This window comes from Thamnophis elegans, chromosome 4, assembly GCF_009769535.1.
Source record: "Thamnophis elegans isolate rThaEle1 chromosome 4, rThaEle1.pri, whole genome shotgun sequence".
NCBI lineage: Eukaryota > Metazoa > Chordata > Lepidosauria > Squamata > Colubridae > Thamnophis > Thamnophis elegans.
The window spans coordinates 63,192,364-63,264,452 of NC_045544.1; positions in this window are offsets into that span (position 1 = coordinate 63,192,364).

A 72,089-nucleotide genomic window follows, 5' to 3' on the forward strand; every position below is an offset into this window, starting at 1 on the left:
GCTACCCAGAATCAGTAAATCTTTTATTATGATTATAGACAAGACTTAAAAATTAAAGCGTTAAAATAAACTAAAACAAAACAGGACATAATGTTATATTAGAACAAATGGCGATATCTTCAATGGGCTGCCACATTCTGTCTGATTTTACAGACAGAATAGCTGAATTTAAGGAAACATACAAGGAAACTGTATCACATTGCTCTGATACTAAAAGTTGTACATAAAAGAGGCCAGAATTTCCCAGATATTTTACAAAGTAAGGAGTTATAAAATGAGTCCATAAACAGAAGGATGACTCAGAGTCACTTTATGTTGAGATGGGTGGGTATATAAATGCTAAACAAATAATAAATAATTAAATACAGGTTGTCCTCAATTTACAACCATTCATTTAGTGACCATTCAAAGTTACAACAGCACTGGGAAAACATAATTTGTGACTGGTTCTCACATCAGTGCAGCATCCCCATGGTCATATGATCATATCTTGGTGCGTGGCAACTGGCATGCATTTATGAAGGTTGCACTGTCCAGGATCACATGATTTGCCATCTTCCCAACAACCTTCTGACAAGCAAAGTCAGTGGGAGAAGCCAGACTTGCTTAACAGCTGAATGATTCACTTAAGAACCGCAGTGATTTGCTGTGGTAATAAAGTTCGTAAAAATGCGACATGACTCATTGAAGAGCTGCTTTGCTTACTAACAGAAATGTTTGGCTCAGTTGTAACTGGAAGTCGAGGACCACCTGTAAAACAGAGCAGTGTACCAATGCAAAAAATTGTATCTGACTCCGTGATATCAGGAGATGAATGATGGCTTCTTCTTTTTTTTTAATGTTTTATTGATTTTATTTATATTCAATCCAATTTTCATTTGGTCTGGGTACAGCAATGTTTCATCAGGCATAGTATTCATTCTTGCTATACCATTCATCACCATAATAGTAATAGTGCAATAACATAGTCACAATGACACTTAACATCCTCTGCTTTAACAATTCTTCTCTTTAAGATTTGCTCTTTTAATATCTCTTCCTTTCTAACTTCTGTCGGAAGGTGAATGATGGCTTCTGAAGGAAAAACCATCTGCTCCCTACTTCCCCCCCTCATGCTTTTTGTATGAACTGCAGGCTTAGTATCTCAGGTAACATTGAAAAGTATGAACATTTTCTTTTGGGCCTGCACATTCATGCTTCTGCACCACACCACAGAAAAGGAAACTGAAAGCTCAATTCAGATGCTATGTTTATTTTTTAAAAAAATATAAAGGCACTGAATAACATCAGATGTTGCATTTAGAGTGGAATTCAACCCGGACAGAATCCTTCTGTAAAAAGGCTCCCAGTTCCATTCGTCCAGAGCCGATCATATCTATTTTATTCACAGAAGGATCATTTCTTGTTCTTTTGACCCCTTGTGACATTTCCCCAAAAGATCTAACTCAGAAGCATTTGGGAGCCATCCAAATCAAGCCCTGCAGGTGGCATTGTTTTTGATCTAAGGCAGAGGCCCATGTGATAAGAAAGGGGATCATTTCCAAGTTTCTCAACCACCTCGAGAAAAGACTGGCATTCCAGGACAACTCATGTCCCTGGAGCTCATGTGGAAAAAGGAGAAATTGAAATTGGGATCAAAACCATCTTCTCACCTTGGATAGCTAATATCTCTCTCTCTCTCTCTCTCTCTCTCTCTCTCTCTCTCTCTCTCTCTCTCTCTCTCTCTCTCTCTCTCTCTCTCTCCCTCCCTCCCTCCCTCCCTCCCTCCCTCCCTCCCTCCCTCTCTCTCCCTCTCTCCCTCTCTCCACTTTCATCCTATCAAACAACTAACTATAAACCAACATTTAATATGGAACATTTTATCCAGAGCTGGGCCAAAATGATTCATGCCAGCTCTATTTAGATAATTGCAATCATGGCAAAGGAAAAGGATGTGAGGACTTTTCCACAAGAGAAAGTGGGAAGGCTGCATTTCAGACGATTCCAGAGGTCAGAAAGAGATCAAAACATTGACTCATGCAACTCGTCCTTTACATGTCTTATTCACACAACTTTCAACAGACTTGTCACCATACATGTGTAGCATTTGCACCATGCAAAAAGAGAGAACAATGGTATCGTTCAATAGCTAGTGTCAGATTATAGTCTGGGAGACCGACAGCCAACTTTATTTTCCATTTTTGCAGATTCAGTCAGCTCAGTTCTCTGGTTGTCAAACTGAAACTGAAAGTTGCCACCTACCCAATCATATCTTGATTCATCTGGCCCATGAATAGCTCATCTGTTCAAAAGAAAGCATCTTTCTCAATCCCTGCTAGATATGATTGATTGAATGTAGGAGGCACCTTCCTGGAAAAGCAGGTCTTGTATTACTGTAGTAATCTATGGTATTAATATATTACTATTTTAATAATTAATTAATTAATCTCATTAATCTCCCATTAATAATCTCTCATATGGTCGACTCAGTGGTGGGTTCCAGATCCTGTTCCAACCGGTACATGGATGCATGCAGTGCGCGCATGCGTTTTACTGTCCAGCTACGCCTCTGTGAGCCTCTGTGAGCCTCTGCGACACTTCAACTGCTCAGTGGAGGGTCGCGCAGGTGCTGTATGCGCTGTGCACATGTGCAGAAGTGCCAAAGACTTTAAAGACTGGTAAGGAGCACAGGCAGGCAGGCAGGTGGGCCCTCTGGAGCACCATACCGGAACTGTACCTGGTGCTCCAGGCAGGCTCCGGTACGCCCATACCAGGGTGTACCGCCTGCAACCCATCACTGGGTTGACTGGTAGCACCCTTTTTATACTGTATGTACTTGTGGATAAGCTGAGATACTTCCTAAATTGAGTTTGGTTTATCTGGTTTATCTGCCAATCTATGAATATGTATAGTAGATTTTCCACTCAGCTTTTAAAAAGTACCTGTATACCTTGAATATACTTGTGAATAAGCTCATCCACAGATAAACTGATCTTGAGTTTATTTCCAAAATACCAAGGGAAATGTGCCACCTGTGGATATACCAATTGTGAAAATGTAAACATATGAAATTACAAAGGTCAGCTTATTTGTAAGTGGCCCATTTATTCATGGTATTTTGGATATAAATTTGAGAGTCAGCTTATTCACCAATGGGCTTACATGTGAATGTATATTGTACAACAATGCAACCAAAAAAAAGCTGAATGCTATAATTATTTTCTTTAAATAGTCACAATTATCTTATATCTGCATCAAAAAGTAATTGAAATTATTCCACTCTTAACATTTTTCTTGATTATTATTGAAGTGGTATATATACCACCTTCGTCTATGGTTTTTAATGTACATTATGAGCTAATATCTTTCATATTTACCAAGTTTTCAAAAGTGTGTTTGAGTAGGTGTCTAATAAATAGACACCCACAAGTGTTTGGCCAGGGCCTCTGGACTCCCAAAATTTTGTTATCTCAGACTCCTTGATAAGACCTTCATGATAGCTGTGAAACTGACCAGAAGCAGCCTTAAAATGTCAACCTATGCAAACAGTTCTGGAGATAAGAGTTAAAAGAAACCTGATCCAGAAAATCAGCTATCTGGTCATGTTCTTATAGTACCTTGAAAAATACTTCCTTGTCATTCTCCAGTTTAGTTTCATCATCTCCAAAAAATACTGTCTCTGCACAGATAATTCTCCATGTGAGAAGTTGATTCTCCAGCAGTCTTTCTGAAACATTTTAGTTTGATGGTACCTAATCAGGTTGAGGGCAGGATCCACTGAAGTACAGATATATCAAATTGTATTAATAGATAGCTAGGTAGACTCTGTGTGTGTGTGTGTGTGTGTGTGTGTGTGTGTGTGTGTGTTTCTGTGTGTGTTTGTGTGTGTGTGAGTGTGTGTGTGTCTGTGTGTGAGAGAGAGAGAGAGAGGAGAGAAGAATATGCAGTTTATATCTTTGAACATATATATGTGTGATCTACTTTTCTCTCTCTTTCTCTTTCTCGTTCCTTTTAAATGGAAATATTATTCATAAGGCAATGATACATCACATGTTTATATGTAAGGATGCCAGCATGTGATATAACACTAGCCATTATTGCCAATTGAAAGCACTTTTCTCTCCCTTTCTGCCCTCTTTCATTTTTGCTCCATAAATAATAACAATAGCTTCTTACACCGAATAGTATTCTTCCTAGTCAGATTAAAGATGGTCAGAAGGTGACAGGTTCTAATTGCAGAATAATATACAAATAGTGCTAAAGAAATATATTTTGCATAATAATAATAATAATAATAATAATAATAATAATAATAATAATAATAATAGTAGTAATAATAATACTCCGCCATTGCCGGTCCCAAGCCCGGATGAGAAAGGAGGAGGGTTGGGGTCAGGTTGGCAACTGGCCCCATAAAAAAACCCCGCCAACCCATACAATATGGTGAAAGAAACGAATAAAAATTTTATACCGCATTGGTCATCGCGCGGGTTAACAAGGGACGCAGCGGATGTTGGGGTCCCTGGACATCCATTGACAAGTGGGCTACAAGTGGACCAGCCAACAAAATGACAAAAATATAGTGCAGATGAAAACCGTGCCATAATGGCCTGTTACTACAACTCAGAGCCAGAAAAAAGAGGTTATTTAAAGCGAATGTATGAATTATGGAAAGAACAATATCCAGATTCAAATGTTAGTGAACAATGACTAGCAGATCAAAGGTGATTTATTATACGGAATAAAGTGTTTAGTGAAGTTGAACTTGAGGAAATTCAGGCAAATTGCAAAACCAAAAAAACAATATCACAAGCAGAAATAACTGATATTCAAGACACAACTAAAGACATTATAATAGAACTCCCAGAAGAAGCTCTCGGGGAGGAAATAACACTACCACCACTAGAACCAGTTATCACTGAACCAACGGATGAACTAACTCAAAAACAAAAAGAATTGAAAGATAAGATCATGGAGCATTTTCTGCTTAATGAGGAAAGGCAACGTTTACCATCACTAAAAACTGTGCCTAAGAAAATTTTGGCCCCTATCATGAAAATGGTTAATGCAGTGTTTTCAACAATTGAATCGGGATCCATCTTGGAAACGAACCAGTTAATGTACAGCGCAGCTGTAATAGTCACTAATGAACTAGGCATTAAAATCAAAGTACCTAGTCACACAACAGAAAAAGCATCAAAGCCAAAGTGGAATATCCGATTAGAACAAAAAGTCAAAAAATTAAGGGCAGATGCTAGTAACTTAAAGAACATGCATGAGCAATGGCTTCAAAACAACAAAACCATAGATTGGCTAATCAGAAGATATAGATTGAATACAAGAAACATCAATGAAGCTGTAGAGATTGTAAAACAGTGGATAACAGCAACAGCTAGAAAAATTGAAAGATATGAGGCACGAATCATCCAATATAAACAAAATCAGCAATTTCGATCAGACTAACGGCGTTTTTATCAAAGTCTTAATGTGAATGGTGATACCAAAAGTGAAAAACCAGAAAAGCAGGCCACAGTTGAATTCTGGAAAGAATTGTGGGAAAATGCAAAGGACTACAATAAGGAAGCAAAGTGGATACATGACTTTGAGAAAAGCATTGGCAACAAACAAATGCAAGTATTAGAAATAACAACTGAGATGGTCAAAAATTGAGTAAAAAAGGTAAAGAATTGGATATCACCTGGAAAGGACCAATTACATGGTTTCTGGCTCAAATATCTGACCAGTTTACATGCAATATTGGCCAGGCAACTGAATGAAATTTTACAAAAGGGCCAAATTGATGAATGGTTGACAACTGGAAAAACATTCTTGATTCAGAAAGATGCAACTAAAGGAACAACACCTGAAAACTACAGACCAATAACATGCTTGCCAACAACCTTCAAATTACTCACAGGCATTATTGCAGATAACATGATGGATTATTTGGAAACAAACAACATCTTGCCAGTAGAGCAAAAAGGCAACAAAAGAAGGAGCAGGGGCACAAAAGATCGGCTCCTAATTGATAAAATGACATTAGAAAATTGTAAGAACAGAAAAACGAACTTGATTGTGGTCTGGATTGATTACAAAAAGGCATTTGACTCACTGCCACATAGTTGGATCATAAAATGCTTAGAAACAACTGGCATTAGCAAAAATATTACATCCTTTACTGAAAAGGCGATGAAACAATGGAGAACTGAGTTGGCAGTAGGGAATGAGATCTACGGAATGGTTAATATCAAGCGAGGAATTTTCCAGGGTGATTCACTTTCACCTCTTCTCTTCATCATCGCAATGATACCACTATCAGTAATCTTTTTAAAAAAATGAAATTAGGCTACCAAGCAGCCAAAGAAGCTGAAAAAATTTCGCATTTACTATATATGGATGATTTGAAACTCTATGGAAAGTCAGAAATAGAAATCCAATCATTGACAAACACAGTCCGAGTATTCAGCACCGATATTTCAATGCAGTTTGGCATGGAAAAATGCGCCACTGTATCCATAAAAAGGGGAAAAATCACTGCATCTGAGGGAATTGAAATGCCCAGTGGCCAATTAATTAAATGCAAAGAAAATGAAGCCTACAAATACTTAGGCATTCTGCAGTTGGATAACATCAAGCATGGAGAAGTAAAAACTATTGTCAGGCGAGAGTACACCAACAGAGTTAGGAAAATTTTGAAATCTAAATTGAATGGTGGAAATACAATCAAGGCCATAAATACCTGGGCAATACCAGTTATAAGATACACAGCTGGTATAGTTAACTGGACACAAGCTGATTTGGACCTTTTGGACCGAAAACCCAGGAAACTAATGACAATGCACTACAGTTTACATCCACGTGGTGATACCGATAGACTATATCTGCCCCGAAAATCAGGTGGCAGAGGATTATTACAAGTGAAGCAAACAGTTGAAGAAGAAAAACATGCACTGGCTGATTATTTAAAAGAAAGTCAAGAACATCTATTAATCGAAGTAAAGAACAAAAATCTACTGAAGGCCCAACAGACGAAACAAGAATACAGAAAAGATGTGATAAAATCAAGAATGGAGAGTTGGCAGAACAAAGCACTGCATTTGCTTTGCATGGCCAATTTCTGGAAAAAATAAAAGATAAAGTGGACAGTGAACAAACTTGGTTATGGTTAACAACAGGTACATTAAAGAAAGAAACAGAGTCACTAATCCTGGCTGCGCAAGAACAAGCTATCCGCACCAATGCCATTAAGGCTAAAATCGAAAAATCCTCTGATGATGCCAAATGCAGACTTTGCAAAGAAGCTGATGAAACTGTTGATCACATACTCAGCTGCTGTAAAAAATCGCGCAGACTGATTATAAATTGCGGCACAATTCAGTAGCACAAATGATCCATTGGAATTTGTGCAAAAATTATAATATTAAAACAGCAACAAACTGGTGGGAACATCAGCCTGAAAAAGTCACCGAAAATCAGATGGTCAAGATCTTGTGGGATTTCCGTATACAAACCAACAAAATACTGGCACATAATACACCAGACATCACACTGGTTGAGAAAAATAAGGTCACAATCATAGACATCGCAATACCAGGTGATAGCAGGGTCGCCGAGAAGGAACATGAAAAAAATCACAAGATACCAGGACTTAAAAATCGAAATTCAACGACTATGGCACAAACCAGCAGGGATAATTCCAGTGGTAATTGGCACACTGGGTGCTATTCCAAAAGCACTGGAATTACATTTAAAACAGTTAAAAATTGACAAAATCACCATCAGTCAAATGCAAAAAGCCGCACTGCTTGGATCTGCACGCATATTACGAAAATACGTTATGACGTCCTAGGCCCCTGGGTGGGGCCCGACTAGTAACCAATGCCAAATCCGGCGAAACAACTGGCCGCTGTGATACAATTGTATAATAATAATAATACAATTGTATAATAATAATAATAATAATAATAATAATAATAATAATAACAACAACAACAACTCCGCCGTTGCCGGTCCCAAGCCCGGATGAGAAAGGAGGAAGGTTGGGATCAGGTTGGCATCTGGTCCCGAAAAAAACCCCCCGCCAACCCATACAATATGGTGAAAAAAAACGAATAAGAATTCCATACCGCATCGGTCGTCGCGCGGGTTAACAAGGGCCGCGGCGGATGTTGGGGTCCCTGGACATCCGTCGACAAGTGGGCTACAAGTGGACCAGCCAACAAAACGACAAAAATATAGTGCAGATGAAAACCGTGCCATAATGGCCTGTTACTACAACTCAGAGCCAGAAAAAAGAGGATATTTAAAGCGAATGTATGAATTATGGAAAGAACAATATCCAGATTCAAATGTTAGTGAACAACGACTAGCAGATCAAAGGCGATTTATTATACGGAATAAAGTGTTTAGTGAAGTTGAACATGAGGAGATTCAGGCAAATTGCAAAACCCAAAAAACAATATCACAAGCGGAAATAACTGATATTCAAGACACAACTAAAGACACTATAGTAGAACTCCCAGAAGAAGCTCTCGGGGAGGAAATAACATCACCACCACTAGAACCAGTTATCACTGAACCAACTGATGAACTAACTCAAAAACAAAAAGAATTGAAGGATAAGATCATGGAGCATTTTCTACTTAATGAGGAAAGGCAACGTTTACCATCACTAAAAACTGTGCCTAAGAAAATTTTGGCCCCTATCATGAAAATGGTTAATGCAGTGTTTTCAACAATTGAACCGGGATCCATCTTGGAAACAAACCAGTTAATGTACAGTGCAGCTGTAATAGTCACTAATGAACTAGGCATTAAAATTAAAGTACCTAGTCACACAACAGAAAAAGCATCAAAGCCAAAGTGGAAAATCCGTTTAGAACAAAAAATCAAAAAATTAAGGGCAGATGCTAGTAACTTAAAGAACATGCATGAGCAACGGCTTAAAAACAACAAAATCATAGATCGGCTAATCAGAAGATATAGATTGGATACAAGAAACATCAATGAAGCTGTAGAGATTGTAAAACAGCAGATAACAGCAACAGCTAGAAAAATTGAAAGATATGAGGCACGAATCATCCAATATAAACAAAATCAGCAATTTCGATCAGACCAACGGTGTTTTTATCAAAGTCTTAATGTGAATGGTGACACCAAAAGTGAAAAACCAGAAAAGCAGGCCACAGTTGAATTCTGGAAAGAATTGTGGGAAAATGCAAAGGACTACAACAAGGAAGCAAAGTGGATACATGACTTTGAGAAAAGCATTGGCAACAAACAAATGCAAGTATTAGAAATAACAACTGAGATGGTCAAAAATTGAGTAAAAAAGGTAAAGAATTGGATATCACCTGGAAAGGACCAATTACATGGTTTCTGGCTCAAATATCTGACCAGTTTACATGCAATATTGGCCAGGCAACTGAATGAAATTTTACAAAAGGGCCAAATTGATGAATGGTTGACAACTGGAAAAACATTCTTGATTCAGAAAGATGCAACTAAAGGAACAACACCTGAAAACTACAGACCAATAACATGCTTGCCAACAACCTTCAAATTACTCACAGGCATTATTGCAGATAACATGATGGATTATTTGGAAACAAACAACATCTTGCCAGTAGAGCAAAAAGGCAACAAAAGAAGGAGCAGGGGCACAAAAGATCGGCTCCTAATTGATAAAATGACATTAGAAAATTGTAAGAACAGAAAAACGAACTTGATTGTGGTCTGGATTGATTACAAAAAGGCATTTGACTCACTGCCACATAGTTGGATCATAAAATGCTTAGAAACAACTGGCATTAGCAAAAATATTACATCCTTTACTGAAAAGGCGATGAAACAATGGAGAACTGAGTTGGCAGTAGGGAATGAGATCTACGGAATGGTTAATATCAAGCGAGGAATTTTCCAGGGTGATTCACTTTCACCTCTTCTCTTCATCATCGCAATGATACCACTATCAGTAATCTTTTTAAAAAAATGAAATTAGGCTACCAAGCAGCCAAAGAAGCTGAAAAAATTTCGCATTTACTATATATGGATGATTTGAAACTCTATGGAAAGTCAGAAATAGAAATCCAATCATTGACAAACACAGTCCGAGTATTCAGCACCGATATTTCAATGCAGTTTGGCATGGAAAAATGCGCCACTGTATCCATAAAAAGGGGAAAAATCACTGCATCTGAGGGAATTGAAATGCCCAGTGGCCAATTAATTAAATGCAAAGAAAATGAAGCCTACAAATACTTAGGCATTCTGCAGTTGGATAACATCAAGCATGGAGAAGTAAAAACTATTGTCAGGCGAGAGTACACCAACAGAGTTAGGAAAATTTTGAAATCTAAATTGAATGGTGGAAATACAATCAAGGCCATAAATACCTGGGCAATACCAGTTATAAGATACACAGCTGGTATAGTTAACTGGACACAAGCTGATTTGGACCTTTTGGACCGAAAACCCAGGAAACTAATGACAATGCACTACAGTTTACATCCACGTGGTGATACCGATAGACTATATCTGCCCCGAAAATCAGGTGGCAGAGGATTATTACAAGTGAAGCAAACAGTTGAAGAAGAAAAACATGCACTGGCTGATTATTTAAAAGAAAGTCAAGAACATCTATTAATCGAAGTAAAGAACAAAAATCTACTGAAGGCCCAACAGACGAAACAAGAATACAGAAAAGATGTGATAAAATCAAGAATGGAGAGTTGGCAGAACAAAGCACTGCATTTGCTTTGCATGGCCAATTTCTGGAAAAAATAAAAGATAAAGTGGACAGTGAACAAACTTGGTTATGGTTAACAACAGGTACATTAAAGAAAGAAACAGAGTCACTAATCCTGGCTGCGCAAGAACAAGCTATCCGCACCAATGCCATTAAGGCTAAAATCGAAAAAATCCTCTGATGATGCCAAATGCAGACTTTGCAAAGAAGCTGATGAAACTGTTGATCACATACTCAGCTGCTGTAAAAAATCGCGCAGACTGATTATAAATTGCGGCACAATTCAGTAGCACAAATGATCCATTGGAATTTGTGCAAAAATTATAATATTAAAACAGCAACAAACTGGTGGGAACATCAGCCTGAAAAAGTCACCGAAAATCAGATGGTCAAGATCTTGTGGGATTTCCGTATACAAACCAACAAAATACTGGCACATAATACACCAGACATCACACTGGTTGAGAAAAATAAGGTCACAATCATAGACATCGCAATACCAGGTGATAGCAGGGTCGCCGAGAAGGAACATGAAAAAAATCACAAGATACCAGGACTTAAAAATCGAAATTCAACGACTATGGCACAAACCAGCAGGGATAATTCCAGTGGTAATTGGCACACTGGGTGCTATTCCAAAAGCACTGGAATTACATTTAAAACAGTTAAAAATTGACAAAATCACCATCAGTCAAATGCAAAAAGCCGCACTGCTTGGATCTGCACGCATATTACGAAAATACGTTACGACGTCCTAGGCCCCTGGGTGGGGCCCGACTAGTAACCAATGCCAAATCCGGCGAAACAACTGGCCGCTGTGATACAATTGTATAATAATAATACAATTGTATAATAATAATAATAATAATAATAATAATAATAATAATAATAATAATAACAACTCCGCCGTTGCCGGTCCCAAGCCCGGATGAGAAAGGAGGAAGGTTGGGATCAGGTTGGCATCTGGTCCCGAAAAAACCCCCCCGCCAATCCATACAATATGGTGAAAAAAACGAATAAGAATTCCATACTGCATCGGTCGTCGCGTGGGTTAACAAGGGCCGCGGCGGATGTTGGGGTCCCTGGACATCCGTCGACAAGTGGGCTACAAGTGGACCAGCCAACAAAACGACAAAAATATAGTGCAGATGAAAACCGTGCCATAATGGCCTGTTACTACAACTCAGAGCCAGAAAAAAGAGGATATTTAAAGCGAATGTATGAATTATGGAAAGAACAATATCCAGATTCAAATGTTAGTGAACAACGACTAGCAGATCAAAGGCGATTTATTATACGGAATAAAGTGTTTAGTGAAGTTGAACATGAGGAGATTCAGGCAAATTGCAAAACCCAAAAAACAATATCACAAGCGGAAATAACTGATATTCAAGACACAACTAAAGACACTATAGTAGAACTCCCAGAAGAAGCTCTCGGGGAGGAAATAACATCACCACCACTAGAACCAGTTATCACTGAACCAACTGATGAACTAACTCAAAAACAAAAAGAATTGAAGGATAAGATCATGGAGCATTTTCTACTTAATGAGGAAAGGCAACGTTTACCATCACTAAAAACTGTGCCTAAGAAAATTTTGGCCCCTATCATGAAAATGGTTAATGCAGTGTTTTCAACAATTGAACCGGGATCCATCTTGGAAACAAACCAGTTAATGTACAGTGCAGCTGTAATAGTCACTAATGAACTAGGCATTAAAATTAAAGTACCTAGTCACACAACAGAAAAAGCATCAAAGCCAAAGTGGAAAATCCGTTTAGAACAAAAAATCAAAAAATTAAGGGCAGATGCTAGTAACTTAAAGAACATGCATGAGCAACGGCTTAAAAACAACAAAATCATAGATCGGCTAATCAGAAGATATAGATTGGATACAAGAAACATCAATGAAGCTGTAGAGATTGTAAAACAGCAGATAACAGCAACAGCTAGAAAAATTGAAAGATATGAGGCACGAATCATCCAATATAAACAAAATCAGCAATTTCGATCAGACCAACGGTGTTTTTATCAAAGTCTTAATGTGAATGGTGACACCAAAAGTGAAAAACCAGAAAAGCAGGCCACAGTTGAATTCTGGAAAGAATTGTGGGAAAATGCAAAGGACTACAACAAGGAAGCAAAGTGGATACATGACTTTGAGAAAAGCATTGGCAACAAACAAATGCAAGTATTAGAAATAACAACTGAGATGATCAAAAATCGAGTTAAAAAGGTAAAGAATTGGACATCACCTGGAAAGGACCAATTACATGGTTTCTGGCTCAAATATCTGACCAGTTTACATGCAATATTGGCCAGGCAACTGAATGAAATTTTACAAAAGGGCCAAATTGATGAATGGTTGACAACTGGAAAAACATACTTGATTCAGAAAGATCCAACTAAAGGAACAACACCTGAAAACTATAGACCAATAACATGCTTGCCAACAACCTTCAAATTACTCACAGGCATTATTGCAGATAACATGATGGATTATTTGGAAACAAACAACATCTTGCCAGTAGAGCAAAAAGGCAACAAAAGAAGGAGCAGGGGCACAAAAGATCAGCTTCTAATTGATAAAATGATATTAGAAAATTGTAAGAACAGAAAAACGAACTTGAATATGGTCTGGATTGATTACAAAAAGGCATTTGACTCACTGCCACATAGTTGGATCATAAAATGCTTAGAAACAACTGGCATTAGCAAAAATATTACATCCTTTACTGAAAAGGCAATGAAACAACGGAGAACTGAGTTGGCAGTAGGGAATGAGAGCTATGGAATGGTTAATATCAAGCGAGGAATTTTCCAGGGTGATTCACTTTCACCTCTTCTCTTCATCATCGCAATGATCCCACTATCAGTAATCTTAAAAAAAATGAAATTAGGCTACCAAACAGCCAAAAAAGCTGAAAAAATTTCGCATTTACTATATATGGATGATTTGAAACTCTATGGAAAGTCAGAAATAGAAATCCAATCATTGACAAATACAGTCCGAGTATTCAGCACCGATATTTCAATGCAGTTTGGCATGGAAAAATGCGCCACTGTATCCATAAAAAGGGGCAAAATCACTGCATCTGAGGGAATTGAAATGCCCAATGGCCAACTAATTAAATGCAAAGAAAATGAAGCCTACAAATACTTAGGCATTCTGCAGTTGGATAACATCAAGCATGGAGAAGTAAAAACTATTGTCAGGCGAGAGTACACCAACAGAGTTAGGAAAATTTTGAAATCTAAATTGAATGGTGGAAATACAATCAAGGCCATAAATACCTGGGCAATACCAGTTATAAGATACACAGCTGGCATAGTTAACTGGACACAAGCTGATTTGGACCTTTTGGACCGAAAACCCAGGAAACTAATGACAATGCACTACAGTTTACATCCACGTGGTGATACTGATAGACTATATCTGCCCCGAAAATCAGGTGGCAGAGGATTATTACAAGTGAAGCAAACAGTTGAAGAGGAAAAACATGCACTGGCTGATTATTTAAAAGAAAGTCAAGAACATCTATTAATCGAAGTAAAGAACAAAAATCTACTGAAGGCCCAACAGACGAAACAAGAATACAGAAAAGATGTGATAAAATCAAGAATGGAGAGTTGGCAGAACAAAGCACTGCATGGTCAATTTCTGGAAAAAATAAAAGATAAAGTGGACAGCGAACAAACTTGGTTATGGTTAAAAACAGGTACATTAAAGAAAGAAACAGAGTCACTAATCCTGGCTGCACAAGAACAAGCTATCCGCACAAATGCCATTAAGGCCAAAATCGAAAAATCCTCTGATGTTGCCAAATGCAGACTTTGCAAAGAAGCTGATGAAACTGTTGATCACATACTCAGCTGCTGTAAAAAAATCGCGCAGACTGATTATAAATTGCGGCACAATTCAGTAGCACAAATGATCCATTGGAATTTGTGCAAAAATTATAATATTAAAACAGCAACAAACTGGTGGGAACATCAGCCTGAAAAAGTCACCGAAAATCAGATGGTCAAGAGCTTGTGGGATTTCCGTATACAAACCGACAAAATACTGGCGCATAATACACCAGACATCACACTGGTTGAGAAAAATAAGGTCACAATCATAGACATTGCAATACCAGGTGATAGCAGGGCCGACGAGAAGGAACATGAAAAAATCGCAAGATACCAGGACTTAAAAATCGAAATTCAACGACTATGGCACAAACCAGCAGTGGTAATTCCAGTGGTAATTGGCACACTGGGTGCTATTCCTAAAGCACTGGAATTACATTTAAAACAGTTAAAAATTGACAAAATCACCATCAGTCAAATGCAAAAAGCCGCACTGCTTGGATCTGCACGCATATTACGAAAATACGTTATGACGTCCTAGGCCCCTGGGTGGGGCCCGACTAGTAACCAATGCCAAATCCGGCGAAACAACTGGCTGCTGTGATACAATTGTATAATAATAATAATAATAATAGATAATTTATTAGTCACCAATGATTAATATATGTGCACTGCTAAATATTTTGGTTAGGAGTGGTGAGGGGAAGTTTTAAGTGCTTCTTGATGAGTTTTCTTTTATTTTAATAGCAATAGCATTTAGACTTATATGCTGCTTCACACTGCTGTACAGCCATCTCTAAGCAGTTTACAGAGTCAGCATATTGCCTCCAAAAATCTGGGTCTTCAGTTTATCAATCTGGTAGGATGGAGGGCTGAGTCAACCTTGATCCCATCAGGATTGAACTGCTGGCAGTTGGCAGAGTTAGCCATCAATTTTGCATTCTAACCACTGCAACACCATTTTAAAGCTCTCCTACTGTACCTGTGGATTTTAATAGGAGGCTTTTTCTGTATTGGTTATTTTCAAGAGAATCAATTAAGGAGAAAACATTGGAGCAAGTGCAAGATGATTTTGATGGCAATAATAGATGCCCATAGGCATTCCTAGAGCACTGACCAATCACATTAAAGGGAAGTCACTGGAGACATAAGCTGCTAAAACTATTTCTATTGCTGAATCCTCCTGCACTTGCTCCTCAGCAACACCTTGTTCCTCTTCTAACTTATTCAGTCAGGTTACCTTTAAAATCATGTCTCCATCCCACCCACTGCAGGACTGATGGCAATTGTCCAAGAGTGGTGTTGGATATCTGAACTGCTATTTCAAGGCAACTTCTTCTGAGGCTGGCAGTCCTATGCTATTTAAGTCTGTCTCCTTATTCTATTTGAACACCAGTTTCCCAACCGAAACAGAGAACTTTCATTACGTGTATTCTCTCTTGACTGGACACACTGTGCTCACTCTTTCTCAAACACGCCTTTAAGCAAGAATAAAAAGTGTGTTGCAATGCCACCTCCCTTTTTCACCATCCTCATATTAATTTCATACAATGATTTATGAATCCAAGCATACAGAAGTGACCGCCCAAATTACTTGGTTCCAGGAAGAAGGGAATACATCAGCAACAGTGACGTGCGGTGAGGTTCATGGCTGGTGAGGCAAGCAGGAAAAAGGCGCCCTATGTCTGCCAGCACCGGGGCTTTGGCAGGGCTTACGGAAAGCCACACCAAAGCCCCAGTGCGGCTTTCCAAAAGCCCCACCAAAGCCCTGCTGCTGCGCCAGCCATAGAGCGGGACGCGTCTTGCTCTATGGCCGGTGCAGCGGCATGGCTTTAAAGTCCCGGCGCGGCGGCATGGCTTTAAGTCCCAGTGCTGCACCTGCCATAGAGCCGGACATGTCCCGTTCTATGGCCGGCATGGCGGCACGGCTTTAAAAATAAAAAATAAAGTGCCAGCCCATGCGCCAGCAGAGGCGGGTAAAACACACACACACACACACACACACACACACACACACAAATTTCCTATAATAATACAAATTACAATTACTTACAAATTACAATAATTTTGAATTCCTCTCCCCTCCCTCTGACCCACATACCTTTTCCAGCTGTTTCACAGAGGATTTCAACTCTCCTCTTGTCTGCCATGAGGAAAATGTAAAAAATGTAAAAAGAAAAAGGCAAGAGCTGCTGAAGTAAGGCTGGATTAGCTGCTGCCAGAGCCGCCAATGGATGACTCTGCTTAACTGTTTAAAAAAATGCCTCTAAAAAAAGTGCCCTCTAAAGGAGGAAAGAGAGAACCATGTGCCTCATCTACGTAAGGAATTTTTCACCTTTTAACCCTTGCTTAACTCTGCTCAAGTGATCATAAAGATAGACTAAATGAGGCACATGGTTCTCTTGCCTCTTCCTGCAGAGGGCACTTTTTTAAGAGGCTTTTTTAAACAGTTAAGCACTAAGCAGTGTCATCCACTGTGACTCTGGCAGTAACTACCTCAGCCTTTTTCCTTTTAATTTTTTTTTCTTTTCATGATGACAGTGGTGAGGCCCTGCCTCCCCTGACTGCACATCACTGATCAGCAATGTTACTTGCTTCTCCTCCCCAACTGACTCAGCAGGTTTGAGTGGAAAAATGGCCCTGCAAGCCATACTGTGTCAATTACTCCACAAATGGCTGTAAAGGTTTTGCCATCCCTTCCCCAAACCATACATCCTTGCTATGAATTGGAGTTATTTTATTTTTGCGAGTCTTACAACTTTGGTTTCTTAACCATTATTTAGGGCATGGCAATGTGTGCAAGCAAAGCCACATGGGTAAATGAATGCCACATTCACATGGCATTCCTAAAAATCATATGATTGATTTTGGTCTAGTGTGTTGAGTGAACCCAGCCACAAGGCATATAAAAGATTTATTGTTTAACATACTATAGGAGATCTTCAATTGCAGTGCATGGGTAGACCTAACCGAGTGATTTACCCAGGAAGCTAGGATTAAACCAAGCCATGACTTACCACAATGTATGAATACTTTCAGTGAAACAGGAGCCCTCTTCTTCTTTTTTTTTATTGAAGAGTTTTAATAAATTTTACAAATATTTCCCCTTCCCCTTCCCTCCCCCCACCCCACCCTCCCCCCTCCAACCCTCCTTCCTCCCAACTTCCCAGAGCAAAATACAGGGTATAAACATTTAACAATCATACACTAACTTAAACTAACTAACTATAGCATCCTACCTCCCTCTTGTACTTTAACTCCCCTTTTATTAGACTAAATTTAGATAAATTATAACATTCCTTGTTCATTCATAAGTTAATTAAAATTTCTTAGTCCGATATTTATTTTGAATGTAATCAATCCATCTTCTCCATTCCAACTTATATTTCTCATTTCAATGGTCCTTCAAATATGCTGAGATTTTGGCCATCTTTGCTAAATTTACTACTTTTAATGTCTACTCTTGAATAGTAGGCTATTCTTCCTTCTTCCAGTACTGCACCACCAACAATCTTGCTGCCGTTATTAAGTTCAGAATCAAATTAGTCTCTATAACTGTACAGTCTGTAATTATACCTAGTAAGAACAACTGAGGAGTAAACTTTATCCTCTTTTTAAGAATATTTTGAATAATCCACCATATTTTTATCCAAAATGCTTTAACTTTTTTACATCACCATACATGATAATACCTATCATCAACACAATCACATCTCCAACATTTGGATTGTAAATTCGGATACATACAAGCTAGCTTTTTGGGATCTAGATGCCATCTATAAAACATCTTCTTGTATACATATTCTTGTATATATAGAAAAGGAATCTACCATAGAGTGCTAGTCTTACTTCATTTGACATTTAACAGGGTTTAACAGATTAACAGAGTTGGAAGGGACCTTATAGATCATCTAGTCCAACCCCCAACTCAAGCAGGAGACCCATCACCATTTCTGACAAATGGCAATCCAATCTCTTCTTGAAAGTCTCAAGTGATGAAGCCCCCACAATTTCTGAAGGCAAGCTGTTCCATTGGTTAATTGTTCTCATTCATTCATTAAGAGGAGGGAAGCCACTCCAGTTTTATCCAAGGCCCCAATTTTAAGCCTGTGCATATTTGCATAATTTTCTTCAGTGTATACAGCTAGCAGAAGAGGACCAGAAACTGAGAGGCTAAGTTGTGCCTAGATAAGAAAGTTAGGAAGGCAGAGCTCAAGGGCTGCCCTATCCAGGAAGAAGGAGCAGCATCTTTTCTCAAATTTTCACTAGGTTCACAATACTGTTCATTTGAACAAGATGCTGAGCATAGCATTGCTAAATGGTTTCTTACCTTATAAAGAGGTACTGTATATATATTGCCTAGCTTGACCTAGGTAATAAATATGTTAATAATAATTGATTTTCCTAAACAGTTCTCTCCTCCCCCATCCAATTTACTTGAAAAAAGCAACACAGAAATTGTACTTTAAAGGTGCAGTTAGCAATAGCAATAGCAATAGCAGTTAGACTTATATACCGCTTCATAGGGCTTTCAGCCCTCTCTAAGTGGTTTACAGAGTCAGCATATTGCCCCCAACAACAATCCGGGTCGTCATTTTACCCACCTCGGAAGGATGGAAGGCTGAGTCAACCTTGAGCTGGTGAGATTTGAACAGCCGAACTGTAGAACTGCAGTCAGCTGAAGTAGCCTGCAGTGCTGCATTTAACCACTGCACCACCTTGGCTCTTATAATTAATTAATTATAAGTTAATTATGCCATATCTTAAAATGGCTGCCATTGGGAGCAACCTTTTTTAAAATAAAAATAAATGCAGCGTTTTCTTAAGCAGAATGCATGGACACATTAATGCCTACAAGCATTAAACCCAGAAGGGCATTAATGATTCCTTAAAAAAAACTTGTGCTGAAGTGTATGTGGACAATAAAGAATACACATTTAACACAAAGCAGTTCAGATCAAAAAGTCCCTCAATAGTCCACCCAAGGAAGGTTAAATTACAAGAGAAGAACTCTGGAGAATGAAAAGCAGTGGTTCCATTCTCCCACATTTCTATGGATACCCAGAAATACACAAGTCCAACATACCTCTTTGTCCAATTGTACCATTCTGAGAGACCCTAATTTACAATATAATCAAAGAATTCACACAAAAAAAGCTTTGACACATCATCAAGGAGAGTAAATATTACATCAACACTCCACCACAGTGATTCCAGAAAATCAAAGCCCTAAAAATAGAGGAAGATGAAATTATAGTTTCAGTTGATATCACAGCACTCTTCATGTCTATAGTTTGATAATTAGCAAAATAATCCATTGCATCCATACTAGAAAACATGACTTAGACAAATATGCTAAAATTGAAATACCCAGGATAATAAACCACATCAGCCTCTGCCTCACATCCAGTTTGATGGTCAAATATACCAATAAATCAGAGGCACACCCATTGGAGCACTACTCTCAGGATTCATAGGAGACATCCTAATGCAGTGTTTAGAAACTATAGTACTCCTACACACGAAACCAAACATATGGATCTGGTATGTAAATTACACTTCTGTCTTAATAATAAAGGATCAACACAAGACAATCAACAATATCTTCAAAGGAATAAGATTGACAAGGTAGGAAGAAAACAGCAACTACTCTTTCTGGATATCCTCATCAGTAGAGGAAACAATGGCAAATAAGAATCACAAGTATATTGGAAAAAAAAAACCATGCTAACCGGTGCTCAGTAGCAATCCAACCTCCCACAAGAGGAACTATGTGGAAACATTATTCAGAAAAGCACAAATGCACTGCAGCAACCTGGAATACCAGAAAAATGAACGAGATCACTTACACAACATCTTCCAACAAAATAGATACTCATGCAACTTTATTAAAAATTGCCTGACCATTTAATTGACTATAGCACAACCAACACAAGCAATGAAAAGGATAATACTGCCATAATCCAAAACATCTCAGGAAAAACCCAGAGATTGTATGCTATAGTATCACGTAGCACACAAACCAATTTAAGCCTTCCAAAACATCTCAGCAAACCAACAGACCCAGTAGCCCAAGAAGAAAAAGCAGGAGTCATCTGCCATATAACATACAATTTAAGGACTGTAACAGCTACTAGGTAGGACAAGCAGAGGGCAAGCAAAGCACATCCATGAAAGCCAGTCAGAAGACTAAATGAAATAATCTCACATGATGAAATAATCTTATATTCTCTTCATTAGTCAACACCCTGATAAACAATGATTAACGTCAAACAAACAATTCAACACAAAATATTACCAAAATAAGGAACCATGAAGGAGAAAGCCACACCTCCACTGAAACTGGCAGGACAAGCTACTGGGTATAAACTCCGAATGGCTTTAAAGCATAAAGTTTGTGGTTCCTGGGGTAGCAGGCAGCCACGAATATTTGCAACCATTGAATTTGCAGCCATTAAATGAAGTGTGGTGGATTGCAACAGGGATATGTTGGGTGTACAAGAATGCTACACATGGCAGAAGACAGCCTATTCTGAAACCTCTTTATGCAACCATTGGGTCCATAACTATTAGTATATCATACCACAATTGTACTAAACAACCTCCTGTTGTTTAGTCCTTTGCAAATTGTTAGAATAAGCATGCCACATTTTGAACAGTAACAACATTGCAGTAATGGGTGGCAGAGTGGTTAGAATGCAGTATTGCGGATTAATTTTGCCAACTGCCAGCAGTTTGATCCTGACGGGATCAGGTTGACTCAGCCTTGCATCCTTCTGAGGTCAGTAAAATGAGGACCCAGATTGTTGGGAGCAATATGCTTACTCTGAAAACTGCTTACAGAGGGCTGTAAAGCACTGTGAAGCAGTATCTAAGTGCTATTGCCATTTCCAAACACAACTAATCAGAACAATTTCCTCAGATTTTAACATGATTTATGTCTCAGTAATAATTCTTAGAATCTTTTCCACCTATTCTCTAAGCCAAGCACCTGTGAGCTTTTGTACAAGTTCAGGCAAAGGACAACCTGTACTGGATGTATAAATGAGTTTGTTTTGCTGCTCCCTTATTTTGGAAAACAACTTGACATATTCCTTTTCCAATAAATTTCCATTTTTCATTGTGCAATATCTGTCATAGTACTGCTAAATATGATATAGACAGAATTAAATATGATCAATGTAGGTTCATTGTGAAAAATATCCATGGTAGCAAGATACCCCATCAGCAATCTAATCAAATAAAGCCTATCCAGTAGCAATCCTGATGTTAGAAATAGAATTTAGTCCCAGAAATTCTGAAACAATAGTTCATCCAAGCAAAAGTAATGGCTTTAAAGATATGGGATTTAATACTCAGTCTCTGTTGCTTAGTTTGAACAAAAATCTAATGGCAAATGAAGAGCTGATGAATAGGGCAAGGATATGACTTGAGATCACCCACAAGTGCTCCAGATAGCTGCTCCTTATTAGAGTTCGGGCTGGAAGGGAATTGGTTTAGAGCTCTGGGAGATATCTGTCAAGAGCTGTCTTGCTCAAACTGTGTTTGGTGCCTTTGAAAGGACATTAAGTTCATATATTTCCATTTGTGTGTCTATAGTAAACATCCAAAGCATTTGATTTTAGAAAAATACAAATGGACTAAGGGTCCAGATAAAGATTTCGGAATTAATTATGAAGAATCCTTCCTGTGGGAAATGCTTTTGTTTTGAAACATAAGATAAGATTTTAAAACTTAGGCACTAGAGGAAATTAAAGGGAGACTGTAAAGATTACAGTTCAAGGAGAAGGACATTTAAACTCAATTTATAATTACAGAATATAACAAAATATTTTACTGTAGGATATACTGAACGATGGACTGAAAAGTTAATTTTAAGAGTGTCTGTTCTATAGATAGACTGCATCTAAAAGATGCTATGGAAGAGGAGCACAGTCTACCTAACAAGGGTGAGACTGATTTGAAAGTGATTTTCTATGGCATGCAAAAACATGTTACAGTGGACATATAAAAGAAATATATATTATGTTTTATATAATAAAATATATTTTAACAATTATATTTCAACAATTAAAAGGGAGATACAAACAATACACTGAAAGAGTGACCTGGATAGCCTTCCTATATTGGATTCAACAAATGAGTTTTGTTAATTTTGAAAAAATGTATGAAAAGCGAAAAGAAAAATAAATAAATCAAGTTCCATGACAGTATTTGACAGAGCTAAAGAACAAGATGTTAGAAGTAAAAATAAGGAATATAAAGCTATTTTATTTGATCAAGGTTAAAAGAGATATGTTGCTATTTATGATACCCACTATAGACTTTTGCAGATATCAGGCCAAAATGAGAATAATTTATGAGAGAGTTGGTATATAGGAAGATCATTTTTGATATTTAAAGAGAAGTTACTAAAATTGCTTATACTCGTGATGAAGTTGAGAAACCACTTCTTTACAATATGTCTTCTTTTTTTACTATATTTTTTATTTTTTCCTTTTTTTCTATTTTACTTTATATTCTCCCCCTTTTTCTTTCTTTTCTGCACTTTTTACTTTCTTTTAATTATCCTTTTTTGAAATTTGTATTAGTTTTTACTGTTGCAATTATAATAATTAATACATTTACTGTTTTTAAAAAGGAAATTCTATAAGGCTAGCCACCAGGTGTCATTGAAGCATAAGTTTACAAAGCAGTGGTCAGCTGGGCCACCCTTCTGCTCTTTGTCAATTAGGACAGCTTTTTTTTTAAAAAAAAAACAAAAACAAATTACACAAATGGAGACAAACAAGAGGTCTGCCTTTTCAACAGCACAACAAACTGTGCAGCTGTGTTTTCAGGCTGCTGGCCAAGTGTATGTTCTTTTTTGCTGTTTTTCCCTCCAGCTGCTACAAAGGGCTGACCCATGACAAGCCAAAAGGGAATATGTGTATGTGTGTTTGTGGTGGGGGTGAGACGTCCATACACAGCCAGCTAACAGCACATAAGGGTAAAACCACAAAAATGCAAATGCTTGAAAGTGTGATGCAGAGATACCATTGCTTGCCTTGAACTATTGCAATCCTGACTCCTCTGGGCTGGTTTCCCTACACTAAAGCTAAGCGAGATCTGGCTGCTACTGAGGAGGAGAGGAAGATATTCAGCTTAATCTGCTTCAGAGCTTGCTCAGCTCTTTCAAGTGTTTCTGCCAGAGTCATGGGGGATACTTTCTGACACTTTTGAAATCTTTGTGTGTGGGAGAGAAGATGTTGTTCTGATTGTCCCATGTCTTTCTTTCCAGCTTCCTGTGCTGAACAGGTATAGCCTTCAGCTGCTATTTTTCCTCAGCCAAAGAGCAGATCTGTAATAGGGATGAACATTGTCTAGAGCATTGTTTCTCAAGCTCTGTGGACTTCAACATCTTGCGTGGGAAATTCTGGGAGTTGAAGTCCACACAACTTAATGTTGCTGAGGTTGGGAAACTTTGCTCTAGAATTTGCCTTATAGTCCAGCATTCCCCAGTGAGAATGACCTTGGTGTCAGCTCCAGAAGATAAAGGTAGTGGTGAGATTCAAAAATTTTACTACTGGTTCTGTGAGTGTGGCTTGGTGGGCGTGGTATGGCTTGATGGGTGTGATTTGGTGAGCGTGGCAGGGGAAGAATACTGTAAAATCTCCATTCCCTCCTCACTCCAGGGGAAGGTTATTGCAAAATCCCAATTTCCCCCCAATCAGCTGGGACTTGGGAGGCAGGGAAGAGATGGGGGCGGGGCCAGTCAGAGGTGGTATTTACCATTCTCTGAACTATTCAAAATTTCTGCTACTGGTTCTCCAGAACTGTTCAAAACCTGCTGAATGCCACCTCTGAGGGAGAGGTTAGTTAAAATGTATCTTGAGCAGAGAAAGGGTTAGAATAGATTAAAAATTTACCTTCTGTTATCTGGGTGTTTTAATGCAAAGATGATTCTAGTTCCCTGAAGCTAAGAATAAGGACATGCAGTACATGGTCAGTCACTATATTTACTCTTTCACCCTCTCTTTATTGATCTTATTTTGTCACAAGATGGGTAGCAAATAAATTCAATAAGTAAGTAAGTAAGTAAGTAAGTAAGTAAGTAAGTAAGTAAGTAAGTAAATAAATAAATAAATAAATAAATAGATGTTAGTTTATAGTTTAATTATTCGTGGTATCTTAGCATTGCCCTAAAATATTTTTTTCTTTCCAAGTTTTATGAACTTTCAGAGGAAGTTAATATAAGATCTGCATGCTTTAAAACAGTGTTTTTCAACCACTGTGCCGCGGCACACTAGTGTGCCGTGACATAGTGTAAGGCGTGCCATGGGAAAAACACTTTATATATAGTCAATATAGGCACAGAGTTAAATTTTTTAAACATTTTCTAATGGTGGTGTGCCTCGTGATTTTTTTCATGAAAAAAGTGTGCCTTTGCACAAAAAAGGTTGAAAAACACTGCTTTAAAAAATACATCAAAGATAAATAGCACTATCAGCAGTAGATTGTTTCTTTATAAACATATGTAACTATAAACATCAGATAGGAGTGCCAGCACCTTTCTAACATCTAAGGCCAAATGAAAAATGGCCCACTGAGTCTATGATCAGGATTTCTTCCATTTAAAAGAGAAAAACCAAACCTTTCTTTTCTCCTATTTGCATAATTTGAGTTGAGTAGAGTCTCCCTTGAGGATCCTTCCCATTGCTGACTTAAAGTGTTATCTACCCTTCTTTGAATTCATCCAAAATGGTGCCAGCATGAGATCTGCTGCTCCCATTCCAATCCCTACTTTGCTTCTATTATGCGTCTTCCAAATCACTCCCAAATAATACTGTCCTGCTTACTCATGTCCAATGTGTGATAAGCATAATGAATTGTTCTTTTGTTCTTCCTCACCAACCAGTGGGAAAACTCGCCAATCCTGGCACTGGAATAGGAATGACTGGCTGTGATTAAAGAATTCTTATCCATCATTCAGAGGTTGCTTTCTGCACTTCATTTTTTACACTCTTATCTTCATGAGTTGCAAAAATGCTTTTTTCTAGAGAATTGTTTCCCGTGCAGAATACATATCAATGTTTTAGGAGGAATTTTAATCGGGAAAACCACTTCAAAATTAAAGAGAGAATTTAGAAAATGTTTATCTTATTTCATAGTCTGACATAAATCTGGGCTTTCTTGAAGCTGCTACTCACTTTGACAAAATCCTTCTGACCTTGGCTGTTTCTGTTATCTAAAAAGAGGAATGCTTTGAGGGAGAAACATCTTGGCAGATACAAATGAATTCCCCCCCACTAATGTTTGCATTCCATAAAACAAATCTTATAACATTAGCCCTCACCCAAGAAGGTATCAGATAACCTAACTTCCTTTGCTTTGCAAAATGATAGTAGCCAATAAGTTATTTGAGACATCAATAATTGTGGAATTGTAAGAAATGAAGGAATATTTATGCTTTGGTGAGTGCTACTGCTACTTCCTATGTTTCTGAATAAAGGCATGATGCTTTTTGCCTCAAAATTGTCTTCTCCCATTACAATTTTGGGCCAGGGCATCCAAGAACCTGCACAGCAGCTGAGCTAAGAATGTATTCATAATTATCAGAAGAAGGGAAGCAGTACTAATGGGAATAGGTCTAGCACTTTTCTAGAGAAGCACTAAACCTGTGCCCCAAAAAGCACCAAACCTGAGAATAAAAAATTAACTTGGTTAACAGGCTGAACATTTTTGGATGTAAGCCAGAGGTGGTATTCAGTGAGTTCTGACCGGTTCTGGTGAAACAGGTAGCGGGAATTTTGAATAGTTTGGAGAACTGGCAAATACTACCTCTGGCTGGCTCCACTCCTATCTATTCGCTGCCTGCCAAGTGTCAGCTGATTGGCTGGATCTACTTCTGTTGCCCTGCATAGGAGAACGGAGCAGGAAAGCAGGTTAGTGGGGTGGGAATGGAGATTTTACAGTATCCTTCCCCTGCCATGCCCACCAAGCCACCCCTCGCCTACAAAACCAGTAGTAAAAAATTTAAATCCTACCACTGATGTCAGCTGAAGCCTGAAAACTCACCGGGAACTGAAAACCAAATAACTCCGCTGGACAGTACTCAGGGTCATACAATCAATGAGAAGCTAACCAAAATTTAAAAGTACAATAGGTTACAAGTGCACGTTTTATGGTTTGATGGTGATGTCTAAATTAACAATGGGGTCGTATTCAGACTCATTATTATATATGTACATCTATCATAGACAACACAAAACATGCTCATCAAGGCAAGGAAAAAGAAACAGCCACAACTACATTTGCTTTATTGTTTTTACAGATCACTAGGAATCAGGTTTGGCTTGGTGGCACTAATTAACTAACTAACTGACAGATTGATTGACTGACTTCCCTTGAATGTATTGGGAAGCCATATTACATTTGGATAGTTATAGTTTCAGCCTTCTGTTTTATTGTGACTCTTGTTCAGAATTAGACAACTGACAGTATTATAAATGTTCCAGATTAATTGAAGTCATTCCACCCATCTAAGAAGTCTATATGTCTATGTTGCTTCCTAAGGCAGATCTCACACGTAGGCTATGATAAGAAACTGGAGCCTACACTGTTTTGTTTACACTGAAAGATCTAAAAGTCAGTGACAGACAGCTTTGAACAGAATGTATAACTCATTGGATTAAAGTTTTAGTCAGGAAGATAAGTGATAGCCAGTCCAGAATTTGTTTTGGCTCATTGTAAATACCAATTTACATACTTTACATTAATTGCACAGTAAATATTAATTGATTAGTATTAATTTGCTTACTGTTTAGTGAAAATTATATATATCCATGTGCATTTTTAGTAAATAAGTATTTTTATTTTTCACTCTCCTAAAGTCAAATCCACAGACAACTGTTTACAATCTGTGCAGAATAAATACAACGTAATGTAATAGTACAAGATATGCAAGCATATTTATTTTACCCAGTAAGAACAATACTGTCCATTTCCAAATATGGGTATAGAGTGAAATTTATGTTTATTTTGTTTGTTTATCAAATTCAGATACTGCCAATCTCACTGTCAGAGTGACTCAAGGTAATAACTTGCCAATGTTTTCTCTGATATTATTGCTGCAAACTTACCATTGTGCCTGATCCTATTCTCCCTGTTCTAGTCTCAAGGTGAGGAATGGTGTTTGCAGGCAGTGAAGACTGCTACAAAGGGAGGAGAGTTGTGGGTTGCACTGGGCACTCTGGGCAGCTACTGGTGGGATACCAGACTACTATCATCTCCCAGCTCTTGGCTGCTTGGCATGGTGGCTAGTTATGAAGGACTGGATCATGAGCCAAATAATAGCAATATAAGCGGTTAGGTGCTTATCATCTTTCTAGGCACGTAGTTTGTTAAAACAGATTTTCTACAGAGGAGGAAATGGAGAGGCTTGGCACAAACCCAAGGGGATGAGAATAAGGTCCCCATGCCGACTGGCCAGCTCATCTCTTGGTATAGAGGAACAAGTTCTGATTGGCTATCACTTCTGTGACTGCCCTACATTCTAATGAACAAGTAAACATATCTATTTCTGTAGCATTCTAGTATTCTAGTATTCTAAAAGTGTTGGAATTCCCTATTTAAGCTTTACTTTTTTGTCACTGTCAATCAATTAAATCTTCACTGCAGTCATAGACCAGCATAAAGCAAATAAAATACAATTAGCTATTTTTAAAAGCTGATAAAGTATATATTCACATACATACATACATAAACATCTTTTAAAAACCTACACAAGGGACTAAAATATTAATTAAATAGAAAAAATATAGATTAGTATATGGCAAACTAATGTATCAAACATTCTCAATTTAAAAAACATTAATTAAGGCTGATCTGAGGCAGGGTCATCATCTGACAGATTTTAATCACTGCTGACATTGGCAATATTGCTTGTTATATTTGGATTAGTCTCTGCAAACAACAGGGAGGTATAAAATTGTCCTGTGCACCCTGGTACTTAGGCAGATGAATGTTTCTGTAGCAGGGGTGGGTTTCAACCGGTTTGCGGCGGTCCCTGCGAACCGGTTGGTCGGCGAACCCGGAAGTAAGTAACTTCCGGGAACGGCGAAGGGACCACCCGCCTGCCCGCGCTCCTTACCCGGTTTTGACGAGTTCTGTGCTTCCACACATGCGCAGGACACATACAGCGCCTGCACGATCCTCCAGGAGCAGCTGGAGCATCGCACAGATGCTAGTACGCATGCGCGCACCGCACGCGTGCACGAGGACGCCGCCGGCCCCATTCAAACCGAACCGGTTGGAACGGGGCGAGAAACCCACCCCTGTTCTGTAGGCACTGGAGGAGCATATGCTCTGTTATTCCTGTATGCCCAGAGTCACCAGGATATTGCCTCTCTGAGTAAGGAATCATCTTTGCACATGTGAAATTACAAAAAAAAGGCAGTGGAGAATGCTATGCACAAGTGAACCTTACAGAAACTCTATGGAGATAAATTAGCCCATCTTTTACTCTTCTCTGTCCATGTTTGTAGGAGAAGAAAAGGCAGAGCCAGGAGGTGGAGTTAAACATGTCATTAGCTTGGAATTGTTACATTGCCACAACAGTCTATGTTCAACCCTTCTTGAATGTCATTTACCTTTATCTGGTGCCAATTTGGTATTGAACTTTGGTTGACTAGAAGTTTGTGTCTAGGCATTAGCAATAAATCCTTTATGAATTGCAACTTAGTCTTGATTCTTTGTGCCCGACAATGTTACCCACATATCTTCTGAATCATCTCCAGGTTGTTTCCCACTTCTCAGAACAGGAAACAGCTCCTGGTCTAAAGGAGCATCTTTTCTTTTGCCCTGATGAGTATGCCTGGAAAGAAGACTGATCAGTGAATCAACATAAGACAACTAATTTTCATCCCCTCCCTGCTGGAGCTCACATGTAATTCAGTTTCATGCTTACAAACTTGATTTTATCTTCCTTGCAATTCTAGAGCTTTGTTCTGCCAGCTTATGGAGAGAGCAGAGATCAAAGGTCTTCTGGCTGGGAAAACGGTCAGGGAAAAAATTGGATGGGGAAAGAACAAAGCTATTTTAATCAAAATTTAATGTTGGGTAAAATGAATCAAATACATTTATTACTTTTATGATTACACCATTTGTACAGATTAATTTTTCTCTCCACCCATGGAAAATGCAATTCTGTCATCACTTCTGAAAGGTCTCTGGGGAGGGTTTCAGGGGGAAAGTATAGGTTGTCCCTGATTTAATAAATGGATGCAATGATTCTGAAGAAAATAGAGCACTGTTTATAATACTTCAATTCCAAGCAGACTAAGAAGTTAAATAAAAATGTATAACTCCCCTGATTAAAAATCAGTTCCTTAATAAATCCATCTGATAAATTAATAAGAAAAATTAAAACAAAATATAATTTTCAGCCTCTTTTGCTGGTGGTGGCAGCAGCGATGATGATGATGTTTTATTTCATTTCTCGTGTAGTGAACAGATGCGGAAATTCTTCACTTCATTAAACTGGGAGAAAATCACGAATAACATGACTGAGATGTGGCGGAATTAAATCACACAAATGTTTTCATTACCGAGACTCAGGTGTAAATACTGCAAATATTTAGCTTGGTTCTAATTTTCTAATTAATATGAGATTCTGGGCCACTGTTTAGTTCAAAATAGTACCAGAATGAACAGGCATCACTAATTGATTACACACTAAAAGAGCTAACTAACATCGTTGCAAAAAGAAAATTTAGGCTGAACAATGGCCCTTTGTTTTTGCAGCAAAAATGTTGATCTAATAAATATGAAAAGGAATGTCTGGGACTTCCAGAGAAGTTGGGCAAAGAGGAAATCTCTGTGGGAAGATTTAGCTTCCCTGAATAGTTGTGGGAGAATCATGAATATAGATGCTCTGCATACATTCACAGCACATACCAGAAAGTTATTTATTGACAATTATACCTTCATCCACAGACTTCATTTCAAACTAGATTTCATCAGCCAAGACTCCTGAACTCTACTTCTATCAATATGAATTTTTTAAAAAAAAAAACAATTGCATTTTTCTCACTTGAAACCCTTGAGGAATTCTTATTTTCAAACTATAATAGTGGAAATTTGAAAAACTTTATCTCACATGACCTAAGATGAAGATGTTAATAAAGACTATCAAGAGAAAATGAATGCATAAGTTGCTTGAACCTATTGTATGAGGAGGGGAAAAATATTTCTCCACCTAAAATAGCACTTTGGCCTATTCTAGAGTTTTTGAAGGGCACATAAGAGAAATGGCCTTTTTAATTTGTGACATGAAAGTGACATTTTAAAACAATGACAATTAGTTTTAAGTTTCAAGAAAAATTGAGTCAAAACAATGCAATCATTCCTGCCATCTTCAAAAAAGCAGTTATTTTAAATTTCTCATGTCTTGTGGTAAATTTTTCATGATCTTAACAATTGCGATCATGTGATTGCTACCTAAGCTAAGAATGAGAAATCCCTGGATCAGGAGTCAAATTTAGCTCAAACACTTCATTCATCTAAATCAGTGGTTCCCAAACTTGGCAACTTTAAGACTTGTGGACTTCAACACCACAAGTCTTAAAGTTGCCAAGTTTGGGAACCACTGATCTAAATCACAAAATTCTTCTTGAGTATTCTAACATCACAGCCCCTGCCTTATGTCTTGGAGACATAAGTATAAGTATAATCTTTATTGTCATTGTACTTCAATACAACAAAATTGGTTCCATTTCATCTCCAATCAGCAGTTAATGCGAGAGAATCTTTTGCTCCAAGCTTTATTTATTTGCTGCCTTCAAGTCAATCTTGAGTCCTACAACTTCCTGAACAGGTCTGGACATTTGTTTGGCAAGGTTTCAGAAGTAGTTTAGCATTGCCTCCTTTCTAGGGCTGAGAGAACATGACTGGCTGAAGGTCATCCACATGGCTTTATGTTTAAGGTGTTCCAGGATTAGAATTCACAGTTTCCTAACTTTTAATCTGGTGCCTTAACGATTAGATCAAATTGGCTCTCCTAGGATTTATACAGACCACAAATTACATCTGGCTCCTTTCTTAGGGGCAAATAGCAGAGCAAACTATTGTGAAAGCTCATTTTTAAGACTATTCCATATTCAGAGAATACGGAAAATATTTAAGAGGTGGCAAGATTCTGGTTTTCTTATTTCCTGCAGTATTTTTGTTACCCTTTTGCCACTTACAACTTTTTTTAATAGTGCCTTCTGTTACTCCATCAATTGCTTTGACCACTTCCCTCTTGTCTCTACACCACCTCCCCCATTTTCCAAAACTGACTTTGCCTCAAATAATAAGATGACAGAAGGGTGCTTTTATTTTCCTCCACGGAACTGATGGGAAATATTTCTAGTAAGTAACTGAAGACGGTAATCAAATTTACAACCACTCAGGCATCCGTTTGCACAAATTAGGCCTTATTATCCCAGTGCTAATGAGATTTTCTCCCTCCTTAACATTCTTCGATATGGCATCATCATAATATTCAGAAATCAAATTATTTTCCCAAAGTCAACTTTACTGCACAAAAGTTATGCCCAGGTAACTAAATTCTCAGCTAGACTAGAGTAGTATTTCACATTCCTGGGAGCAACTGGATGTTTTAGGGACATTCTTCTGAAGGCCTGGCTTCTTTTAGAAGAAAAGATTTATTAGTACTTTGGAATTCCCAACTTAGTGAGGTCAGGTTAGTGTCTTCTCAACTTTCCGGCTGGGAGTGGGTGGGTGTCTTTTGATTTAGACAAGTCTTTGATGCATGCGTATCTTTTGACTCATGATGTCCAGGGCAGACTGGATGCATATTGTTTTTAAAAAAGGGTTTTATGTTTTAATTTATTGTTGCTGTTAAACTCTTTGAAAGCTATATGTGGCAAAAAAACCAAAATATAATGAAATATAATGAAAGCAAATATACATGTCCCAGGATAATGTTGCAAGCAGTAAGAAGCCACACCCAACCGGGCACGATATAAATAAGATGCATAGAATTGCCCAAACACATGTTCCAGCAGAGGGAAGTTCTCTAAGGATGGGCTCCAACAGGAGTCCGAAAGCTTGGAAGACCAACCCTCTGGTCCCAGTGATTGACCCAGATTGGATCCTGCAACATTATCCTGGGACATGTATATTTGCTTTCATTTGTTAAGAGATGTTCCAATTTTGACGCATCCATTTGAATCAAGAATATGTCTTTAGCTGGTAACCAGTAGTTGCTTACAAATTTATATAAAGCTATTGATGGAAATCAGTTCCTACCATAAATTGTCTAATCTTTGTGGAAGAAGTCTATCTGTCTTCTCCACATTTCTATCTTCTATTTGGAAACTCTCAGCAGCATATTGATGATGCCATTTATTGAAGGCTAATCAATGATCAGTTCTTTCCCTGTCTACCTGTTTCAATATATCCCTTATAATTTCCATGATCTCCACCATGTTTTATCTGTTGCTGAATATTTCATAGATCCTTGCTGCTTTTGGTGGGAGCCATGGCCAGGATGCTTTCTCAACAATTCTTAACTTGTGTGCCAATTGCCCCCCCCCCCCCAATTCCTAGATTGAGACACTCTGATTTTGCCAATCTAGCACCTCCTGGTTGGAGTATTGCAATGTATCCCTCAAGAAGCTGCAGAAGCATCTGCTGATCCAGAAAGCAGTAGTCAACGAAGTTATGGGTGCACATTAGTGCAGCCATGAAACACCACTATTGAGCTGCACTGTCTTCTGGATCCAGTTCAAAGTGCTGGTTATCAGCTATAATGCCTTATATGGAACAAGCTGAATTTCAGGTCTGCCTTTCTCTGATGGTTTCAGCCCATCCCCTATGCTCTGATAGGATGGGAACATTTCAGGTCCCTTCCCTGAAACCATGTCATCTAGTAAAGTGTTTTTTCTGTACTGTGTCTGCTCTCTGTAATAATATCTTCCTTTCCCCCATCCTCCAACACAGATGGCCCTAACTTGTTAGCTTTTAGAAAGGCATTAAAATTTGGGACACTGGGGCCAGGTTGACTGATAGATAAATGTTCTCAGAGTGGCTGTAATGTATATCCCACTAACTGTTTGCAGAAGCTACTGCATTTGGATAAAGATATTTGGTTTGGGAAGGTAAAATTACAGTTGTAACAGTATTTTTATGCAGTATATAAGATTTAATTCAACATGTTCGAAATACTGCCTGGGTCCAATTCAGAAGGTTCATGGAATTCAGTAGCATTTATCCATTTATCACTTTGGGGCTGTGGTTTGTTTCTTGGAGTTTTTCTTTTTTGGACCAGTATAAACATCTGAATACTTTTTCTGTAAATTTAATTTGAACACTGAATATAACGGTGTTTTCTTTGGAAAATAATGCTTTTGGTTTTGATCTTTAAGCTTAAAAAACATAACCTGCTATGGTTTTAAGCTGTGGACAAATGCTAGAGAAGGGAATCAGAATAACTTGGTATATTTATAGATATATTTCTACTGCCAAATAATGATAGAAAAGGAAATTGAAGTCACTTCTCTTTCTGGAACCCAGATATATGGGTATTGCAATTTGATACTATTCAAATGTAGTTAGCATGCTGGGAATAATCTAAAGTTTTCTCAACTTTTTACAAGAGTTTTTTTCTGTTTATATCACATACTCAGTTTTTTTTTAAATGCAAGGGACCTTAACTACTGGGGGGGGGGGGAAACTAGCTATTGAAAATAGACCATTGTTGTCTCCATTTTTGTCATTGTTTGCAGAATTGCATAAAACAATATTCCTCTTTAGTTTGTCCTTTAGCACAGAAGTGAGCAACCTTAATCTGCAAGTTACATGCTTTCCATGACAGTTTGTCCTTTGCAGATTCCAGAGCCCCTTCCTCAGTATTGCAGTACCACAGCTTGGTGCCAAAATGTCAAACAGTAGCAGTATTATTTCCCACTAACTACTGATAGTAAATAGAGTACATATCTCCAACTTGTAATAGCTTAATATAACTAATTACGTATAGAAAACATATAACATAGAATAATATAGTTGAAAGGTCTTTTAGTCCAACTCCATACCAGCAGCCCCTAACCTTTTGGGCATTAGGGTCCAGTTCCATGGAGAAAAGTTTTTCTGCGAACCAGAGGGGGCGTGGCTTTGCATGCGGCTGCCTGCATCCTGCAGAGGGGCTTCATTTGTTTGCGCGGACCGGTTGCTGGCATGCTGTTGACTGGACCAGGGGTTGGGGACCCCTGCCTTATATCATTTCAGACAAATGTCTGTCCACTCTCTTCTTAAAAGTCTCCAGTGATGAGGCACCCACAACTTCTAAAGGCAAGCAAATCATTATGTGACTGGATGAGATTTTACATTTTTTCCATAGTAAATAGACAAATTTATAAAGGTCAGAAGAAAGAAAAACTTTGAAGGTCATCCATTTACAATCCCGCATTGCTGTTTTATATATATATATATATATATATATATATATATATATATATATATATATATATATATATGTGTGTGTGTGTTTGTGTGTGTGTGTGTGTGTGTGTGTGTGTGTTTATTTGTGCTGATAAATAAATAAAGGGAGACTTTATCAGCACAAATAAAAAAACACAAATATAACAAAGGCAACAGTAAAAATATTGGGTTTCTGTCGTGATGGACTCTTGTGACGAGCCGAAGGACAGATGATGGAAGCAGTTAGCTTCCTCCCATAATTGGGGCTTACCAGGGGTTGTAAAAAAATCTAATATATATATATATATATATATATATATATATATATATATATATATATATATATATATATATATTCTTTTGTAGTCTTTGGAATCTTAATCTTGCTGCCTGATGCACTTGAATTTCTACTAATGGGTAGAAGTCTGGTACTGTCTTGGATAATTTTTGGATAGAAAGCAGAATCCTTTTTTTTTCAGTGATAGCAAGTGTTCCAATTTTCAAGGCATGAAACCATCCAGAAACAATTGACACTATGATTTCCATGCTTGACAAAGACTATGAGACTCTTATTGGAGAATACAGTGTTGGTTTCTACCAGTTATAACAATACTCATATAGTCTGATAAGTTGCCCTTTGGATTCACCTGTCTGTAGATGAGTCCTCAACTCAGAATCAGTTTTGTGATCTGAACATTATCAGACACATCAATTACACTGTCTTGAATTTAGGAAAACAGGTCAGGAAGAAGTCGAACTGCAAAAAGTAAGGATTATCAGAAGCCATGGAAATATTTTGTATATGCCCTGGGCAAGTGGTTTCTATGAGTTGGAGGTGAAAACCGAACCTCCAAAATTAGATGCCACAATGAGTTGTGCCAAATTCAGACTATGGATAGTAATCTGGCTTGGGTGACCTTGGAATTATTATCATCAAGGCAGGGCCAAATCAATGCTTTTGGAGACGAATGTTGCTGTGCTCATCTTCTGTTCTTATGCATACTACCAGTTGATATGCACTTTTTTGTAGGCTGTGGCAATAGGATTGAGATTGTTCTGGAGTGAAGGATGCATGCATATAAATCATCTTATTGTCTAAAGAACGTTTCTCTAGAAGAGGTTTTTTCATTATCCTAAAAGCAAAGTTACAGAGTTAAATGGTAAGGCTATGAATCCTTAACTAGGCATGCAAGGAAAGGAAGGGAAAAAAACACACAATGTTGATGGGGACATGTTTTTAAAATGCTACAGGTAGAACCCTTCCAGTGAGCATAGTCTCTGCTTACCCAATCATGCTCCAAAACCAACTTGTAGGCTATTGCCAAACTGACCTAGAACAGAGAGGGCAAAATCTAGAATTCTGACTCTATTTCAGGGTAGAGGCCCGGTCACTACACAACTGTAAAAGTGTTTATAATAACTATTTACATTATAGATAAATGTGTTAAGATATACAAAAGGACAGAAAGATGGTTCAGAAATGAAGGGTGAAAATAAAAGGCATATATAAATAATATGAAACAATGGAAATGAAATGTAATATTTAGGAATAATCAAACAATATTTATGTGTACTGGAATGTATGTTACCCAGTTATCACACCACTCATGCAGTGATATGTATAAAGAATATTAAAAAATAAAAATTTGATTGAAAAAAATAATAATTATCTACATTTGTAACTTCAGATGGATTTGAGAAATTAATTTACCTAGCCCAATACTGACCAAGGATTTCCTGGATCTTTCCTTCTATCTGATCCGTTCATGAAAAAAAAAATAGGAGCATGGTGGCTCATGAGGTTAGAACACTGGGCTGATGATCTGCAGCCTCGGGTTTGAGACCCAGTGTTGTTGTGGGATGGGATGAGTTCCTTTCACATGTTCCAGTTCCCACCAACCCAATGGTTCAAAACCAGGCAAGTGCAAGGAGAGAAATGGGTACCACTTCAGTGGTCAACTTCGTCAGGACACAAAAGGAACCCCCAACAAAGTGTCCCCTGGGCAATGGTGATGTCACCAGCAAAGCCTTTGATCACAGAAGCACTTTGGTGCTTCCAATGCAGAAATAGTATGGAAAAAAATTGTGATGGAATTCAGGCCCTTCTGTGTGCAGTTTACCAGAGAGAGGTAAACTCTCTGTCTTAGAAAAGGTGCAGTAAAACAGACAGTAAGAGAAGAATCCAAAGAATTTGATTTTGGGGTAATTTCAAGGATTCAAAAGAGGGTCTGCTTGGAAGTGTATAAAACTGACCTGGTTGGAAAAATAACTGTTTGCATACCAGAGTGAATAAGAATAGTATCCATCATGACGCGGCACAATTTCTGACCTATGAAACAAGCTCTTTAAATATGTTAGACCAGTGATGACGAACCTTTTCGGCACTGAGTGCTGAAAAGGGAGTGAGAGCATGTGCATGTGGCACTGAGTATCAAAAAGAAAGCACTTTGTGTGCGCTTACTGGGCAGTGACTAGGAAGAGGAGCTGCCCAGGGGACATGCACATGCCAGAAAATGTACTTCCAGTTTCCAATGTATACTTGTGTGCCAGCCAACAAGTCTTCTGGTTCCTGGCACGCATGCGCTCACACCGATCAGCCTGCCAGTGCGCATGCTCACACTGAAAAACAGAAGACCAGCTCTTCTGGTTTTCAGCACTGCCGCACGAACAAAAGCCAGCTGACCATTGCATGCGCATGTGCGCCAGGAACCCAGAAGAGGAACGGGCAATGCTGTGCATGCCAGGCAACATGGCTCTGTGTGCCACTTTGGGCACAGGTGCCATAGGTTTACCTTCATGGTGTTAGACGATGTGCTGATTTAGTTGGGAGGCAGAAATAAAATAAAATAGAGCATGCAGGCAAAAGTCTTCTGTTTCTGAAGACAGAATGGAGCTAGAAAGATCTTTACTAGCAGGGATGCCAAATTTTGGCAAGTAGATGATTGTTTCAGGGGGTAAACAGTCATTAGCAAGAGGTCAACATAAAAAGCTGGACTAAGTTTGGGAAAGGAAGCATCTGGGAACAGATAAAGATATCATGTACAATGAGTGCACACAGTTGAATCTCAGAGCCAATTTCCTTTCATTTTTTTTCTCCCTTGAGTAATGTTTATTTGTATAAAAGCAGCAAACACTAAAGCCCTCTGATGATTATTAATCCACACACGTGCTTTGGGTAACCATCTGTTGATAACTTAAGACATACACTGCTGAAACATCTCAAAATTAAAACAAAGAATGGAGACAAATTAGAGATACTGTTGGTAGGTGGCTTTTCAGAGGCTCTTGATGATTGCCCAAGAAGGAGAATTTTTGGCAATTAAACTTAATGAAGTGCTAATCTCCTTTTTAAAAAAAAGTTTGGCAAGTCTCTGAAGCCTATCCAGTCAAAACATCTGGAAGCCAAGTGACAATCTGATTATGTCAATCTTTGTTTTCTAACTAACTTCCCTCTGTTGCCTATAAACAGTCCAGTGCAAACATTTCAACAAGTTGCATGAAAACTCATGCACTATTATGTCATCCCTTTCTCCTCTACTCCCCGAACTTCCTTTAAAAATGAAAATCTTTTAAAAAAAGAAATGGTTTCTTCCTGATCCATCTATTTTTACTTATTTATACCTAAATTCAACTTGATTTCCTTAAAATGGAAATAATTTTTCCTGATTTTTCTTTTTCTCTTTTTTGACTTAGCTCTCTCCCCATTTAAATTTTAGAACGGAGAGCAGGATTTGCACTCCAGAAGCATGTGACATTCTTTTTTTATTATTAAAAAATAGAAACATTTAAATGGTGCATCGGGCACTTTCTTTGGTGAACATGGACACCAAGTTCTGTAATTATATTGTCCAATATAAAATTGAATCTGGATGCTTGCCTGGAAAAGAGCTGAAAAAGTAGTTGTGTAAGAGTCACCAGGCCAAGCTTCCTTTTCTTCTTCTTTACTCTTTTTTTGTACTCCTTACCTTTGCATCTATTATTATGAAGAGGAAAAAATAGATGCAAAGATAAAACACCTAATAATAGCACTATTTAATTAAAAACAGTGTTCCCTATTCCCCAAAAGAGCTGGTGTTTTCATTTTCTAAAGCTAAGCACCATATATGCATGCACTCAATTGCAGGAGCACACACGTTGCACACGTGCACACATACAAGCACATGGGAGAAAGAGGAAGGAGAGAGGAAGGCAGGGGGAGAGAGAGAGATTCCTTTTAAATCATTCAGGATAATGGAGAACCTCAATTTACTCCATTTTGCAAACGTTTAACTTCTTTTCCCCGTGTACAGACGTATTTTAGATCATTTTCTCCTGATTACTCTAATTACCTGCTGCACGTGTTAAAACATGTTCACTATCAGTGCAATAAAACAAAATCCACAGGCAGCTTCTGGTTTTGCCACAGGCTGTTCATGATAAAAGACAAACGTTTATATTGTGGCAGGAAGGACGGACAGTCTGCCAATGTTCACTGCTCTTTTTCACTTGATTTCTCATTCTGCCACCTTCTACGTCTATTTTGCTTCAAGGGAAAATATCTGTCTAGATTCCCTTCCTCTCTCTTGTTAATTGACAGAGCTTTTCAACAAACACCAGAGTTAGCTCTGCAGTTGCAGTGTGGAAGACCTTCATTAGTCCTGGCTGACTTGCCAAGGAAAATGACACGTATGTAATTTAGCACTTATGAACAGAGCGGCAGGCATTACATTCAGAGCAGAGTGTCTGCAGATTAAAAGCAAAGATGCTTCTGGATATGAAAATATGGAAAATGGTACATACAGTAGCAACTTTAATGGCTTTCTGGGATAGCAAAAGGAACAACACAGTTATCATTTTTGTTTTGCCCAAGCTGAGGATATTATTTATTTTGATCATTAAATATGAGATATGACCCAGTCCCCCCCCCCCTAGGGGGCCTCACTCATGGTCATTTCGGGTAGCTTACAGAAGTAAAACCCCAATAAACCTATTGTTTACTTATTTCCTTCTTGAATTTCCACATTTCTAACACAGAATAGCTGGATTTTGATAGGCATCAATTTATGGCTGAATTAAAGGAAAACCCAGATTGAATAAATTACAAGTGGCCCTCGATTTAAGACCACAATTACAACCAGAATGTCTGACCTAATTTGGTGCAATCGTAAAGCAGTAACAGAATAGCAGAGTTGGGAGGTCTTCTAATCCAACTCCCTGCTTAAGTAAGGGATCCTATACCCTTTGAGATAAGTGTATCTTCAGGCTGGAGTGTATCAAGGGTATCTGCAGGCTGGAGTCAAAAAAGTCAAGATGGCAACCTTGATGGTCCAATCAAGGCTCTGATCATTTTTAATGATGTGTAATGCAGAGGTTTGGTCACACCATTGAGGCTACCATCTTGGTTTTTTGGGTCACATCCTATAAATATTTCTGAGGGGATTGGGAGAGTCCAGTATTTATTCCCTCCATACATCTGGGTCAGGAAATTAGGTGAGTTCTGTAGTGTTGCAGTTCTGTGTTTTTTATTTTATTTTGGAAGATTTTTCCATTACTTGGTTATTTGTATTCTATGTTTCATTCTATAATTCAATAAAGCAAATTTTAAAACAATATGCTTAAAATTTAACTGTTCCAGACTATTTTCCATTACTCCATTTCCATTAAGGAGCATCTAGATTATACAATACAATACAATACAATACAACACAACACAATACAATAGCAGAATTAGAAGGGACCTTAGGGGTCTTCTAGTCCAACCCCCTGCCTAGGCAGGAAACCCTACACCATTTCATTCAAATGGCTATCCAACATCTTCTTAACGACTTCCAGTGTTGGAGCATTCACAACTTCTGGAGGCAAGCTGTTCCACTGATTAATTGTTCTAACTGTCAGGAAATTTCTCCTCAGTTCTATATTGCTTCTCTCCTTGATTAGTTTCCACCCATTGCTTCTTGTTCTGCCCTCAGGTGCTTGCCTTAATATCACCTCCAATCAATTCCTTAGAACCACACCCATCTAAGTCAACTTTATTAATTCATGGTAAAAAGACAGCAAAAACCTTAGGTCAGCATCAGTAGTGGGATTCAAAAAATTTTATTATCGGTTCTGTGGGCATGGCATGTTGGGCGTGGCATGGCTTGATGGGCATGGCAGGGGAAGGATACTGTAAAATCTCCATTCCCTCCTGATCAACTGGGACTCGGGTGGCAGAGAATAGATGGAGGCGGAGCCAGTCAGAGATGATATTTAACAGTTCTCCGAACTACTCAAAATTTCTGCTACTGGTTCTCCAGAACTGGTCAGAATCTGCTGAATAGCAACTTTGGTCAACATGTAATGTAGGAGAGGGCAAATTTACTTTAGACCTCTCATAGAAGCAAATTTCCCCTTTCCTGAGAGCAGTCAGGAGAAATTAAGAAATGACAAAGAGTACAAAAACGATCACAAACAAAGAAATTAAAGAGAAGGAGAAGGCAAGGAAGATGGGAGGGAGGAGGAAGGAAGGAAGGAAGGTTTTGCCTACAAATGGCACATAATTTACAATAGTATATTCCAGGAGAATGTAGTTCTGAACACAGAAACCAATGTCTACTCTGGCAAAGATGATTTAGTTACAGCATGCCAAGAATAAATGTTTCTTTAAATCTTCTGCAAGCTGAAATCAGTATGATCTAGCCTATTTCTCTCCCTTGAAGATGCCATTGTTTGAATTTACCATAAGGATAATCTTTCAGTGGAGCAGCTATATTTTGTATTTGTGACTGTTTTAAGACCAATTTTGTGTGTATTTTCTGCCTCAGAAGAAATGATAAATCAAGATCATGACTGGCTCCTGGGTACCCTTGACTATTGGCCATGCAGGCTGAAGAAAGCCTGTAACATCTGTAGTACTATAAGATCTCAGTCTCTATTTCAGAATCAAGGCTGAATGAAAGAGAGTATGATTTTGCTTGTTTCTTTATTTGCTAGGAACTGCAGAAGACTACTCCAATATTTATTGTAGAAGGAAGAAGTAGAAAAAAGATTTCTTGGTTTCACATTTCTGGTGCAGCAGCATATCAAGGAGGTCAAGATAATTGTAGTCTATTTCTAGCACTACACAAACTGATGAGAAAGCAAAGGAAATTCAGGATATTGCGTCTGAAGCATACTATTGCAAAACCTGTTCAGGCATTTGATTAATGTATGCTAATTGTGCATAAATAACACTCAAATGAGATGAAAGGGATTCAGAAACCGACATTAAAACAAATGTTCTGCTGTGACACCCTTGACCCTTAGTTTTAAAAAAAGATTTCTTAATTTTTGTTTATTTAATATTATAACTAGATTTAAGGGCAGATATTTCATGTGGGTGAAATTCTCGAATAACCTTAACCTTTGTGATAAACAGTGCAATTAAACTCTCTCCACTGGTAAAAATTGGTATTCCTGATTTCCTATGGCTGACATTATTATCTTTGTTTTATCTATCTTTCTTTTCATGAAAATATATAATGTCACAGCCATTCAATGAATGTGGAATTCAAATAAGATAAATTTATTACCAGCAAGATATGCATTTATTAGAATTAATCAAGAAATTCATTCATATTATATATTTATATATTAATTTATATGGCATTCATATTGCACCTTTCTAATATATCAACTTTCTTCAGAACTATTTACCATGATTAAAACCAATATAGTATTTAAAAAATCTAAAGAGAAAATCAATCTAAAAACATTGCAGAAATTAATTTGTAGATAAGACATATTTTCTTTAGGCATTTGGCCTCAAAATTATATTTTAGCAAGCATGAAAAGTGAGATAAGGAAATTAACACAGTATGTTCACTTTCCCAGTATTTCATTTCCCCCCCACCTTCCATCACATTACAAATAATAATTTGGGGCTCCATGGGCCACTTGGCATGGCGTAGAATCAGGGTGTAAAATTATATAACATACTATAAATATGTCACCAAAACCAGTTACCTAAACTATGCAAATTAAGACATTCCTTGCCTGGGGCAGGAATTGGCTTAGGCTGATGGGAGAAAATAAGAGTTAGAAATTCAGGACTAATATTCATATAAAGGTAATAAAATATTGTACTGCTGAATGAAGCTTTGAATAGGTCAGACATTAGCTGGGTTCTCACATCACTATTATTTTAATTATGATTTGATGAGCAAGTTGTAGGTTTTTGACTGACGAACAAAATTAGGCCATGAATTATGTTTTTAAAATTACAGAGATAAGGTTTATATATCACAGAAACCAGAGCAACTGTATTATGTGATAGCACAATGTGTGAAAATAAGACATCTTCATCCCCATGATTTTTAAAATATTATTATTGCCATTATTATTACCCCTAATTATACTAGGTTATTATACTGTCAGAGTTATGGTTGTCTATTTTCTATCAATTTGATGACTTCCAAATAAATAAATCTCCTATCACCACCAAGGTAGCATGGCTATATATTAAATATCACATTTATGCAGATGTTTGAGAAGACAGTTTCGAGTGTTATTTTCTGTCTTTTTCTTTTTTTCATTCTGAAATTGGTATTTCATGAATCATAACTACTTAAGAAATTACTGGTTTATAGACTTCTATGAAATGGTTTGTAGCAATGATTTTACGGCCACAAATGTGGGAGCCCAAACTTTCCATTGTTGCTAAGCAAGACTGTTGCTGAATTTTATGATCTTTCTTGCCACAATTATTAAGTGAATCACTGAAGTTGTTAAATTAGTAGCACGGTTGTTAAGCGAATCTGGGTTCTCCGTTGACTTTGCTGGTCAGAAGTTCACAATAGGGGAATCACATGAACCCGGGACACCGCAACCGTCATAAATATGAGTTGGTTGCCAAGTGTCTGAATTTTGGTTATGTGACCAGGGGGATGCTGCAATGTTGGTAAATGTGAGAAACAGTCATAAGTCACTTTTTTCAGCGCTTTTGTCACTTTGAATAGTCACTAAGCAAAAGATTGTAAATTGAGGACTACCTGTATTCGGGTTTCACTTCCTCATGTGTAAAGTAGAGAAATGTGAAAAACATTGTGTAATTTTTAAATCTTGCCTCCCCGGTGGGATTACTAGATTCTAATCCTGCAGATGCCGGGTGGGAATAAAACACCAAGGAGAAGTTCTCACTCTCCTTATTTTTAAAAAATAAAGTTTTATTAATTTTCTACTATTACATTTAATTAGTGCTTAATAAACATCATGCAATCTTGGTTGTTTTGTTTGCTGAACAATACAATATTCCTAATCTTTACCCCTTTCCCCCAGCCATTGATAAAATAAATTCCATGTTTGGTAGTATTGGTAATATCTTCTTTCTGTTTAATCTTCAATGTAAGTCTGTCTATTTCTGCACAGTCAAATTTTTTTAAAATTTTATTTGTTTTGTCAAGCGTGTATAAGATAATAGATATAAGTTCATGAATACATGAAATGGATATGAATAAATGGGATTGTTAGTATTTGGATGGTAGGAACATTGGTGTGCTTATGAATGCCCCTTACAGACCTCTTAGGAATGTGGTGAGGTCAACAGTAGACAATCTAAAGTTAAATTTGTGGGTATTTGAGGACGAAACCACTGAGTCAGGTAATGCATTCCAGGCATTTTACCACTCTGTTGCTGAAGTTGTATTTTCTGCAATCGAGTTTGGAGCGGTTTATCTTACGTTTGCATCTATTGTGTGCTTGTGTATTGTTGTGGTTGAAGCTGAAGTAGCCAGTGACAGGTAGGACATTGTAGTAGATAATTTTATGTATTATGCTTAGGTCAGACCAAAGATTGTGTTGTTCTAAGTTGTCTAAGCCCAAGATTTAAAGTCTGGTGGCATAAGGGATTCTGTTGCGAGCAGTGGAATGGAGGACACTTGTCATGAAATATCTCTGGACTCCAGTGACGTGCGGTGAGGTTTATGGCTGATGAGGCACTGACATCATCACATCTTGACCGCATGAGTTATCTTGTACATGTTTGACAAACCAAATAAATAATAAAATAAAATAAAAAATAAAATAAATAATAAAATAAATAAATATAATAATATAATAATATAATATAATAATATAATAATCATATAATAATATAATACAATAATAATAAATAAAATAATAATAAATACAATAATAATAAATAAAATAATAATAAATAAAATAATAAAATAATAAAATAATAAAATAATAAAATAATAAAATAATAAAATAATAAAATAATAAAATAATAAAATAATAAAATAATAAAATAATAAAATAATAAATAATAAAATAATAAATAATAAAATAATAAAATAATAAAATAATAAAATAATAAAATAATAAAATAATAAAATAATAAAATAAATAATAACATAATTAATAAAATAAAATAATAAAATAATAAAATAAAAAATAAAATTGCACCCGAAAGCTGGGGGAAACAGCGAGATGCCTATAGGGTTAGCCCAGGAGTGGCAGTACTTACACGCCATTTTGGGCACGGGTGATTCCTCCAGGACCAGAGAGGCTACCTCTTAATCCAAACCCTCCAGCATCCTCTATGTGGGAGATGGCTACTCCTCCTCTCCGTGCCCCCATCCCATTTGCCAAGAACCAAGTGCCCGGACATCGCCATGTTCCCAGAACCGGCTTCATCCAGGGGATGCCCACAGCTGCAGCGTCCCTGGCATTGCGCTATTGCAATCAGGACAAGCCGAGCTGTGGCAACTGGATGGCGACTGGGCTGCCTTACCGGAGGCTGGCGAGCTTGCGTGGCAAGGGCTTATGACAGCTCTGCCCTTTCTGAACATGGAGAGGGACGGCGGTGCTGGCAGGGGGAGAGGCACAGGTGCCAAACAGGAGCAACAGAAGCAGCCACAGCTGCAGAGCAAGGGCTGGCGGCAAGCAAGGCGCCAGCATGGTGGCCTCTAGCGATGCTTCAGCCCGGCCGATTTCCCACAGCCTCCCACTGCTTATAAGGGAAGACCGGGGACCAGGTGGGGATGACAGAGCAGCATGCATGCACGCAGGCATCAGCTCACCCATGTGTGGCTTCTTGCTGGATTTCCTCCCCACACTCGGCTCACTTACACTGCAGAAAAGCAGAGCCTCGGAAAGGGATCCCAGCATCCCCGGCTTGCACTTATCATGGCCCGCCTTGGGCTGGGGGATCACCGGTGGGGAGGGATCTGTGTCATTCCAGAAAACTCCTTGGGGAGGACTAAATATAGAAAATAGTGGTGTGTGTGTGTGCATGTGTCATCACATCTTGACCGCATGAGTCGCACTCTGTGGTTGTCACTGTGACTCTGCTGCCGCTGAGTCACAGGAAGAATGAGCACCCTCTACTACGAAGCAGGAGAACTGCATGCCTCACCTAGTCTGACTTTTTAGGCTTTTAAGCCTCTGCTTAACTCTGCTCGTGCTGAGCGATCATAAAACACCTAAAAAGTCAGACTAGGAGAGGTACGCAGTTCTCCTGCCTCATAGTAGAGGGCGCTTTTTTAGAGGCTTTTTAAAACAGTTAAGCAGAATCATCCATGGTGAGGCAGCAGCTAGCTCAGCCTCACCTCAGCTCTCGCCTGACTAGTTGAATGGTAAATGTGAAAATTCTTCAATTTTAAATAATGTAAAACTGGTGAAGTTAAATGGAAAATAACTTTATGGTACAGATCAGTAGATAAATACAAGCATTTAATTTATTTTTTCCTTTTACATTTTTTTTTCTTTTTATGATGAGAGGTGAGGCTGTGCCTCATTTGCCTCACCTGACTGCACATCACTCCTGGATTTGCTCAATTGTGCTAATATCTTAATTATCTCTTCATCTAATGGTATTTCTTTATTTTTTTCCCAGTGCTGCATAAATGCAATCCTTGCTGCTATTAATACATGCAATATTAAATATACACTTTGTTTTATTAAATTTTTCTGGTACTATGCCTAATAAAAAAAAAGTTCAGGTTCAAGATATACATGTTTTCCTGACATCTTTTCTAGCCACATGTGTTCTCACTCTCTTTCTAATGAACTTACAACTGTTTGTTGATTCAAGGTTATGAGAGAAAACTGACTTACCCATCCTCAAAGTTATGACCGCCCAATCACTCCCAAAGCTACATGATTGCAATTTGGGTACTTGGCAACTGGCTCACATTTATGATGGTTACAATTTCTTGTGGTCGCATGACCATAATTTTTGACCTTCCCAACCAGCTTCTGACAAGCAAAGTCAATTGGGAAAGCCAGATTTGCTTAATGCCTGCATGATGTCATTAACCACCATGGTAAAAAATATGAAAATCTCATCCAGTCACATAATGATTCGTTTGCCTGTAGAAGTTTTGGATGCTCCATCACTGGAGCCTTTTAAGAAGAGTGCCCATAAAACAATCAGCAAAGTATGCCTCATTTTACATATTTTAAAAAATACCATGAGTTGATATCAGATTGTTAATCAGTTGATATCTGATTAATGCCAGAACAGTTCAGCATGATGAAAAGCTTTTTTTTTCATGGATTGTGGAAAGATGAAGGCATCAACATGGAGACATGACAGAAAAATAAAGGTTGCCCATGGATAAATATGTGATGTCACTCTCAGAACTAATGTAAAAAACACTTAGGAAATAATGTTACATATTGGTTCAAAACTATTATTGTTTTATGGAGTTAATAGATCAAGAATATAATTACTGGAGAGGGGGAAAAAAGAAACATAAGCAACTAAGTTAGGCTAAAGACAGACAATTAACATTTCTATTACAGTTTTGTATACAACTGCTGTCTGCCTTCTGAATAAGAAGCAAGATGTTAGAACACTTCACAGATGTTCACTAAGTTGAGTAAAACTATTTGATTTGTTCTGACCTTCTTTTAGCAACCAACATCTAATCTAATCTCTCATCTTTTGCTTTCAATGTGAAGTGTGAATAAAATTCTTCCTGGCAACCTTAATGGGCTATTGTATAGCAATAAAAGAGTATATAACCCCTTTCCTTTTTATGACATGTCTTTGAAGAGCCATAGAAACAGGCAGTCCAAAACAAACATTTTTAATGGATTTCAAACCAAGAACCAGAAAAAGATTCAGGTAGAGGAGTAGATTCCTGATCAATATCCTCCCTCTGTTTTTTTTTTACAACTGCAAATGAAAGTAGATTTAAATGTCCACCAAACTGTTTTAATCTGTGCACAAAGCCTCCATTAAAAAAAGAGGATGGAGCAAAGCAAATTATGGAGATGAAGACAGGGCAAACATCTGAATCTCTCAAATCACTTTTCCACTTTCCCACTTTTCTGAATAGTGTTACGAGAAGACATTTGAATGAATCATTCACAACACGTTATAATACAATCTTAACCAGTTAAGGGGAAAGGGCTCTGTGAAGCAGCATTTGCTCCTTGTGGTTTGTTACAAATTCACAGGATGAGACCTTGACTGATCCAGATGGTATCTCCTCCATTTGCTATCTGAAAATGCCTGAGGCGGGCTTCTTTGAAACCACCCAGGGAGCAGCAGTGCTTATGTAACTAGCTATATCGGAAATGGAATATGTGGGAACTGTATGGTTGGATCTTTTGAAGATAATAAAAAGGGAAGTGAGGTTCTCCTATAAGACTTATTGAGGAACACTTAAAGGGGTGGTGTTGGATGGAAAATTCAGTTCATATTTATTTTGGGACCAGTAACAACACCCTACAAGTTATCAAAATGAGTTAAATTTATCAGCTTATTAGCAATAAACAACCTCTCCAAGACCATAACTTAGCTTCCTGATCTCCTTTCCGATTTCTCTGACACAGAGTGCAGAATCTCATTCATGCTGAGAACCAACCTTATTCTCTTATTCCCTTCATGGCTCCTATTAACAGGGCTCAAAGCTCTCATTCTCCTTGTCTTCAGTCTGCCATGTCTTTTGTTCCATTTGAGCATCACCAGAAGAGAACAGAAAACAGACAAACTCCATTATCCCCATAATTAGCCATCTCAACAATGTAGCCGCATCACACTTGGCAGTGATGCAGTATAACAATCTGCATAAATTAGTTTTCATGTCCCAGGAAAGCCATTTCAATAGCTTCTGAAAGGAAAATAAATGCCGGGGAGGGCCAGGCTAATGGAAACTGGTTATTGTGATCAGACTAAAGGGAAGAATGGAAGCCCCTATTACAATGGCTATCTAAGTGCTGTGTGCTTCATTAGCCAGTCTGTTTTTTGTTTAGCAAGTGTGGGTTTGTTCTTGTGAGATTTGGACAGCTGAACTGGGAAGAATTAAAGTCTTATTCCAAAAGAACTAAAAGAGAAATTTGGGGACGGGGTGATAGAAGGATTCTGCTTTCATAGCCATCTGCAAATTGCAAAGCAACTTTAAAATAATCTATCAGAAAATGAGCAGACGGATGAGCAGAGAAGATCCAGAGAAGGTGGTAGGGCACCATTTAAGTGTCTACAAGTAATAGACAAGAGAAGCCACAATGCTTAAGTAGCCCCCAAATCTCAGTTTTGACCTCCAGTGAATTTTGATAGAAGGTCAACTAAAATCAGAGATATCATTTCCTGTAATATGAGTTGACTAGGACACTAAACTGTTGTTTATGATATAAAGCAGACATAACACATTTCAAAAGCAAAGCAAAACAAAATAACTTCCCCATAAGCCCAGAAATATGAAATATTACTCCCACATCAATGTGTGTAATGTAGTCCCATCAACTTTTGCACTATTGCCTGGGCTCTTCACTACTTCTCCAAAACGGTACCACACTCACTTGAAGAAAGGCTGCTTGAATTTAAGATGATTATCCTCTGTTACAGAAGGATCAAAAGGAAAAACTCATCTGTCTCCATTACAACCTTCATAGTAAATCTAAGATGACAGTCCTTCTCAGAAGCTAAATTATTTGGGAAAAGTAATCTTTGGTGCAGCTACATGCAATCCTCAGCTGTCAAATGGCTGCCTATCTGTTTGCTGTATGATACATAAGGATGCATTTATAATATGTTCAGATATTAATGGAGGGAAGAAATTGAATCATGGATTCTCTATACCCACATATGAAATAAAGTAGGCACCAGAATGATTTGCTACTCTCTAAGCTTGGTTCTTTGCTTGCGGATGTTTCATTACCTGACTAGGTAGCATTTTCAGTGAGCCTGGGTTTTGCTCTCTGTTTATATATAGTAGCTTGTCCCGTCAGTGCTGTTGGGGGTGTGGTTTTCTCCTTGATAATACCTTGATTAGTTTGTTCCTTATTGCTTGTTTGTCTGGATGGGTAGCTCCTTAATTAGGGTATTGTTCATGGCTTATTTGTCTGGTATTAACCTCTGCTTATATGGATGTTGATTGCTGGCGAGGATGTGTTCTAGCCTTTATAGTTTCTTTTTTTAGCTTTCTGTTGTCTCTTTTGAATGCAGTGTAAATGTTGTTTATCTCCATGTGTCAGTTGGTGACTGATTTGCCTAAGTGCCAAGCTTCTAGGAATTCCCTAACATTTTTTTAATTAGCTTGGCCTAGGATGCTCAGTTTCCCAGTTGAAACTATGGTTAAGTTTGTCCATGTGTTGTAAAATTATGTCTTCTGACTGCTAATTGATGTTCATGAATGCACTCTGTGTCTTCTGCCTATCTGCCCTATATAGTGGTTGTTATAGTCTTTACATTTTAATATTGAAAATGAGTCCTGCTTTTTTCTTCTGAGGCTTCTTGGGTCTTTTGGTTTATCTAAGATGTTTTGGAGCACTTTAGTTGGTTCATGAGTTAAGGTGATGATGTATGGCAGTGTTATCCTCTTACACAGCATGTTGATTGTGCTTTGGTGCAGGGGTCACCAATCCCCAAGCTGAGGCCCACTGTTGGCCCTTGAACCCTTTGGAACAGGTTGTGGAAGTAGCTGGATCCTTATTTTTGATTGTATATGTGAGAGGCTATCATTTCTAAACAAGAGTGAATTTCACAAAGAACAGCACAGTTTTCTTCGTCGTTTTATGTAGGGAAATGATCAAGTCTGAAATCATCATTATTACTTTCTTTTTTCTTCCCTCTTTTATCTATTTATTTTCTTTATGGGGCGTCAGGCTGGAAATTTATGAGCCAGTTTGCTGAGCATAATCCAGACAACAAATTCTCAAGTGCTTGGTGCTTTAGATGATATATATGATATAAATAACTTGGCGAATCCTGAAATAATGTTTATTCATAGTATCTCATGTTTGATTGAATGTGGACTATCCCTAGGCAAATATGTCCATGATTGCATTTTAAAGAGTACCCTTTTAAATGTACAATTAACATGTATGAATACTTTACTTATAAGCAAACTGAAACAAGTAAAAACTATTGATTTCAGTGTTGAGATGCAAATTCATTTTATGGTTCATTATTCTATCTTTTTCTCCTTGGCAGGCTTCCACGACATTAAGATGAAACATAAATCCTCTTTCCCTTATAGCTTTGTGATTTTGTGGACATGTTGTATTTTTGTCAATTATACTGTGGTGGCGTAGTGGTTATAATGCAGTACTGCAGGCTACTTCTGCTGACTGCAGGCTGTCTACAATTTGACAGTTCGATTCTCACCAAGCTCAAGGTTGACTCAACCTTCTATCCTTCCGAGGTGAGTAAAATGAGGACCCAGATTGTTGGGGGCAATATGCTGTCTCTGTAAACCATTTAGAGAGGGTTGTAAAGCATTGTGAAGTGGTATATAAGTCTAAGTGCTATATATTGCTATACAGAAGTGGATTATTATTGCTTTCTACCAGGATGCTTTCTCAAGTTTCTAGTGGTTTCTCATCCCCGTTTTTTGGTTTGAGTACCATCCATTCATCTCATCTAGAGATGAGCCTGACCCTGCTAAGCTTTTGCAAGAGCAGTCAAGATCAGCTAAGTGATGCTGTCTGCTGTGAGCGCTACCTCCTGCAGGTATAAAGGCAAAGGTTTCCCTTTCCCAGTCATGTCATACTTTAGGGACAGTGCTCATCTCCATTTCTTAACCGAGGAAACCAGCACTGTCCTAAGATGCTTCTGTGGAAGTGACGTGCAGTCAGGGGAGGCAGAGGAGGCAGGGGAGGCAGGGCCTCACCACTGTCATCATGAAAAGAAAAAAAATGTAAAAGGAAAAAGGCTGAGGTAGTTGCTGCCAGAATCACCATGGATGACTCTGCTTAGTGCTTAACTGTTTAAAAAAAAGCCTCTAAAAAGTGCCCTCTACAGGAGGAGATGGGAGAATCACGTGCCTCATTTAGTCTATCTTTATGATCACTTGAGCAGAGTTAAGCAAGGGTTAAAAGCTGAAAAATTCCTTATGTAGATGAGGCACTTGGTTCTCTTGCCTCCTCCTGTAGAGGGAGTTTTTTATAGGCTTTTTTAAACAGTTAAGCAGAGTCATCCATTGGGGACTCTGGCAGCAGCTAACCCAGCCTGACCTCAGCAGCTCTTGCCTTTTTCCTTTTACATTTTCATCATGGCTGACAAGAGCAGAGTTGAAATCCTCTGTGAAACAGCTGGAAAAGGTATGTGGGTCGGAGGGAGGGAGAGGAATTCAAAATTAATGTAATTTGTAAGTAATTGTATTATTGTAAGTAATTTGTGTGTGTGTGTGTGTGTTTGTGTGTTTTACCCGCCTCTTCTAGCGTGCGGGCTGGCACTTTTTTATGTTGGACATAGCGGCAGGGCTTTTGGACATAGCGGCAGGGCTTTTGGACATAGCGTCCCACCTCTATGTCAGACACAGCGCCGGGGCTTTGGCGGGGCTTTTGGAAAGCCCCGGTGCTATGTCCGTGCCGGGGCTTTCCGAAAGCCCCGCCAAAGCCCCACCGCTGTGTCCGACATAGAGCGGCTTTTGCCTGCTTGCCTCGCCAGCCATAAACCTCACCGCACATCACTGTTCTGTGGTTATGTGGCTGGCATGACTATACACCAAGGCATACAGAATGCTGTTACCTTCCCACCAAAATGGTACACGTTTTCTTATTTGCCTTTGCATGCTTTCAAACTGCTAGGTTGGCAGGAACTGGAGCAAGAATGGGAGCTCACTCTTCCACACTTAGATCTCAAACATATGACCTTTCTGTCAACAAGCCCAGCACCTAACCGTTAGGCCACTGTGTCCCTTTAACAAGTGTGTGAAACAAGTATATGAATCAAATTGAATATTCTCCTCTTGTCTAGCATTATGCCTGGAAAAAGAGCATGCAGTTAAATTTCTATTTGTCCTACAGACTTTAAAAACCAAGAATTGTGCCTGAAAGGAGAAGGTGAAAATCTCCTTGGAGTAGCTGAATTAATGAATACAGGGTTGCAGATAGGTTTTGCTAAAGAGATGTGAAGATTGCAATGCAGTGGACTAAATTTTGTCTCTATATTACTAAGTTGGAATCTGTAGATGAACTGAATGTGTCCTGCAGGATGGAGATGTCATCAAAAAGACGATTGGGTTCTGTAAAGTAGGAATATAGTTCCTGTTCCCCAGTTTGAATGGTTCTTTGAATATCAGCAACTCTTATTCCTAATTTCAAATATCTTTAATATATAATTCCGAAGAACTGGCCTATTGTTTCAAAAGGCGTAAGTCTCACCCAGGATGAGTTATAAATAATTTGATTTTCCATTAAATGTTGCAGTGCTTGAAAGGAGGGCAGGTAATGTTTCAGGTAAGTTTACAAAAAACCCATGCTTAAAAATAACGATGTCCGCTGGTAAAAGTGTCCTTGGAAAGATATTTGGCAGGAAACAAAAGAAAAACCAGTTATGCTAAAAAAAGCTTCATACAGCAGAAAGCTTTTGATTATAGGTTTCTTTCTTCTGTGTAACAAAAATGTACAAAGATTACAGTTTTCATTTGGTGCCCATATAAATCAAGGACAGGGTTTTTTAACATTTTCTAAAATAAACCCTGCTACTGATAGAGAAGATTGGATAGCTCAGCAAGCAGGAAGTTGCTTGTATCAAAATGTAGGCAAGGAACAGAAACTCCTGACCAGACAAAAGTAGTCAGTAATCTCAAACTATCCAGATGATGTTGACAAAAATGTATCTGAGTGTCTGGAGACTATAGAGGCCTGGATCAGGAGGAACCGACAGGATAAAATGACTATGTTTTTGGAGTACTTCTGAAACTAGGGATGTTTCATCTTCAGTCCTGAATGGGGTTGCATTTTCGCCTTGGACTTATAGCTTCTCCTTGGAGACCAGGTAGCAGCTGTGGCTAACTAGGTCTTCATACAAAACTTTCTTGCACACGTATCTGGACCTGATAAGTCAGACAGTCACTCTTGCTCTGATTATCTTGAATGTGGACTACTACAATCTACTCTATATGGAGCAGCCCTTGAAAATCACTTGGAAGCTGCAGCTAGTCAAAATGCAGCAGAAGGGACAATTTTGGGCATGCATATATCAGTTCTATACAGGTATAGTCATTGACCTATGACCACAATTGAGCCCAACATTTCTGTAGCTAAGTGAGACATTGGTTAAGTGAGTTTTGCTCCATTTTACGACCTTTCTTGCCACAGTTATTAAGTGAATCACTGCAGTTGTTACGTTAGTAACTCAGTTGTTAAGTGAATCTGGCTTCCCCATTGACTCTGCTTGTCAGAAGATTGCAAAAAGGATCACGTGACCCTGGGACACTGTAACCATCATAAATATGAGTCAGTTGCTAAGCATCTGAATTTTGATCATCTGACCATGAGGATGCTACAATGGTTGTAAGTGTAAAAAATGGTCATAAGTCACTTTTTTCAGTGCTATTGTAACTTTGAATGGTCACTAAATGCATTGTTGTAAGTTGAGGACTATCTATAGAACACCTTTGCTCTGTGAGTTGAATTGGTTACCAGTAAGATTCTGCGTGCAATTCAGGATGCTGATTACCACTTAGAAAAGCCTTCATAACATAGCACTTGATAATCTTAAGGCCAGCTGTCTCTCATAGTTTCTATCTGGCCTGTATTATTGGAAAGATAATTGGCATGCTCTGGATCCCTTCCATTATACAATATCACCTGATGGGATTTAGGAAATACACTATATTGCCAAAAGTATTCGCTCACCTGCCTTTACTCGCATATGAACGTACTGTAAGTGACATCCCATTCCTAATCCATAGGGTTCAATATGATGTCACTCCACCCTTTGCAGCTATAAAAGCTTCAACTCTTCTGGGAAGGCTGTCCACAGCTTCAGGAGTGTGTTTATGGGAATTTTTGACCACTCTTCCGGAAGTGCATTTGTGATGTCACACACTGATGTTGGATGAGTTTACATGGCCTACCACTTCGTGGCTGAGTTGCTGTCGTTCCCAAACACTTCCACGTTCTTATAATACAGCTGACAGTTGACTGTGGAATATTTAGGAGCGAAGAAATTTCACGACTGGATGTGTTGCACAGGTGGCATCCTATCACAGTTCCACGCTGGAATTCACTGAGCTCCTGAGAGCAACCCATTCTTTCACAAATGTTTGTAAAAACAGTCTGCATGCTTAGGTACTTGATTTTATCCACCTGTGGCCATGGAAGTGATTGGAACACCTGATTCTGATTATTTGGATGGGTGAGCGAATACTTTTGGCAATATAGTGTATGTCTCTTGCAGTGTCCACCTATGAAACATCATCCCCTTGAGATTAGTTTCCCATTTTATTTCCCACTTTATCCATGTTTAAAAGAGTCCCCAAAATGTAGTTGTTTCTCCAGGCTTAGAGTAAGGGGTGAGTCCTATGTATTGTATTTTTTTAAAAATTGCCGTTTTTTGTTCTTGATGCTTGGAGATTTATTTATATGTTATTGCTGATTTTATTGTGCACTGCCCATAGTTATATAGTTGGATAGCCCCATAAATTTAATAAAATAAAGAAATAAGCTATTGATTCAACTAAAATCAGTGTTTCCTAATGGCTGAATTATGGAGTGATACAATTACACATTGATTAAACATCGCACAGAACTTCAGGATATCATATGAATATAAAGAAAAAAATTCAAATGTATACATCCATTACAGGTCATAATATAACCTGCCTCCCTATATTTAGACATGCAGTATACATGCATATTAACATGTATTTTCAGAAACCAATGAAATCGGTGGGACTTATTTCCTAGAAAACATAAGAATTTGCTCTGGGAACAGCTGAATATTTTTAAACAGCCTGAGTAGGATGCAAATATGAAAGGAATGGTTTAATAACCTAAATATTCCTGTCGTAAAAGTACCCTGAGGATTAATGTTACAAGGATAAACATGTTCTGGTTATGTAATGTCTAATTTGACCCCTGCTGAATTTAAATGCTTAACCCTGGCTTTCGTTTCATGGCTGACAACTTCTCTAAATATTTTTGCAATTGTTTTAATTAGTTATTGGGAAAGGTAAGAAAATGAAAGCCAAAAGCTCAGCATCTTCAAAGCTGTGTGTGGTGATGCAGCTCATTCCTTTGATCTGGAACAGCTACAAAATGTTATAACAATACTGTCTATAATCTTCGGTTGAAATCCCTCTGAGAGCAGAAATAAAACATTTTCAGATATGTTTGAGAAGCAGCTTGCGACTCACCAACCACCTTACATTCCAGATGCTGCTGTAAACTAAGAGATGAATAGTCAGATGGGGGCTTTTTTCCTGTCAGAAAACACTTGATGTTTGTACGTTACCTTGCTACAATGGGTTAGGTGGTTATAGACTGTGTAGGTCATGTTCCATAATACACAATAATGTTCCTATATAAATACAGTGTGTGTACTTCAAGTAATTTCAAGCTCTATATTAAGCTGCTGTTAACCTGTCTATATTTTAACCTAACACACGTTTGGTGTGTTGTACAAAGTAGATTGCTAGAAAGAGAAAAAATGAGTTATGCGGGAGCATATTCTGTCACACGCATAGGCACTGAATGTTGAATTAATGTTCATTGAGCTGGGCAAACAGGCACAAAATAATTTTCTTTTCCCAACTGGGGCAACATTTAACAAGCTAAACCTGTCATGCTGTTTCCATTTTTAATATTCCCTGTGATTAAACAAGGGATCCAGAAGATCATGCATATTAAACACACAAAATGTAAACGTTAGAATCAAAGCTAGTTCACGAAATCTCAGTGTAGGTCATTAAATATATATCTTTGCCTCAGAATTTTGTGAGTTGTGGCTCCCAACAAATCTGATCGGGAAGCTGAATTAGATAATGATAATAAAATGACATTGAAAGCAATAAAAAAGAAATATTGCTCAGTCAAGTATCCCCCAAGGCTCTGCAAAAAAGGGGGTATAATAGTTTTGCCAGAAATCTGCCTAGAAAGGATTCTCCTGAAACAATATGATGAGGAGCAGGGAAGAAAAAACTCAACTTTCCATGAGTCAACGTATCAAGCTGTGTTAGCAAAACTCTGTTATACTTACTTTCATCTTCTTTTCTTTTAAAAGTACAGGATCTTAGACTTCTTGCTTGTCAAAGAAGAGTTTGCAGAATGTTCTAATTTCTTAAAGAATTTTCTTTAAGAATATTAGTCTTAATATTCTACCTTTTGCAGGACACAAGTCTACCTTGTGCCCTGCAAAAGTTCTAGGGTTACAGCATCCAAAATCTCTAGCTACAACCAATGAAAGACAATAATAACAAACTCTCCCATCAGCAAGGGAACAGATATTGACATTGGGCCATTAAGAAACAACTGATTAGAGTAAAACCACAATGCTATCTATCTAGTTTCTTGGATGAGAAGTGAAACGTCTTCAAAGAAAAACCAGAAAGTCCAGTTTGCCTCTTGAAAAAGCAGCTTTGGGACAACCATGTCCTGGATGATTGAGAATCCCCATAAACAGATGTAAAAACTATTTTACTATATTGTAATTCTGTCTAGGAATCTTACTGAAAAATTGAAGTCCAGAAATGAGAAACAGAACTCTAAAAGACCCAATCAAGGGTGCCTGATTCTTCTTTCTTATCTTCATTTTATTATGTAATCAATACATATATTAAGAATAATACAATTACATATAAAAGTATAAACATATCAACACAACCTTAATATTTATACAGTGAGTCGGCCAATTCTCTTACCTCCCCCTCCCAAAATTCCCCCTCTCACTTTGTTGTAATAATGATTTTAAAACAAAGTTATATACATCCTGTAAAGAAAGTAATTTGTGAGTTACTCAGTTAATTACGCAACACAACTATCACATCACAGCTTCTTTCTTTGTACAGTTCAATGTTATCCTAATGTTTTGAAATCTCGATTATTTTACAATCCCATCATTCAAGTCGCTCAAGTTTCACAGGCCTAAAATTAACCTCAGGGGTTGGATTCTACTGGTTCGGACTGGTTTGGACGAACCGGTAGCTCCAACGATCAGCTGGGAGTGAATCGGTTCGCTCTGACAATTAGGTGGACACACCCGCTTGCCTCTGCACTTTACTGACCTATATCTTCTCAGCTGAATCATGTGGCAGAGCAGATTGCCATGCCTCAGCTGTGTTACTGCCCAGCAGTAAGGTGGAAGGTACATTTTCTTAAAACTGTGCACGTGCGATCACTGAACCAGTTGTTAAACTGGCAGGATCCCACCACTGATTAGCCTAGTAGAATTTACTAACTCAGATGATAAGATACACTTCTATTCATGGCTGCTACTGCCAGTTTGCTCAGGAACATGCTGTGTGCATGCTTGATGCGCATTATGAATGCTTGATGTGTGCTATGCATGCATGCACAATACTAAAAAAATGCTTTGTACATGCGCAGAAGCAAAAACCAAGATGCTTGTTTGAGAGAACCATTTTGGGGGCGTAGCAGGCCAAGTTACTACCTACTTGGCTGAACCGGTCCAAAACCGGTAGGAATTCACCTCTGCTGCTATTGCTACTATACCATCCCCTTCTACCTGATCTGCTGAATGCTTCATTCTGAAGGGTGCTAATATAAATATGTTATTTCTGAATTAAAACACCTACAGGACATTTAAAAGATGATGAGTTAGCATTAAAACATAAAAGTTTCATACCATACTTGGAACTTGCTCCCCCTTTTTCCTAAAACTGTTTTTTCAACAATACCTCATTTTGAAAATTTTCAGAACCACATTGAGTAATTTTTCTACTTTAAAGGCTTCCAAGAGGAAGGCAGGGTGACCTACTTACATCTCCATAGTAGAGGTGTGCAAAAAAATAATAATGAAAAGAGTATTTAGTTCCCAGCATGAAACCTTGTTATTTGAATGATTCTTTAAAAAGATTCCTTGATGGTTATGTTTTGATTGAATATAATTTAAAACAGCTTAAGGATCCACTTATAGGAAATAAAGGGAACTTAAAACAAGCAATTTTTAACAAGGCAAGGAGGGTGTTCCTACCAGGTTAGGGAGGAAAATATCCAAACAGTTGATTAAAAAAAATATTTTTGAAACTATCTCAAAAATTCCCACAGGAAATTACTGGGATGAGCAACAAATCGCTAGATAGAATCTTTTGTCAGAAGTAAACTAAAGAATTGGAGAGAGAGTTAGTATCATGCTCTATATGCTCATAACCTTTTGCACTGAGGATTTCTCAGAATAAAGCAGTAGGATTATTTGACCTAACATTCAGAGTACTTCACCATATGATTGATTCTCCCTTCATGAGATGTCAGGGTGGGCAGCTGCCCAGGATCATGGATTGGAAAGGCGGGGGCAAAAGTTGGATCTCATGCTCTGCTTTGCTGATCTACTGGCCTTACATAGACCTCCCGGATTTTATGCCGCTTGCACTACTCAGTATTTAATAGCAATAGCAGTTAGACTTATATACCGCTTCATAGGGCTTTCAGCCCTCTCTAAGCGGTTTACAGAGTCAGCATATTGCCCCCAACAACAATCCGGGTCCTCATTTTACCCACCTCGGAAGGATGGAAGGCTGAGTCAACCCTGAGCGGGTGAGATTTGAACAGCCGAACTGCAGAATTGCAGTCAGCTGAAGTAGCCTGCAGTGCTGCATTTAACCTCTGCGTCACCTCGGCTCTTAAACAGATCTAAATAAAGGCATGTTGGGTTTATTCTATAAGGTAATTCATAGCACTTTTGACTTCTGGCAACATCAACTGACATTTCTAAAGTGTCCTCCTTGTCGAATTCCAAATGCATTCTACCTTGTACATAGAAAAACATATCTTCTTAAAATAGAAAACTGAAAATGTGTCAGATGAATCACAACATAAACAGGAGTTACAGGTTGCTGGGAGAAGGAGTGAATGCAAGTTTCCCACACATATCAAAGAATTATATCAACAGTCATTCACTAGTCAATGTTTGTAGAATTTCTCTCCCAACTGGTTCTGCAGCATTAATAAGTGGGTTGAGCAAGTTCCGCCACCTATGGGGACTCCATCTCAAAACTTGCCTGGAACAATCTGCCCTTGGAAGAGTTGCCACAAGCCTACCTTTTCATGGATTTGTGGTGTGATAGTGGGGGGTGGCTCCAAATAATTTCCTTATGGAAGCAGCTTTCATGGAGTTCCACGATCCACAATGGGAGATTCACCCCAGCAGCTGGACTGGCTGTCATGGGCATTCATGTAATTGTATGGAAGTGAGCTGCTTGATCTTTACTTAAGAAATAACAGCGCCAGAAATTTACTGGTGACTGGAATTGCTGCTGGTGCAATAAAGAACAAGAATGAGGAAATGACAACTAGGTTGAACTATACAACATTGACTTACCACAGTTTGTCTAGGGACCATTCAAAATTACAATGGCATTGAAAAAGTGGCTGTTATGATGATTGCAGTTTCCCAGGATCATGTAATCACTTTTTGTGTCTTTTGACACGCCAAATCAATAGGGAAGCCAGATTCACTTAACAACCGTTAAGACATTCTTCCTAACTTAACAACTGCAATGATTCCCTTAACAACAGCAGGGCAAAATTTACTTAGCAACTGTCTCGCTTAGCAGCAGAAATTTTGGGCCCAATTGTGGTCATAAGTCGAGGACTACCTTACACTTTCTGGTATTTCCAATTAAAGCTATTTTTGAGTAACAATGCAGGCAGATTTGCTTTTTGCCTGTGACTGTCAGTTTATGGGCTACAAGGAGCAGAACCTAACCAATGGTACAAGCCAGTGGTGGGTTCCAGATCCCGTTGCAACTGGTACGCTGTGCACTGGCTGGGCATCCTAGTTGAGCAGGTGCGCTGTGCACACATATGCACGCCACCGCCCTGCGACACCCAGCTGCTCAGCGGAGGTCATGCAGGTGCTGCACGCTGTGCTCGTGTGCACAATTGGCTGGTCGCCTTATAAACAGCTATGGAATGCGGGCAGGTGGGTGGGAGGGCCAAACGAGCACCATATCGGTATGGTGGCTGTTGCTCCCGGCTACTACCAGTATGGCCATACCGGGCCATACCACCTGGAACCCACCACTGCTCTAAGCCATTTTCCTCAGTGCCTATGAGATGAATCCAAAAACTTGGTTCCATACTAAATCTTGCAAGGCAGGACTTTTGCAAAGGATAGGATCAATAAATCAAGGCAATTAAAAAGCAGTTTTTGATTCAGAAAAGTCAGCATCCCCACCCAAAACCTGCTTTCTTGCAACAACATGTATGGATGGCAGCAGGAGGAGAAACTGGAATGGCCTGTTTCTTAAACTGCAAAACAAAAACGAACATACATAAAAGTCTTGTGTTCTCATCAATGAAATATGCAATTATAAATTACCACAGTCACCTCTCTGCCAGACCACAAATCTCAAGGCATTGGCATGGTTCATACGTGGTGCTAATCCATCAGGTAGCTTCCTTGGTTTAGCTTAGGGGGCTATAGAGCATACTTTTCAGCCAAGTGCAATCTTAACTCTATTCCTTATTGTTAATTGTGCTCTTTGGGCAAAATAGGATTGATTGATTGATTGATTGATTGATTGATTGATTATGTGCCGTTAAGTTATTTTTGAGTGCTAGTAATCACACAGATTTTCTCCATGACAATCTATCCCTAACTTGTCCTTTCAAGTCTTAGTATGCTTATCAAAAACTGATAAGCTAAAAGAAACGGCATCCATCCACTTGTTACTGGACATCCTTTTTTCCTCCATCGTTTCATTTTTCCCAGCATTACAGCCTTCTCTGGAGAGATAGGTCTTCACATACCATGTCCAAAGTAGGATAATTTGACTATGGTGATTTTTTCCCCCTTTCAGTGAGAACTCTGGCTTGATTTTTTTTTTTTTTGATGATCCATGAGTTTGTTTTTTTCACTGTCCATGACAGAGATGGTATTCTGCTGGTTCCCCCCAGTTCGGGCAAATTGGTAGTGGCAGCGGTGGGAGGTTTCACCCACCTGCCCAGATGTCATCATGGACACTCTGCACATGTGCAGAAGCCCCACACATGAGCAAAGCGAGCAAGCACATGCGTGCTCCAAGTTCCAAACCGGTAGTGAAGATAAGAGGAAACCATTACTGGTCCATGATATTGTCTAACAGAAAAGTTCAAAAATACAAAAAGAGGGATAACCCCATGCATAAACCAATCACACAAACTAACCATCATTAGCAATGATGATGTTACTGAGTTTGGATAATAAAAAGTCTGCAAGAAAATAACCAAGCTGAGAATGCACCAAGGACCCCTCATTTCAACACTAAGCTACAAATATTCTCCTTTATTGGGACAAACCAACCATTGTGGTTTATTCAACAACCATGGTGAAAGTAGAAGCAGACCTTGGCTTGCGGAAGAGAAAGAAAAATATTGTTCCCATCATCTTTGTCCTGTCCCTGAGAGCTGTCTCTAACTTGGCTTTCACATTTCAGTGACAAAATGTAGAAATTATGATGTGTGGACTTCTGTGCTGGATGAAGAATTCTGGAAGTCAATGTCCACGTATTTTCAAGAGATGATTTACAGCAACTCTTATCTGCTGGGAGATCTTTGTTGGTTCAGCTATATACAATGCAACAAAGAAACAAAAAAACACAATCATGAAGTTGGAGGAACCATCAGAGTTGATTAGTTCTCTTCTCTGTAAAATACGTCCCAATGGCCTCAGGATCTCACAAGCAATACTCTGCATTTCTTTTGTCACTATGGATCGTATCTCCTCACGGGGGATATTCATGCGATGTGCAGATTCAGATTTGCAAAAACTGATATGGTACAGTCTTCTTGGGGAACTCTATGTCATGACATTTCACCAATTCATCTGCAGACTTGAAACCATTCCAAGCGAGAATCGGGCTATGCTCAAACAGGGATAATTGTGTTAGCAAGTTCTGTAAATATTAAAATGCATAACAAAGCTTTCAACAACCAGCAATTAACCCAGCACTGCATTTTCAACCCACAGCTTGAACAGACAGGCACAAAAACACAATAAACCCAGTCAGCTGCCTCAACATATGTGTGCACTGAACTGTGAGATTCTGAAAATCTCAGATACTCCAGCACAAAGGCAGGCAAGTAAGCTCAGCACCTCACTTTGTTTTCGCTAGCCATCTTTTGTGAAGTGGCATGGGTAAAATTCTAATGAGTTTCTATCCTCCTGAAAGGACTTTTTTTTTTTGGTATGTGAGATAGAATTTTGCTTTTATTGTGAAATTACAATAGAAATTACAATAAATCACTCTTTCCAAAATAAGAGCAGCAAGCTTGAAATAGCTCCCTGGAATGCTTACTCATTACAAACAAACACACAGACACATAAATGTTTTCTTTCTAGTTTCTCCCCATTCACTCCCACATGATGTTAGCTTTAAAAGAAGGCTAGGTCTCATCGCCATCCTCAGTCTGATGTTTTTGGCTTAAAGCGTGGCCAGAGCTGCCGTCTTTCTATAAATCTTGGTGGGGGTGTGTGGAGTGCTGGCATTGTTTCAGTAAGTGGATTGATTGACTGTGTGGCTGTATCATAATTGGTAGATTGGTGCTGATTGGTGCTGGCTGTGTGTCCGTTGTTGTTTTGTGTTGTAAGGGCCTGGGTGGTGGGTGGGGCTCGTTTGTTTACCATGGCTGGTTTACACATGTCTGGTAGGCAGGAGGTATTTTCATTAATTTCATGAAATTAATTTTGAAGGAGCCAAGTTAATCTCCAAAACCGAACAACTTCAACAAGAGAATAATTATGGAAGTTATCGAAATAGAGAAACACCCCCACAACATGAATAAATGTGATGATACCTCCCACCTACCAGACATCTGGAAACCAGCCCTGGTAAACAATGTCAATCTTACATGGGAAAAGACCCAAATACAACAAGACCAGCATACCTACACCCATGAAAATCTATGAAAACACACACACACACACATACACACACACATGAATGACTCTGTGTGAGTGTGTGTGTGTGTGTGTGTTCCAGCATAACTCTAGAACACCTTGAGAAATTTTAACCAAACTTGGTATACAGATGACTTACTCTCTGGAGGAAAATACTGTGGGGGTAAGACACCCCAATTGCCCCTCAGGATGTGTGTTCTGTTAAGATGCAGCCTGTTGTGCCTTAAAATGGCTTCTATCGTACAGCATAAATAGAATTACCGACTTCACAGTACTCCATAATGACTTCATAGTACTCCATAAGAGGGCTCCCTCTGATAAGGAGGAAAATCCAACATTAGAAATTAAGTTTGGTCCAGACATTTCTCTTCTATAAATAAATACCTGGGCAACGCCGGGTTATCAGCTAGTTCCCAATAAATCTTAAATGAGTCACCTTTTCAAAAAATGCATTGCCATAGGAAATACAGTATTTTTTTTTCAAGAAAATTGACTATATATTAGATACAAACATATTCCCACCATGAAACTCTCCTTTGGGATATCGACAAGTAAGTCATCTATCTACTTTAATTCACTGTACATGGGGCTGCCCTTGAAAAGTATCTGGAAGTTTCAGCTGGTATAGAATGCAACAACACAGGCACTTATAGTGATAATTATTGTAATTAATGCCCTTTATGTGTAATCCAAAAATGTTTCCAACCTTCCTTTCTCATATCCAATTGTTATTTATCATATCAACTCCACATTATATACATTACTATCAATATCAATTATTATTCAGCTATATCTATTACAAATAAAAGTAGTTAGATTTAGCTAATTTTCAATTATATTCTTCAGTCTATCAGCCTATGTCTCTCCAATAGCAAAACTTCCTTAGTCCTCTTACCATTCCTAAAACAAATTCCCCAAACGTTTTTATAAGCAAGTCCAAACAGAAATATCTTCACACCTTTTTGCTTAGGATGCCTCTGACATAATAACTTTGTCCTTGGCTTGTTCCAATCAATTTGTCTTTGACTTTCAAGGGTGGTGTCGAAAGTTCTGCAAGTAATGTTTCATAAAATATAGATTCTTTAATGTTTCTAATTCCTCCTGGAATCTGTCTTTTAAGATAAATTTTCTGTATGGCCCCCCTTTTTTTAAACGTTAGATCTCTTTCTCTTTCCGAAGTAAAACAGACGCCTGGCGTGCCAGCAAATTGAGAAACTTCCTTTCTAACATTCTTCATTTGGGTTTCAGAAGCACTCAAACATTCAAGACTCTGATTCTTTCTTTCATAGTTTGATGTTAAAAACAAGAGATAATCCATTTTTTTCCCAGATTTTTTTTCGGATTTTTCATAAATATCAAACAACTACTGAAAAGCGGAGAAAATCTTTTGAAATGAATCGCTTGAAGCAAGTACAAACGCCATGATGTGACGCAGATGAAATTGCAAATAGGAACACGCTGGGAGCTATGCAGTCTTATCTGATCTTAGACCAACACAGCCAAGCAATAAAAGTGTCAAGTTGTAAGAAGCCAAATTATAATAAATTGGTTTACAGCCCACTTAAGGAGAGCCGTGAGGGAGTGTTGAAGTAAAATAAACTTTCCTTTATCCACGTAAACAGCATTCAAGACATTTAAGAGATGAAGTAACCACCAACCATAAATCCATTAAAAAAAAACAAATTCGCCGCTAGATTCTTCTGTTCTTTGGTTTCAATTAGCTTAAATTTTAGTGCGGACCGTCTCTCTCTTTGAATAATAAAATCAGCTTACCAGTTGGAAACACTTCTACCATTCTTAGGGGCTACCTGCAGTTTCGGTTAGCATAGAGCTAATCCAGGAAGGTGTGGCAAAAGGGGTTGAAATCCAAGCCCCCCCGAGACCTGCGGATGTCTCTGAGGTCACTGGATCTCCCCAAACCTTCACTGTCTCTACGGGACAGCTAGGGTCGTAAACGACCCATCCATTTCTTCTGGAATAGGGGAATTTCAGGAATGGCCTGAAACTCCGTCTTCTCACTGCTAAGCCCCGCCTTCTTCCAATTATCACTATTAAAAAACTAAATAAAATATATACAGTTAAATGTTAATTAATATGGGGAAAATGTTATGATATATGATATAACTAAATATTATGGATGTTCAGCTAAAATAGGATATGAGGATTTGATGTTAATAGAGGATTTTATAAACAAGTAAATGAAATGTCAGCATGTGTTATGTATTAACTCTTTGGCATAGTTAAGGATGAAGGATGTTTAAATAACTATAGTTAACTAAAAGTGGAGGTATAATGATGTTAATATGGTAAACATTTGAGTTAAGATATTTGAATTAATATGAGTTAATGGAAGAGATGCACCAAAGCATGTTGTAACCAGCTGATATACTTTTTCTTTTTTATAATAGATACCTGTGTTCCTTTTTTTTCTTTTGTTTTGTTTTTGTGTTTTTTCTTTCCTGCCTTGTCTTTTGTCCTTTTTGTCTTTTTTGTTTTATTTTTGCTTTATTTTTGCTTTTTCTTTTTTGCTTTTTTCTTTTCCCACTGGTGTGGGCATGTATTTTTCAAGATTATTACCTTTATTAATATTTTTAAATAATAATTACAGTCAAATGAAAATGGATATATGATGATGGTGATATGTATGAATATCTGAGTTAAAATGCTTGAGTTAATATGAGTTATGTTTGTTGACTGTGGAGGAGATGTACCAAAGTTTATTTGTGATCGACTGATACACTTTCTATAGATGTAAAGAAAGATGTTGTACTTGTTTCAAATTAAAATTAAAAAATCTTTTAATAAAAAAAGAAACCTTTTCTAGAAAAAAAAACACAGGCACTTATGTGTACTCCTAGAACAGTGCGTGTTGCACCTCCGCTGAGGGAGCTGCGTAGGATGCCAGTTTGCTTCCAGACGCAAGTCAAGATGCTGGTTTTAATCTTTAAAGCCCATTATGGTATGGGACCAGGCTATCTGAGGGACTGCCTTTCCTCACTTATATTAGATCTTGCAAAGAAGATGTGCTACAGGTACCATCGGCTAGGAATCTACATTTGGAACCTTGAAGATGTGCCTCTCTGTTGTGGTGCCTGCCTTAAGGAACATCCTTCCCCCCAACATTAGAGTGGTCCCATCCCTTCTGACACTCTAGAAGCCCTTCAGGCCTGGTTATGTGATCAGGCCTAGTGTTTCCACCAGAAGTTCTAGAAGTTTCATTATAGTAGGGAGCCATTTTTAAATTATCTCTCCATTTAAGGTTGTATTTTGGGATTTTAGGTTTTTATTACTATGGTTTTTATATCTGTTTTTGCACTTCTTGTTTTATTTATTGTTGTATGCTGTCTCCAAAGTGGCCTTGGTGAAATGGGTGGCTATATAAATTTGATTGATAAATGAATGAATGATGCTGATTATTCGGCACATGTAACACCTGTACTCTGGGAGCTGTACTATATGGCTTCTAGTGTGCTTCTGGGTGCAATTTAACATGCTGGTTGTTACCTTTAAAGCCTTTCATGGCTTGCGACCAGGTTACTCAAAGGACTATTTCTCCTCGGATGTTTCTAATCGTCCAATCCAGTCAGGCAGGATGGCCATGCTTCAGATGGCCAAGGAATGCCAGTTGGTAGGACCCAAAAGATGCAATTTTTGGGCACAATTTTCTCACTCGCCTCTTCCTCTTGACCCACTCACACTTTCTTCCTACTTCACTTTATTTTATTCTTACCTCTTTTGTTCACCCTCTTTTATATTCAGTATTTATAATTTCATCATCAGATATTTACATTATTTTTTTATTTTAATACACACATTATGCAGCTCTTTCCCATTGTATTTAGTTCATGGGTATGTTTCCCAACACACTTTTTCACAACAAACTGTAATTTATCCTTACAACAAGTAATTCATTCCAAAATAATCCATGGGTATCTGATGTGACTAGGTTTATTTTGCTAGTTTTGCCTACTGTTCCTTTCTCTTATTGAAAACTTTTGACTATTATGGCACAAGGAATATTGTGGCTTGGAATCAGAGCTGGTATTAAGCAGGTTCTGACCAGTTCTGGGGAACTGATAGCGGAAATTTTGGGCAGTTTGGAGAACTCGTAAATACCACCTCTGACTGGCCCCACCCTCATCTATTCCCTGCCTCCCGAGTCCCAGCTGATCAGGAGGAACTGGGGATCTTGCAGTAACCTTCCCCTGGAGTGGGGAGGGAATGGAGATTTTACAGTATCCTTCCCCTGCCACACCCACCAAGCCACACCCACCAAGCCACGCCCACAAAGCAACGCCATGCCCACCAAGCCACGCCCACAGAACCAGTAGTAAAAAACATTAAATCCCACCACTGCTTGGAATGTAAACATTTCAAGTAAATGAGAAGGAACATGAATTCCCTGATTTGGGAGAGTTGATACATATATGCAGGAAAGTAAAGGAGCAATTTTAATTATAATGGAAGGCTAAAATATATATTAGAAATAAGAATTACTGTCATCTAGACAACTATGGTTCTGTATGAAAGTATCATCTGTATGTTGGTGATATAGGTGGTCCTCATTTAGTGACGTTAAGTGAAGCAATCACTAAGTGAAAATACAACTGTACTTATGCTCTTATGTCAGCTTTCCTTTATAGACCCGCAAAAGTCATAATTGCAAAGATTGGTTGTAAAATTACTTTTTCATCACCATCATAATTCTGAACAGTCACTCAATGAGGCAGTTGTTAAATAAAGACTACTTGTAATTAAGCTCCCAGTGAATGGTGATAATGGTAGTCTTGGACATGAGATTTCATAAGCCATCATCCAATGCTCTGAATAAATGCAATCAAGAGAAAAATATACTCTTCTGAGTGACAATAATAGATGGGTAAGAGTGAGACGAGAGAGTACAGGAAAAAGGGTAATTTAGTCATTTGAAAATCCAAGAATAAATGAGAATGGTGATTATTCAATGACTATCTGCTCAAAAAAAACTCTATACATGGTTTAATCAAAAGTCTATTCATATATACAGATGGCAAAGGAACAACTATAAATATAAAGGAATGTTTGGTTTCAATGTTTATGATGACAGAGTAAGAGAATTAAGGATATGAGGTGATGAGAGATTCTGAATTGGTAATATTAAAAGTAGATGTTGGGGAAAATTATTTGGAAAAAAAGAAAAGAAGTGAAAGCAGAATTACTATAGGAAGAAAAAGTAGCAGTCATACATGAAAAGTATGAGAAGATAGATTGATTTCCCAATAGAATGAATGGAATGTGGGTGTAAAGAAAGAGATTATGGAATCTGCTCTGTTAACACATCAGACTACTAACTGGGAGATGGTGAGTTTTAGTTCCACTTTAGTCATAAAGTCAGCTGGGCAATCTTGGGCCAATGTGCCAGCCACTCTCTCTCAGCCTAAGCAAGAAGGTAATGTCAACCCACTTCTGAAAAAAAATATCTGCTCAGAACAGAATGAAAAGTATGGGATTATATTGAATGAAAGCACCAAGAAGGATGCGGCTTTGGAATTCTGATCTGAAAGGCTGTAGATAAGAAAAAGCTGCACATAAGAGAATCCTGCAAAAATACAGATGAGAGAAAAAGATTGCATGATGCATAGAGAGGGGAAAAATAACTGCAAAGAATATAGTCAAATAGAATGAGAAATGGTTAGGATTAAAAGGCAGAAAAAATAGAAGTAATTTTGGTAGGAATAAAACATGGGTGTTTTTTTTTGAAGCAAATGAAAAGGCCTAAAGAAGAACTGAACTGAAGAAGCTTCTTGGATGAGAAGTAAAATGTTTTCACTGAGAAAAAAATCCCAAGAAAATCCAGTTCACTTTTGGCAAAAAGCACCTTTGGGACAACCAGGATCTGGATGATTGAGAATCTACATAGACATCTAAAGAAGAAGCCTTCAGCAAAGTGAAGAGAGTTAAAACTAAAAGGGATGAGAAGGTTTGGACTAAACTAAAGTGAGGACATCTGGAAGGAAGGGGTGCTTTAGACACTTGTATTGTTCCCCTTCCTTAGACCAAAACTAGTGAAGGGAAAAGTTTTTAAAACTATATATTTATAGAAACAGCCAACTGATTTTTTTCCCCTCTTCTATTTATGGAGGTGGCCACTGATTTTAGAGTTGAAATATTACAAAGGTGTCAAAGTATCAGAGAATACTAGGTTGTAATCACATGCAGGTGGGTTTTTTTTAATGCATTCCAACATCCTAAAATTTGCTTCCCTTTGTCCACTAATAAGCTGGGCATGAACAAGTCTTCTCTATGGACCAAAGGCCATTACACCTGGCTTGTTTATTTAAAAAAATCTCTATGCTACTTAGCCTTGTAAAATACATACAAAATGAAATATGTTGTTAAAATGAAGTATAGTTGAAGCATAGTTTCAACTGCCAAGTCATACAAAAGGGATTGTAGCATGAGTTAGCCTTTAACTTCGTCAGATTTTATTTTTGTTTTGCTTTAAATGCCATAACCCGATTGTTCTCAATCCAGTCTCTTCAGGGAGCATCAACTGAGGAATGCTGCCACAGTCTACAACTATTGGCCTTGCAGAATAAAATATTTTGTTTTTAAATATACTGAAGATTTTGGGTAGATGAAATAGACATTTAAACTAGCATAATGTTTAGCCCTCATCAGATGCAGGAGTGACAGACACATATGATTGCCCCCTCTTTTTTGACACCATCTGGGTTCTTGTTTCATGTAACAGGGAGGTGTACTCAATTCTTTCAAATTGGAGTCTATGTATATACAAACATATACTGTACATTCAATCCTAGCAAGAACATAGAAATCATGGCATTGAAACACATTGATGTAACTATGGAATACAGGAAAAAATTATTCAATCCCTTTCAGGTGGGATTGTAAGATTGTTTTGCTAAAATGGCTATGTTAATGCATCTCTTTAGTATATAGTTAGGAGCACAGTGGCTCACGTGGTTAGGATACTGGAGACGGGATAACAAGCCCATGTTTGAGACCTTTGGGCAGGATGAGCTACTGTCTTTCGCTCTACCTCCTGCTGGGAACATGAAAGGATCCCCCAACTGGGCATCCCCTCCCCCCCCAGGCAACGGTGATGTCACCTGCTAATCCTATGAATGTTGAATTCCTTTCAACCTGGAAGTGCCTCAGATATGAGTGTGATGCGGCATGTTGTTTAACATTAAAAATGAAAATAATCACACCTCTGAAAACAGACAAGTTTGCCTCCTGATTTCAGCAACAGAGGACAGGAAGGGCTACAAAAAAGTAGCCAAATTGCATATCAGCAGAAGGGCTCTGAGTTGCAATAGATTTTGACAATGCATTATATGAATTCAACCATTATGATTTGTAACTTTTATTTTATGGCTTAGCATGCTGTATAAACCAAGCCAATTATGTTGTATTCAGGAAACCATGCTTAAGCCAACCATGGCTTAACGCCATTGGTGTACCAAGTCAATATGTCTTCTCACAAGAGGTCAGCTAGGCAGTAGCAGCAGTCAGCTGCTATTGGCTGATCTAAAAAAAAAAGGATCTGCTTAATTCTTAGATAGGAAACCCCTCCCAAGAGACACAGAATTGCTGGTAAATGGGAAGTAAAAAAGAAATCCTGTTGCCAGAAAAACTACATGGACGCTTCCATAAAGTCAATCAAGATTAAATTTGACTTGAATGTGATTTACTGTTACTTTGGCAACCTTGGTTGCTGATTAGCTGTTTCTTTTTTATCTAAAATTCAGTGTTTATCTTTGCAGGTAGGGCCGGGTAGGGAAGAGAAGGTAACAAGCACCTGGT